The following is a 72,089-nucleotide window of genomic DNA, read 5'->3' on the forward strand; positions in this document are numbered from 1 at the left end:
CATTCCCATCATTAATTCTTTTTTTAGCACTACCATGCTGAGGTAGCAACTCTCAGAGGCTGTGCCTTTGCCGGCTCCATTTCAAGTTCTGTTGGAAAGCGACTAGAGCTATTAGTGAAACAGTGGGTTCCCAGGGACCCTGGCCATGTTCAATAGGGTATAGACTAGAATAGTGTCTCTTCAAGCAGCCAACACATTAACACTGGTGCCTCCCATAGTAAACTCCCAGGAGAAGTTACAAGGGGCAGGGACTCCACAACTTCTTGTTCCTCTCTCAGTTACCTGGGTTGCTCTGCACGCCCATCAGACATCAGTTCAGATGATCTTCTAGGCCAGCCTGAGTCTCTGTGGTGAAACTATCAGAGGTAGCTGAGTTAGTATCTTCAAAAACAAGCAGTCCTGTGGCACCTTATAGACTAACAGATACTTTGGAGCATAAGCTTTTGTGGGCAAAGACTCACTTCATCAGATGCATGAGTGGGAGCATTTCAGAGGATTTAAAGAGGGAGTCTCAGTCAAGGGGAGGGCCAGCTCTGACAAGGTCTATTCAGTCAGGGTGGATGTGGCCCATTATTGGCAGTTAATGTGGGGTTGTGAACATCAAGAGAGGAGAAATCAAGGGCACACCGGGGTCGGGATGACTTGGCCTATGGCCTTGTAGACCTCATCCCCACCGACTGAACCTACTTGATTTCTCCTCTCTTGATGTTCACAACTCCACATCAACTGCCGATGATGGGCCATATCCACCCTGACTGAACAGACCTTGTCAGCTCTGGCCCTCCCCTTGACTGAGGCTTCCTCTGTAAATCCTCCTCTGAACACCCCCCGCCCCACACTCATGCATCTGATGAAGAGGGTCTTTGCCCACAAAAGCTTATACTCCAAAGTATCTGTTCGTCTATGAGGTGCCACAGGACTTCTTGCTGTTTTTGTGGTGAAACCGGGATCGAATACAGGTGCCTCTGAACACGAGAGGGGAAACAAAGCGTTTCTTCAAAGAGGGAGGCCATGCTCTGTGGGGAGAGGGGCACAGGAAGTGTAGGTTGTACAAACTCCCAACCTGGCAGCTCCAGGAATGCCACAAAGGAAGGGAACTCCACATTGTTTTGCTGTAGGGTGGCCCTATTTCCCTGTGCTGAAGAGGGGACACCAGGTAAATTTACTCATATTCAGCGAGTTCAATGACAATCAGAGCTGTGCAGGACAAGCGTCCAAACGGACATTAAGTTGTCTTGACTGGCACCCGTTAAAAAGTAGTACGGTGTGGTTGGATTCTTTTCACATACCTTAACTTGAAGGCTTTAGGGTTCAAATGGCAAGAGCTGAAACACACATCCCAACACACCATTACCCCAGCTCAGATTAGAGAGGGAGATGAATGACCAACTGAGCACCCCTGCCCAGCTCTCTCCTCACTCCATACCTGGCTGGGCTCCCCAGGGTGGATCCACCTCACCTGGTACCTGGTGCTGCATCTTCCCAAGGCACTATATGGGGATGGGGTATGTCTGGTCACACGCTCCTCCAGGTCTCTGCCAGGGTACACACTATAATGTAGCCAGCAGCGGCTTTTCAGCATGGTGTGGGAGGGAAAGGACAGGAGCTGCTTGACTTGGCCTATGCCCTGGCAGAGCTCATCCCTTCCCTCCCAGCACATTGACAGGCAGCTAACACCTCCAGAATGCTGCTGGCCACTAAGAGAACCCAGTTTCCTCCTGTCCCCTGGGATGCATTATGCACCATGGCCCATGACACCCAACCGCAGGGGCTTCTACAGCCACAGAGCCTGACCCGAAAGGTGGCTCAGCCAGGCGAGCATAACTACGGGGCCGATCAGCTCCGCACCCCTGGGGGCAAAACCCAGGGCAAAGGGGGAGGGTGCGAGTGAAAAGGGTGCTAAGCCCTTTGCAGGTACAGAGTGGGAACAAGCTGGAAATTACTTTCCCTGTCCCCATGATCAGCGACTGAGCCCCACAACTCACCGCTGGTGGGTAAGGTGGCCGGCAAGCAGGGATCCAGCCAGCAGCAAGATCAGTCCATACTGGTGAGAGAAGAGAGAAAATGTGGGGCAATTTGCCCCTGTTCAAGAAAAAGCCAGGCCACCTTCAGGAGGCCTTAAATGTGGAAGTGTCCCTTTCGTGGGACATCTGGTCACCCTATTTCTCTGCCATCCCTGATCTGGCTGTAAAAGCTCATCCAGGGCTCCTCGGTCATTGGAAGGGGCCGCCTGCTCCACAGCCCATGAAGATCTGACTTGCAAGTCTCTGGGGGCTGGCTCAGCAGCAGTCTAGATCACATAGTTCTATGTATTCAGGCCTATCAAAATTGCTTATGAGATCCCCTTGATCTTTCCTTTTCTCTGCCTCTAGCTCTTACACCCTGGAAGACCACCGCCTACTGTACGCCATGGCAGAACTCGAGCAGTGGCGATGTGGAATTCTTCTCAGTGGTGGGAAAGCTCCAAAGAGCTGGTGCCAATACAGAGCCTGCAGAACTACTTTATACCTACGTAGGGAAGGAGATCTGCTTCCCTGGGACAGGAGGAGGCCATAGAGCAGCTCCTTGCCTCCTACTCCTGGCACCGCAGCTCCAGAATCACAAAGCACCAGCCAAAGGTCTTTCATGAGGTCTAGGGGGAAAGTAGAAGGGTGTGACATGGAGCAAGCTTCTCCAGTGGTCTGTCTACACAGCTGCTGTGCGGAAAGGATCCATGCCAACAAGTCCTGGGGAGGTCAGGGTACAGTAAAGACAGCTGGTTTTGGGACTGTTAGTGAGCATGCTCAGTCCATATGAGCACACTCAATGCAGGGCAAATGTGGGTGGGAGAAAAGGAGGGAGGGAGGCACATAACCTCTGCTACTGGGTAAGAGTCTCACAGCCTCTTTTGACAGACTTGCACTAGGGAACTCTGGCTTGAGCGCTAAAAATAGCTGTGTAGGCATGGCTTTGATCTTCAGCCTCAAGCTGGAGCCCAGGCTCTGAAGCCCACCTCGGTTTCCAAGCCCAAGCCGGAACATCCATGTTGCTATTTTTGGCACACTAGACGATCCCCCAAAACACAAATCTGGCAACTCAGGTTACAAGACTTGTTCCCAGCTGCTGTGCAGACATACCCCACCACACAGCTCCCTCTGAGCTCCACTGGCCTGGGCAGGACAAGAGATAGGTCAGAGAAAGTTGGTCACCTCTTTCAGGTTGCATTTAAAAAAATTCTTCACATCTTTCCATGATTACACCAAATCCAGTCTTTGTATAATCTAACACTATATTAAGACCAGTAAATAATGAAAATCAATACATGACCTACTGGAGTGAGAGATGCTACTTCGGTCAGGATCTAACCTAGGGAAGAAAGTCAACTTCAGATACTCACTTCTAGCTATGACATTAGCATGGCTAGACTCAATGTATCAAAATAGGCTTTCGTACCTAGGATAGTCCAGGGCTCAGAAATCTAGCGTCAAAGTCCCTTACTGCACACAATAGTGAGGAGCACAGGGGTCAACAGCTGAGCCCAGAGAGGTCAATTTTGCCACGTCTTAACAGAAATCGAACGCCAGAAGATCGATCTTCCTGTGGCCGATGTTTGCTTGAGTGTAGATTAGCCCTCCGGGGTGAAAAGGCATTTTGAAGAGTTAAAACGTGTATAAGACCCCAAGGAAATGTCAACAACATTCATTGCTTTGTTTGTCATGCTGCTGTTGCCATATTGGTCCCACAATATTAGCAACGCAAGGTACAACAGACGGTATTACTTCACCCACTTTGCCATTCCTTGCCTAAGAGATTTGTGGAGTTCTGGGGCAAGATTTGCAGAAGTGAGTTCCATAAGTCAGACTGCTAAATCCTAGTTTAAGTGCCTAAATAAATTACCTGATTTATAAATGTGTTAAGAACATAACCCAGGGGAGCTGGCAGGTGATCAGCTATTTTGAAAATCCATGTAGGTTCCAAAATGGATCCTTTGCAAAGTAACTCTATGCCCAATCTTTAGAATATGTTGGCCCTTACATGTTGCAATTTTTTTTTTATTCATTCTGTACCATTTTTCTCATCACTAGTGAAATTACAGTAGCACCCAGAGACCCAACACCAGAAATCTGAAATTATGTCAAAATGTCAGGTGATGAGCCACAGATCGGGGATTTAGCCAAAGCAAATTTTAAATTTGTTGTTAAGTATGTCCAAGCCCCCTACCTCCTCATTAAGAAATGTAACCAGAGCCAGAACTCCATGCACTAGGAAACCCCAGGATTGCAGATGGGGCCATAACTTCCCATAGACAGCACACATCAAATATCCTTGACAATCTACAGCATAGCCACTGAAGCAATTCTAGATTTTCTTGCATGGCCACAACCTCAAACTTACTTCACTTTAGAGTTTTGGCTGAGCAAACAATATAGGGCTGGACCCTAAATCATATTCTGTAACAATCTGATAAATTTCAATCCAGAATTCCTGAGGGGTGGGGTGGAGGAGGGGGGAATTTGTTATTGATGATACAAAATAGGGTGTCTTTCAAATAGCTGATGCTTTATAAGGCTTTGTCTGTTCTAGGTATTGAAATATTGCCCTTATGAGCCCTTAAGATTTTCTTGTTTGTTTGGATTTTAGCAGATAAAACATCAAGCTGGTATGTTAGAGTCACACAACAACCTGAAAACCGAGACAGCAGAAACTGTGCCAACGTCTGCCAGTTAGGAAGGTTGCGGCTTCTGTTACTTCAGATGAAAAAAAACCCCATTCTTAATCACTGCCAAGACATGGGATTTCACATTCTGTTCACATTAAAAACATCCACAGTAACAACCTATCCCAAAACCAGGAGCCCTGCCAGCCTATTTGAGGAATAATTCTTCCAGTAAAAGAGAAGCCACCAAAATAAATTAATATTTTAAAAAGAAGATCACCCATATCATTAATGAAAAACTGATACCTCCAGCTTATCCCGGAGGGACTTCACCAACCTAACATCCACTCAGCAATCTCAGCCAAACAGGGCTCAGATGGAATCAGCACAACTGAACAAGACAGAACTCTAAAGCTGGGAATCCTTGGTGTGCAGACCCAGGGACACCTCAACCTCTCGCAAGTGTTCAACCAGCATCATCTGTGTGCTATGTAGCGTTGACTGGACTGACCCCTGCAGCGCTCCATACGGGAGAGAGCTACAGAGCATTTACTCATTACCCAGACCTGAAAACAGAGCTATTCTAAATCACGCCAACCAGTCTACTTGGCTGAGTCAGCGCCACATCGTTCTCAACAGGATCTCAGATGCTACTTCACATACTAGGGCAGAGGGCAGCAAACTTTTTACATGGGGCCTCACTTTTCCTCCCTGCAATTTGCAGACCCCAACCCGTCTAATGGAATCCAAACTGAGGGAAATTTCGGTCATGTTCATATGGAAAAAAAACCCTTTCAGGATGTGCAAGAAAACAAGCCTGTAGCACGGAAAAATGTTATGAATCGGTGTATAGCTGTACACATACATCCATACAACCGTAACAGATTTCAGCACTTTTAACGAGCAGGATAAGCCTGAAACCCAGCAGTTGACCACACATCCCCAGGGGTCTGCTCCCCATTTTGCGCATGCCTGGTCTAGGGCACTGGGGCTATGTCCACACAGCAGCCCAATTTCAAAATAAGCCACTCCAATATAATGCGCCTGCTCTTCCGAATTCGTTTCAAAATAGCATGTGTGTAGCACAGATGACAGCGGCGTTATTTCAAAACAGCTGTTATCTCGAAATAACTTCCCAGTGTAGACTTAGCTCGATATAGCAGAGGTACAGGCTGCCCCTCCTAAGCCACTAACCATTTCTTAAAGCATCTAATGTTCTTCAGAGAAACCCATGCAATTGCTGGCCTTGTGTGACCCTGGTTAGCATTTGTAAAATATTTCATTTTTATATTTTAAAAGTTAATGAACAGAGAGTAGCCACAGACAGGAAACCAATAGAAGCAAGGTCTGACGTCCTGGTATTGCTGGTTAAAATTCAATTTCTAACCAAAAGCAGGGTAGGTAATTACAGCTATTGTAGGAAACAATTTGGAAGGCTTTGTCTGTGGAAAGATCCCTGTGTTGTTATTAAGTTATTGCGAAGTCATTTATCTGAAAAGGTGTAATTACTTGTGCTCAGGCTTGAGCTGCCAGTGGGGTTTCTGTTCACGTTTTTTTTTAAGGTACTTCAAATCCTCAAAAAACAAAAACAAAAAAAAAAGTGACAATGAATTTCCAACAGATTTTGTACACAATTGTCTATTCCATTTAGCTCTGTTCTCTTACAGCTACCATTATAAAGTAATACATGCTCCCTGATTAGGAACAAAACACCTGTCATTTTTGCCCTAAAAAGCAATTATATAAAGCCTCACCTTTGGTCTTGAACACTGACTGTGACCAGCAAGATGGGGAAGAACCAAATTAGAAGTGGAAAAGCTATATTAGGCAGCCACAGAACAGTGAAGGATAAAAGGTGTCACCAACTGATCTCAGCAGTCATATAGCCCTGGGGATGTAGCAATTGTCAGCCGCAGGAGGGCGAAGTGAGTGTAGCCAAATGAAAGGAGTTGATCAGAATTATTATAGGGGCTCTTTTGCATAATTGGCTTAATTTAATTCTTGACCCCGCACCGCTACTGTCTGATTTGCTCACCTGGGTAATTTTTTTTTTCTGATTTGTCAACCTTGATTACTATTTTTGATTCTCTGTGCCTTAAATATTGAGTCTGTTCTGGTCTGGCTATGGTCCGAAGAAGTGGGCCTGTCCCACGAAAGCTCATCACCTAATAAATTATTTTGTAAGTCTTTAAAGTGCTACTTTTGATAGCATATAGACTAGCACGACTTTCTCTCTGTTACTAATCTGCATAGGGATGGAGGGGTTGGGGGAAGAACAGCAGAACCAAATAAAGGATATATGGAAAATTCTAAGCATCCATACATTTTTCCACACTCCCTACTGTATCACAGAGGTAGTCGTGTTAGTCTTTAGCATCGAGAACAACAAGAAGTCCTGTGGCACCTTATAGACTAACAGATATTTTGAAGCATAAGCTTTCGTGGGCAAAGACCTGCTTCGTCAGATGCATGAGTGGAGCGGGGTGCTTCTGAGGAGTATTTAAAGAATGGGGTTCCAGTAAAAGGGAGGGCCAGAGCTCATCAGGTCTATTCAGTAATTGTCAGTATTTGTCAGCTCTGGCTTTCCCTTTTACTGGAACCCCATTCTTTAAATACCCCTCCGAAACCACCGTCCCCTCCCCACTCATGCATTTGATGAAGCGGGTCTTTGCACACGAAAGCTTATGCTCCAAAACATCTGTTAGTCTATAAGGTGCCACAAGACTTCTTGTTGCTACTCCCTACTGTGATGAGCATCAGCTAAGAGGGATTTTGTCTGAGGTTTCTAAGGATTGTGCCATCGAACACACACAAAGAGAACAATTCTCCACTGGCTCAGGGGGTAGCCATGTTAGTCTGTGGCATGACAAAAAACCCTGTCGCGCCTGAAAGACTAACAAATTTATTTATTAACTCTTCAGCTTTCGTCAATAAGACCCAAGTCTTCAGATTTGGAGCAGATCATCTCCGCTGTGTTACTCCAGCAGAAAACTGGAGTCACCCAATGGAGATTCAGGCCTTAAATCTTTAACTAAGCCATAAAGAGCCCTTTGCTAATCAGAGAACACTAAGCAACGATTTTGGGAGCAGGCTTTATTTTACCCATCTCATATGTTGCTTGGCCATTCATAAGTACCCCCACTCAGGAGCAATTTTGTGATTTAAAAGACTACTTACTTTCAAAGAGAGCTGGCATTGCCCCAGCAGTCAGGGAACATCCTGGCAACCATTCAGGAAGCAAGCACTGGCAAAACAGCCTTTATATGGAAATCAATCTGAATCGGGTGAATTTACAAGATGCAGCAAAGAAGCACATGTATCACAGGTGGTGAATTGTCAGAAACATTATTATAAAGCAGCTTTTCAACAGTACATAATTCATCACTGGGTGACAATATTCCAAATTTACAGTTCAAGGCTTTTCAGCTTCCGTAACTCACTGCCAAGTTTCTACTGGGCCTTAACCTTTCACCTTATTCACAAATTTTGTTTTAATTTTCATAACATTAATATCAAAGGGAAACCTGTATACATTTTTTCCCGTTGAGTGATTCTCTTTTCCAAGTATAGAGACCTGAAAGGTGTGTGTGGGGTGGGGTATATCTTAAAGGTTTCTTTAAGGCTTGGTTTTTACTTCAGAAATATTGGATAAAGCTTGGTCCTTTCTGCTCACAAAGGCTTCCTGTATTCAAAATAGGAATTAGTTTTTGAAGTTCAAACTAGTTTTACCCAAAGCAAAGTTTTAAACAGTCTGACTAAAAACCCATCCATCTTCCAGCTCAGACAGTACCTGAATTTTTAATTTAAAACACTTGCAGAATTTAAAAAAAAAAAAAACCCAAACTGGAAAAAATGTGTTCAACTGTTTCATGTCTTTATATAACAAAAACAGGCCAAAAAAGAGCATAACCCAATTTATTTATTTCCTTTAGAGCTCATCTTAAGAAAAATATTGGTAACCAAGAGTATTATCAACCTCAAATGCTCAAATATTCAAATATTATGAATCAATCATGATTTTAAAAATAAAACTTGGAGTTATTTCCCTGGTGTGTGTGCCATTAGGCTACATTTTCCAGCTTTTCCCTGGAAACTTTTTTTTTTTAAAATAAAAGCAAAGATTGTTAAGTAACATGACTCCTGGAGCTGCGGCTTTAAAAATACCAAACATGAGCATCCTCGTGAACGCATCAGAGTTGGCAGCATGGCGCTACACAGTGGGAAACCTGAAGATGATTAATTAGAGATCTTTCTGTGTATGCAGCTAGTTGCTAGTATGCTCCTTATGGTGGCATACAGAACTTAGGTTCTCCCTTTTTGGACTGAGCCTGCAATTCTTACTACATTTCAAAAGGGATCTGATAAAGATATGCCCCTTGTCTGCAAGTATTTTAACCCCACCATTCACATTGCAACTCAACCACTGCTACATCTAAGAGAAAGCTCATGGATCATAAGCAGAATGCAGAAAAATGCACCAAATAAACCTGGACAAAAGGCAGCGTATGATTAAGTCATGAAATTGTAATTAGAGGTACAAGAGCACCAAAATATCCCTTCTAATGTACATTTTTCTTGAGGCCTCCATTCTAGCAAAGTAATATGCTTTGTCACAGAGGCATGCAAGCTCTGGGTCAGGTGCTGTACGTTAAAATCACTGTTTACTCTCACTGTGCTTTTACCGAGAGGCAGAGTATTACAGAATACTGAAGGAAATCAACACCGTGTCAGGGTCAATAAAATCCTTACCACAGCTGCCCAACAATTACACCTGATTTTTTTCTTTTCTTAAACTGTATTTGGGAAACAATACCAGGAATTTTATTCAAACGGGTCAAGCAGCTCATCCTGACACATTCACATCTGCTAGGAAGCTTCCTTGGTAAGTCTTTTCAGGGAAGAATTTTTAAACCACTGCTGAATGGAATGTAAACTGTGAAGGTAAACAGCCTGCTCCAGAATTTGAGACAAGGTAGAAAATGGAGACATGCCGGAAGCCAAGGGAAGTTCCCTCTAAACAGAGGGACAGGAGTTATGGGAGAGAAGGTGCATTCAACATTAAGGGAGAGATGGGACTGGCCAAAGGAGCTGGGGAGAGGAGGCAGGAAGAAATGAGGTTTTTGGCAGATAGAAGGAGGGAGAAAGACATCAGTGGGACTTATAAACTGGAAATCGTGACAGTAAAGAATGTCAGGTTAATGAGGCAGGGAGCAAACAACGAGCTGTGCTGAAAGAGAAGTTGTAGTCACCCAGAGGGAATTCCAGGGTTATCTGATAGGACTTGGAGGAAAGTCGAAGGTATGTTCTGTGGTATGCAGCGGGGAGGGAAAGGTGGCATTCAGAGAAATGGTTTAATGCTAAAACTGGGTTCAAAACAGAACTAGACCGATTTGTGGAGGTTAGGTCCCTCCGAGGCTATTCGCCAGGGCGTGTAGGAATGGTGTCCCTGGCCTCCGTTGGAAACGGGTGTCAGGAGAGGGATCGCTTTGGTAATTACCTGTTCTGTTCACTCCCTCTGGAGCACCCGGCATTGGCCTCTGCCGGCAGACAGGATACTAGGCTAGATGGACCTTTGGCCATTCTTAATCAGAGCTGTCCCATCCACAGGCTGGCTCGGGGCAGCAGCCTCAAGCCCTCTGCTCGGGGAGAACCCCATGGTAGCTTCCTCAACCATCCTATGCACAGGGCTCATGGGGCCCAGGGAAGTCTGGGGGATTACCGGGGGCTTGGTGCAGGGTGGCACCAGGAGCTGGGGCCCTCTGCACTCACTGTGGTGGCAGGAGCCAGAATGCCCTGACGGGGTTGCTCACTGCTGCCACCCCCCAGCCCATGTGCTCTGCTTCACTGCGGCGGCTGAGTGTGCAGCGCCACCGCCCCACCCCCAGCGCACACCACGTCCGCTGCCACAGGGAAGCCGAGCGGCCGGCTGGGAGATGCGTGGTGGGGGCGGAGCAGGCTGCCCGGTGGCTCCAGCTCCCACTGCCATGGTGAGTGCCAGGGGGCTGAGCCCTATTGCCGCCTCATACCAGGCCCCCAGTAGTCCCCTGACCCGCATGACTCGGGGAGGGGACTTTGGGTGAGGGGTGCAATGGGGGCGGCGCCTTGGGCAAGCGGGTTGCCCGGGCCCCATAGGCATAGCTGGTGTAAGAGGACCATTGGGCATGGTGGGGGATTGGCTAGCTCCCAGTCAGGAGCAGCGAGTTCTATGGGCCCATGGTGCCCAGACAGCAGGAATATTACTACCCCAAAGGGGTATCAACAAAGTCTCCATTCCCTGCTGGGCTCCCTCCTGGGTGTCCGACTGCCAGCCTGTTACCCATGCTCCCCGGAGGCTGTTCACTTGTGCAGACGCTCTGGAGACAGTCAAGTGCTGCCCAGCAGAGCACCCACAGCTCAGTTTTCTGTTTCTCTTGATGGTGCACATTTGCACAGTCCTCAGTGTGCATGAAAACATTTTATTCCACACATGGATGGAAAAGATCAGCGGGAACATTGCCTGCCCCCCGGGGCTATTTGAAAGAGCCTGGGACCTCTGCCGCCGCCACCACCAGCACAGTGGGACTAGAGCAGCTTCCCACTTGCCCACCCGCCTACTCTGCACATGGCTGCTGACACATATGCTGCCCCCATCCCTGCAGCCAATGGAAAACTACAGAGGCAGTGCCTGCAGGCAGCAGCACATGGAGATGCAACCCCCTCACCTCAAAGCTGCTGCCAGAGGGGGTGCCCCAGATAAGCCCCCCCCCCAAGTCCCACATCCCTACGCTCTTCCAGAGTCTGCACCCCATACTCCCTCCTTCCACACACGCCTTTCTGCCCCCAAACTCCCACCCACAGCCTGCACCCTGGCTCCCCAATCCTCTGCCCTAGGCCAGAGCTTGCTGATTTGGTGGTAAAGACTCCTGAGCCTCCTACACACAATATTCTATACTCTTGCTACCTCCAGTGAAATTGCCCCCCGTCGTAGATCTCAAAACCCTAAGGCAGATGCCCCTTTTCACAGCTGTTTTTGGCATGAAAAGCCCCTCTAAGTTTCTATCTTCCACGTTCCTAAACGCCTTACTTAGCCTAAAGGAAGGGTGGACACAGATCGTTTTCTCTTAAAAATCAAGCAGACCAGTTTCCTTGACCTACGGCTAGATCATGCTTGTGAATTTGTTTCGAGGAGAAGATACCTAGACTGAATGTCACTAGGTACAATACCACGCCATCGCACTTTGACCACCGCAGATAAAGTAGCATGACAAAGTTCCTCCGGACGGGTTACATTTTCTAGAAGCCACCCTGACCCTCTGGGCAATAGCATATTATGCTGTTCTACATTTCCCCAACTTCACCAGCCATTACACATTAGCTCGGCAAGGCCTAACTTGCCACATGCTTAATTGGTACCAATCTTCATCCTTCCATCAGTCCTAGCTGCTTCCTCAGCCACAATGACAGTTCCAGATGTGTTGTCACTTCTAATCAATGTCATTAACATTTCCACTTTCTGTCATAATTAGTGGCCTGTTTTGTAGCTGGTTGATGCCTTGATACTATGTCGCCTAGGAGAATTAAGAATCAAATTGTTTTGTCCTTGTCGTCACAGCCCCGCTTCTCTGACAGGTCATTTCATGTTAGCATATCTAACCCTCTCTCACCTTCCATTACTCTGACACACCGGGAGAGTCAAGGGAAGGTGTCATATGTTAGCATGGGATTCTCACTTGACTGTCCACCACAGTATATATTTAATCCATGAGCCATTGTTCAGCACTCAGTCTTATTTTGTTGGCTTTTTCCATACGTTTATAGCTTTGTTCAATGTTACTGGTTTAAAGAGCTGCTCTAAATGCCATTCATGGAGTGTAACCGTCATGCTCTGCTCTTATGCAAGTGTCAGGCATAACTACATGCCACTAGTGTTTCTTGACATCATCCAGACTGTTGACAGCTATTGTGGTTATAATTCACCCCTTATTCTCAACAGGCAAAAACACTCTTCAAATACTCACTCTTTTTATGAAACTCAGTCAGCTTCGACTTGCCAAAATTCAAAATATTCTGAACTGTGAAGAAATACTCCAGGTAACCTCTGATTGCAGCAAAGTTTAACTGCCCTTCCGCGTTTCAGCGCATAACAGACACATTACTTTAGAGCTAGAGCATTAACTTGATTACTTAGGCCTGTTACTTGCTAAAGCAGATGAGCCTCCTTTTATCTATAAACGTTTAGGTTTGGTAAGATGGGTCAGATACTTGAGTGGCTTCAAGCAGACAGCTTACTCGTCCCATCTGGAATCATTCTGGACCGCCACTTAGTCTTCCTGCAACAGGGGTTACCAGAGACTCTGTTGGGTCCACCGCACTTAGTTTGGTGACCCAGAAGGGATTGTCCCAGTCACGTAGTGAGCCGAGCAGTGCTAGGCTAGTCTCCACTGCAAGTCATTCTTGGCACGCAATGCATTTAGTGAAAACCACTTAACCATTCCAATGCAGTACCTGCCTCCCTACTTCGTGTATAAAACGTCTTTGAGCATACAGAATCCAAAAAGCTAGTTACAGAACAGGGTCCCCTCCCACACACCACGCCGCTCACACGCCTCCCAAAGCCCTAGGCCTGGATGAACAGCTCTGTGCAGTGGCATTCTGAAGAAGTCTCCGTTGGGTGGTCATGGATGATTTTACTGATGAAGGCTCATGACTAACCTTGGTTCCTCTTTCAGCTCTTTCTCCTTTTTAAAAAATGCAAAGCAAATTCACCTCCAGTTTAATCTATTCACCCTGCCGAATACATTCTTACAACTTACCGCTGTAGCTCCACTGACTTTGCCATCAAAGGTCAAGTACTCAGTTACTTTGTACAGCTTTCAGACATTCTAGATGCCATCTGTTGTGGGACTGAATGTTAAGCAGCACTTTTCTCAGTCTCACATGGCCCATCACAAGACACACTGTCCCCTTATGTGTACTTCAGGTACCAGTCACTTGACTCTCAGCATTAGGATTTACCCATCACTGCTTTAGTAACAAGCAATACATTATATAAATCTTCTCTCCTGTCATCATCTGAATCTTGAATGAGGCAAATAATTAGCAGCCTCTTAGGAGACCCTCAGCTTTTGGCATCCATGATTAAATTGTTGAGTAACATCTAAATCTACAGGTACAAAAGAAAAATGCAGCCTTCAGATGATGTCATATGCCTTAAATATTGAGTCTGTTCTGGTATGGCTATGGTCTGAATAAGTGGGTCTGTCCCACAAAAGCTCATCACCTAATAAATTATTTTGTTAGTCTTTAAAGTGCTACTTGACTGCTTTTTTGTTTTGATAGTATATAGACTAGCAGGCTCCCTCTCTGTTACATTGCATAGAATCTGAACACATTACCACGTATTCACAAATGGCCTGCACCTTAAGAACAAAGCTCACTCTCCCCATACAAAGCACAAGTAATCAAACTTTGTGCAAGGAACTTCACAGGGCTATAGTAAACATGGAGGTACACTGCAGCCCATCTCCAGTCAGTATTTCAGAGCATGGGTTGAAGTGATCCATGCATCCATTCTTCACAATATTGGGCCATTGGATTTACAGTGACATGGGTCCTATCTTCTGTGGCACGTAAAGTACAGCCCCATACCCCATCTTCTGTGGCAGCCACTCTACTATTCCTCCCTCTTCCCCACCCATTAGGGAGCAGCAGTGCAAACTATAAGTGGGCCACTTCACAGCTTGCTTGGACCAGAGAGAATTTCACTCGTTATACATAGGCGCAATGCACTGTGACAGTGGTGGACAGATAGTGTTTCTCCTTATGACAAGACATAACCCATTCTTCCAATCACCGTTCCTCAGCTCAAGATACTTTCTATGCTATATTGATTCTTTTAATAAATTGTCTGATGAGCAGCAGTCTACCAAAGTATACGGGTGATACCTTCCAGCCTCTTGCAATGAATCCATTTTCTGCAAAGACACACAACTGAGCCACAGGTTTTGCTGGCATCTGTTGCCAGAGTTCCATTTAAGTCAATGGAGTTATGCCAATTTACACAAGCCCAGTTACCATATAATTGAGACACTGTAGAGAAAGGATTGCAACTTTTCAGCTCCAAAGACATAATCCTCAGCTTCTGGAGTCGAGGGAGAACTCCCTTAGGCTGCATCTATGCTACGAGCCAAATTCAAATTCATTAATATTGATTTGTAACTCTTGAATTTATAAATTCGATTTTGACTATCTTCATCTCCCCATGTGTTCCTCACAAAGTCGACTTACTGCTGTCACACTCAACTGGCAAACAGCGACTGTTGCAGTAGTACATTGTGTGAACCTGTCCCACAGTTCCCTCATCCCCATAGCATTCTGGGTATGCTCACTGGTCTTTGAGATCATCCTCCCACTTTGCATTTTCCTCATCCCCCTCCCATGCTAAGCCAATGTCCATTTTTCCTGTTGGAAGGAAGGAAAAGTAGGGCATCCCCAGAGATGGCCAAAAAAGCTTACATAAATGTCTTTCTTCTGTAGCTGAATTCTCAGCTGGCCATCCACTGAGTGTCCCCCCTCCCGTGATTGCATCCGATCCCTGAATATAATACAGGGACCCTGAAAAGCTTGAAGAAAGAGAAGATAGGCAAGTTTTTCAAAAAGGAGAGTCACTGAGGGGAGATTCTTTGGTTTTCTGGTGCACTATAAGGCTGTGTTCTCAACTGGCCATCCACTGATTGTCCCCCCACCCATGATTGCATCCAATCCCTTAATATAATACGGGGACCTGGACTGTGTTCTCAACGTTAGAAGAAAGAGGATAGAAAAGTCGAGGAAAAAAAGATTGACTTTTCTTTTCACTACACAGGCATTGTGAATAAGGGTGTTGGCAGTGAAATATCATACATTGAATTTATAATGGAAACAGGAATCTCAGCTAGCCCTCCTCCTTGTGTTTCTCAGGAGGTCAAAGCACGGGTTACATACAGGACACCTCTGGAGGCTAATACATTTGATTTTAAGACATGATGCTTCCACACTGACCTTCAATTGAACTTTTGAATTCGAGGTTGATGCTACACCCAGCAGGTACTGCCGATTTTGTAATCTCGATATTAGTGCTCCCTAAACTGAGATAACCGTGTTTAAAGTGAAGACAGTCACATAGTAATATGGAGGTAACTGCCTTAAATTCAAATGTATCTCGTAGTGTAGATACTGTGACTAAAAGCTAAGGCTGAGAGTCTCTCACCCTTTCTATGGATCATCTTCTCAGAGGACAGCAAAACTTACATGTCACTCATATCACTGCCCCAGAAAGCTAAGCAAATTCTCAAATGAGAAGCTTCATTGTTCCGAGTTCTTTATCATTGTTGGTTGGTTGGGGGTTTAGTTGTTGCTGAGCAGGGGCAAGTAAATCTGCTCCTACTAGAGATGTAAGGGAACCCGAGGAGAGCACGTGAGCCATTAATGCTCAACAGCAACAATTCCATAGAAAGAAAGGACTCTTGTGTCGTGATTTCCTTAAAACACCAACCATGGCCTCCAATGTACAATTTATCATGAGACGATACAGGTTGATGCAATGCACACAGCTGCATTTGTGACAGCAACTATTGTACAGTAAACTCATTCACATCCAGCATTCTATCATCCAGAACTCTCAAATAACCGTCATTTTAACCCTGTACAAATTTTAGTTTTGTTTGCCATAAGTACAGTATAAATTTACAGTGCACAATACTACTCTTGTTGATAAAGTCCTCTGCATACATTTTTGTTTCTTAATACCTAACTGTGCTTTTCTTTAGTGTTATGCATTGCTAGGTATCCTTCTCTATTATCCAGAATCTTTGAATATCCAGCAATCACCCAGTCCCACCAGATATGAAAGAATTTACTGCATAACTAACACACCTGGGATTAAACCAAGGACCTATACAACTCAAAACATTAGGTAATACAGCTTGAGCTACAGAGACAGGCTACCTAACAGACCTTTCACAAAGTCATATCTTCTGTCAATTTGTGATAGTGGTGGAGGACCTAGACAGCAGTAGCAAAGTTCTCCAGATTCGACATACATATTTAAACCTAAACCCACTAAAATTCAAAGTCATCAACTGGCATAAATGGCACAGAGAACTCCATGGACATCACTGGAGCTACATCAGTTTATGGCAGGTGAGGATCTGGATATGCATTTTTAACAAAGTGATAACTATTCCCCTGCAATTACTTAGCACAGTTCTGCCCATAGTGGAATCCTCCAAGCCAAGCACCCATGGAATTGCTTTCCCTTTGCCATCTAGAACATGCCAAGATTTTACCCCTTCCTCCCGCATTCACTTATTTTCCTGGTATTGCCCCTCCCTGCTACTGCCAACTGCATCTGCTTCAGTCTTCTGGCTTGTGACTCTTCCCACCATCCCAGCTACCATCTTTTCTAACCTCCTTAACCCAATCGCCTGAAACATGCTCAACTGTCTGGGGCCAAAAAAGGACCAATATGCCATTTACATCAGCACTTTTATCATTGCAGCAATTGGAACAAAACTCAACACCTTTGGCTCCAAAGAGAAATGTTTGGGGGGGCTCTGTCACCATGGTGATGGAGATATGTAAAAGAGAACAGAGAGTACCATCTTAGCCAGTAGAAGGAATCAAATGTGGTGAGATGCCTGAGTAATTTAGATGCACATCTCACCTCTCAGCATAACACTGACCAGCAGAGTGCCCTGGCGCACACACCCTTGAAAGCAGCATCCAGGGCCATATAGGCTTTTCCCAAAAAACCTCACAGGAGCAACTGACATGACCAGCGTCAAGTTCTTTCCAGCAGCAAGGCACACACTCTCAAACCAGCCTCAGTGGACAATTCAACACAGCACAGTTCACCAATCACAAGGATCCCCAAGTGCTAATGAGTATCTTTTTCCAATACAGCATAATACCAGCAAGGGTAAAGAAGGGTAAAGTTGCAGAATCAGTTAAGCTTCTAAGGTCAGAAAGGACCACTATGATCATCTAATCCAACCTGTCTACCAGAGGCAGATCTTCCTGCAAATAATTCCTACAGTAAGACTTCCACAACATCATCCAATTTTGATTTAAAAATGGCCAGTGATAGAGAATTCACTGCAACCCTTGGCAAATCATTCCAACAGTTAACCCTCTTGCCATTAAATAAGTGCACCTTGTTTCAGGTCTGAATTGTTCAACTTCCAGACACTGGAATGGGTTATGCCTTTTGCTGATCATTGAAGAGCCCATATTAAGTGTTTGTTCTCCACACAGGTGCACACAGGCTGTAATGAAATTATCCCTCACACTTCTTTGTCAAGCACAATATGACTTATGAGTTCATTAAACATGAGTATTTACTTCATCCCCATTCATTCCACTTTTCTGAAACTTTCTGTATTTTTTCTCTACAATTTTAAAAGTGGGGGGGCGGAAATGTGCCAGCAGGAAGTATTTTCAGGCATTTCCCTCCATTTTTCTTTTTGATACCCAAAGAAATGGCTGCCACCCCACAGAATCCCAGGGCATATCTGTTCCCAACACCGCTACAGGTTCAAACTCCCTTGTCCAGCAACACCCTCATCCAGCAGGACAATGGACATTGCTAGACCAGAGAGCAGCCAGGCTGGCAGCCACACACTGAGGAATGGCTGAGACACAGAGTCCCACTAGCAGGGGGCCTGGGGAACCATGGCGGCCCTGTGGCTGGGAGCCCGGGAGGGGCAGAGGAGGAGCCCTGCAGGAGTGAGCCTCCCCACCCCACCTCCAGGCAGCCACCTGACCTCCCCTTATCCAACAAACCCCCTCTTCCAGGACCACTCAGGTCCTGAGGGTGCTGGACGAGAGAGGCACAATGCATAGTGTGTTTCTGACTGACATACTAGATGTCCAGCAAGACTGGAAAATAACATCATTATTCAAGACTGTTTCCTGCACTGACCCCTTTCATCCCAGGATAATGGATGCATGCTAAGAAAATGAACTGTATAGAAAACGTCTACTGACTCATGTGATAACAGCCAGGTGCTCACCTTGTTGTAGTTACTGGCTTAAAAAATATTTATCAAACAACCACATTGATATATAATGTCCTTTTTCAGAGAAACTATGCTATAGAAAACATCAAATGAGGTGACAGCAAATTGAATTTAAAATAAACAGAATTTAAAAGCCTCATGAAAATCACAGCTTTAAAAATAAATTAACAGAGTCAGAGAACATGAGTATATTTCATTACCTGACTACAGCTAATCTAAAAGCAGTTTCACCATGGATTGTACAAGAAAGGTAGGGAATCCTTAGACCTGGAGAAAATACCCTAAGAAACTTTGGCTGCACTGGGCCACACATTTCTTGGTCATATCAGAAAATACATGGAACAGGGCAAATTTATGAGTGTGCTGAGTTACAGTATCCTCAGAAATCACTCGCTAAACAAGTTAGACAAGTTCAGCAGTGATATGATAAGACCCTGAAATATCACAAAAAGCATCTCAGGTAGTAGGCATTACTTTGCCTTCTAAGCCTAAGCCCCATTATGAGGCTGTCAACACTGCTCTGCTTGTGGTCCATGCCTACAGATAAGACATACAAATTTGGTCCTAATTTCTTGTGATCATTAAAGAACCCATACTAATGTTTTTCCTCTAGATTAAAATCCTGCCTAGCATCTTGGCCAATTTTCAACTCTGGTAATTGCATTCTTCTTACATAAAGCTGCAATAGGGATTTAAACAAGACAAAACTCTTCATTTCCTGTCCATAAATGAGAAATGCTGTTAAAGATTGATTGCCTTCTACTCCACAGGGGCTGCAGTGATCCAGGCATACTATTTATAAAGCTCTATATATCTTAGTACTATGGAATTGGAAATTATTATTAAATTGATACAAATAAATTATACTTATTAGAGAATTCATGCTACAGGTTGAACCTCTCTAAACCAGCACACTCTAGTCTGGCAACATCTGTAATCTGGCATGAGTTCAGTTGGCCAGATGACCACTTATGGGTGTGGCCAAGTTTCCCGTGGTCCCATAAGGTTTGTTTACAGACACCAGTCCTGGTTGTTGGTGTTCTGCGCTGTTATTTAGCTGTAATTTACCCCAAATGTCTTTTAAGTGCCTGGTAAGCCATGGAGGTGTTGGTAATGCTGCTAGACAATATTGACTTCCAGCAAATTCTCTCATTCAGCACTGCTCAGGTCCCAAGGGTGCCAGACTAGAGAGGTTCAACCTGTAAATATAGGTACATGAATTATTATACTGCAAAAGATTAACAAGATTGGATAAAATTAGAGCCAGATGGTTACTTAAAATTTGACCAGAATCTTTGAGTCTCAATAGAGTTTGAATAAATGCCTTTGTTCCTCAACAATTTTTCCACATGCCCATGATGCTTCCTGACACTCGGCAAGTAGAAGCGCAGAAAACCACAAGAGAGGGAGCTCTAAAGATAGCTGAAGCTGGACCAGAAGAAAACAGCAGAAACCACAAATGTAAAACGTGGCCGATTCCATCGTTTACTAATACAGTACTCTAACCAGCCAAACTTTGGGGTAGGAACATCGAACATGGTCTGAACCAGTGTTTCTTAAACATTTTGAGACCATGGAACACTAAACAATGCTATTTTTATGCAGGACACTTATGAAAATTTTCTTCAAAAATTGTCGTCAGACCAAAAGACAAAATGAAGCAGCAATATATACAGCAAAACTAAAACGAAGTACGTTAATCAGATGTCATAGCAATGAAAACATAACATTGTATCTGGTTTTAACAATAGAAAATATACACCATCAGTGTGTGATATTAAAAAAGCATCAGATGCCCATGGCAGACCTGCGAGTTGTTCCTGGAACACCAGTGTTCCATGGAACATACTTAAAGAACGTAGTTTAAGTCTGGAAGGTCTGAAGGTCACCCGCTGCTCAACATCAGACCACATAGACCAGAAGGAGCTCTACCGCCTTTCAAGGTAATCAGAAAGCATTTACAGATGCAGTGTAACAAATATGATGAGGAAGGCTTACATGGGGAGAAAAGGAATACATTAAAATCAATGCATAAAGCAAGCCTGGGATATTTTTCCACTTTCTGTACAACATGCCAGACTTGTTAAAGAGAAGCGCTGTCTAAAATATGAGTTACTGTAATTCTCCAAAGACAATTCATGGTTATTAGCAGTACTGAGATAAAAGGAACACCCTGTTCCAGTTCCTTTAACTAAATTCTCTCATCCAAAGAGCATCAAGTGACTCAGGGCAATGCCATAACAAACAACACTTCTGTTACAGAGGCACACTTGGCCAATAGCTACTCTTGCAAATAAATCAGCTCTGTTTCATTGTAGCCGCTAGTCCACAAGCTTCTTTTTTTAATACTAGCGGAAGGAACGAAATATATAGCGTACAATAAGCAGATGGAAAGCACACAATGTTATTTCCTTTCACATATGGGGAAAATACAACTTGGTTTCTACAAACCTGCAGACAGAAAAATAATTTCAGAATAAGACATCTTTGGCTTCAAATTTGTAACAAAGTGAGGCCATTATAGGCCATCCTAGCAAAAGGAATGATGTCCCAATGCAAGGTCGCGACAAAACTTTCCCTTTCCCACACTGGCTTGATTAATCAAAATAGGGTCCTTATTGCACATGGGAAAAGACACTGATCGTTTGTGACATAGTGTCACTTACTTGTTCTAGTTCAGCATCAAGCACAGCGAACTGCTGAGAGCCTTTAGGACTCCGTGATGGTGCAGAACCCATCTCTTGCCAGAGCCTCCCATTTAAACGGATGCAGTCTCCGCTTGCATGCAGTGACCCCATCAGGGATTTCTCGGGAACTCAGGCTCCATGCTAAGTCTCACGCACGGCTCATATGCGAAACAAATCCCTTCCAGGGCATACAGTCTTTAACTTATCTCAGCCCTGGTAAGGGCCCATCCATACCCACAGGGCTTCCTTCCTGAGAATGCTGTCTTCTTGCAGCTCTCCCTAAGCCAGGGGTCTGCAACCTACAGCTCCAGAGTGTCTGGTGGTTCTTTAAGGACTTTTTTTGTGTCTCCCAGTGCTATAACCACAAAGTTAAAAAAAAATCCTAACTACTTTCGATAAACAGTGAACATCTACAAGCCCAACAATGAAAAAATCAAAACTAAATAACAAAGGATAGGTGATCTCAAAACACCAGATAACTCCCCCTTTCATATGTGCAGTGTATTGCGGGGTATGATACTGTGTCTGTGCTTTGATTGTGTTGCTAATAAAGTCTTGATTTTGAAAAGGAAAAGGAAGCTTGTGGAATTCCTGTTGTGAAGGGCAACATGCATTTTAAAAAAGAAAACTGAAATTAAACGTGAGGTAGAATTGGCATAATTACAGTGGGTTTGGGAGTGAAAGTCAGGAAGACGGTGGTACAAAAACACACATGTAAAATGTGAAGAAATAGAATATGTAAAAAGTTTGTGACCATCCTGCATTACCACATTACAAAACATTGTGTGCGCATTGTTCTTAAAATAGGGGTTATAAAAAGTATGGTTTGATGTTATCTATTAAGGACTGTCTTGTATTCACATGCACAGTGGCTCTTGAATTATTGAGTTTCTACCAAATTTGGAAAAAAATGGCACTTCTTGTTGCAGTAAACTACTGCAATGCATGACTTTGAGTTGCGCTTAATTCACGTTAACTTGAGTTAAGCAAAACTCAAAGCTGCTCTGTGGCTTTCTACCCACCAGGCTGCCCCAGATGGGGGAAACCAGGTGAGCAGACAGCCGGCGCCACTGGGGGAAGCCAGGGAGAAGTGGCGCCTGGCTCCCAGGATGGCAGGGAGAAGGGAACCAGGTTGTTGCTTGGTTCCCAACTCCCGCCCCACAAGCTTGCAGGACCCAGTAAACTCACCAGCACATGGCCGGTACTGGTCAGTTTCCTGGGTCCCCCTACTGGCGGGGAGATGGGAAGCAAGTGGCAGCCTGGTTCCCGGTTCCCTGCACTTGGTGGGACCTGGGAAACTGACCATCCATGTGCTGGTCAGTTTCCCAGGTCCCACAAGTGGCAGGGAGATGGGAACCAGGCTGCCAGCTGGTTCCTACCCACCACCACTTTGAGAGCCAGGAACTGGGCTGCTGCCTAGTTCCTGTCTCCCCCGACTTGCACAATATTGGACTTACACATGGGTTGCAAGGAACACAAACTCCCACATAACTCGAGGGTCTACTGGGTTTTGGTTGCTGGCCCCTACCCTAGGTTCAGTCCTTACTCAGTCCCAGCTAGAAGCTCTGTCTTGCTCACCCCACATCCCTGAGCTGTCCATGATCCTGCTGCTTCCTCAGTCAACTAGGAACACAGTCCTCCCTCCCCCAGCTTCAGGCAGCAACTGTCTGATTCTAGCCCTGCAGCTCCTTTTGTGTGTGCCTGCTAGGCCATGAGTGGCTGCTTCCTTGCAGCTTCGGTCATTGGCAGCTTCCCTGCAATGGCTCTAAGCTGCTTGGAGGACTTCTCTTTGGGATGGGGTATGATAGGACCCTGAAGCCTCTGGCAGGGGGCTCATAAGCTCAAATTATAAGCAACCATTTGTGTAATATTTCTTCAATTACATTTACAGAAGATAGAGAGCAGCTCTTTTGTTGACTAAATTCATTAGAGATTTTGAATCAGCAATTCTATTGTGTACCACCAACCCTTTTTGAATCATGCTACCACCACCAGTCTCTCTCCAACACCTTTGCATTATTAGCCATGCTGAAAGTTTCAAAAATATGGGAATCCTACTTAAATGGAAATTGCTCCTTTCAGTCCCACCTTGAATGCAACTCCTAACTGTAATAAATTCAATCTGCCAAAAGAACAAATATGCCCTGTTCCAAATAGATACCTATAATAGTTTCCAAAATGTGTACCTTCAGCAGTTTGCATGGTCGCCCAGAGCAACATATGAAAGCCACTTTGATTTATAGGTTTAAAGATACAGTGTCTGTCTCTCAGCCATGATGCATACTCAGTATTGCTACCATTAACATATATTTCTATATCACAAAGTGACATCTGTTCATCAAGATCAGAATGCATCATACTGCATGCATTATCCTTTATTTAGTGCGTCTGTAAAAGAACAATATGCGGCCCAAGGAAACTGACTAGCACAAAAAAATCTGGATTGCAGGACATACATCTTGAGAAGTACATTCATTTCCATCACCCTAAAATCCTCATTAAAATAAACCCAGGCCTCCCTGTAGTTACATTAATAAACTCTAATCCAATGATTACCTATAGTCACACTAATTAGTAACAATCCAGCTGTTACCTGAAGTGGCATTGATGCATTTAATAAGGGAATATTATATTTGGCTTCTCAACTTGCAATTTGAGTGGTGGTTTCCTTCCTGAGGTAAAGTTTTTAAGGCAACTACAGATTCGTGCAAAATAGTTATTTTAACGTGCTGCACCAAGAAATGAATTTAAACAATTCACGTCACTAAGTGCAAGGTCTGGACATTGTTGCTTCCTCAGTCACTTGTCCCTAACCGCAAAGGAAGTTTTAAAAGATCAGCTTTTTCTGGATATATATTTTAATAGCGGTCAGCATTTTTTTCCACTATTATTCCTTTCAACCTAGATAACTTTTTCCCCTTCAGCTACAACATAGACCACAAGGCAAGAGGCACAGAGCTAAGACTTTTTAAAAGGGCATTTAAGGTTAAAACACAGCTGTACATGGAAATCCTGCCACACTTTCTATATCCTTCTCTTTCACCTTTCTTGTCAACTTGACTGATGCCCCCTGTTACTCCATCTAACCCAATGGGAGTGCACAGAAGTGATTTAATATTCAGAGAAAATAACGAGCTTGTTTGAGGTTGGCAGCTGATCCCGAAATAGAGTTAAGAAGCAGACCACTGGCAAACTAGAGCAGTAAAACCGCAGTTGCTTCAACAGTGATACACACGCTGGCAACAAAAAGGAGGCTGACACCAGACTGCATCAGAAATAAAATATTGTGCACCAGAGCAAATAAGGCACTTGAAGCTCTGAGTGTGCTGATTAGCTGGGAAGGGTGAGGAAACAAGGAGAAAACAGAGATGCCAACAAGTTCAAGAAAAAACTAGAGGGGAGTGTCACCTAGACTGCATCTACACTACGCAGTAAAATTGACTATTAAAATCAATTTTTTAACGCTGGGTTTTATAAATTCAATTTTGAGCATCCTCACATTCCCACAGGCTCCCCACCAAATCCACTTATCGCTGCAACACAAAGTCACCAAAATTGGCTGTTGCAGCAGTGTGTTGTGGAAACCTATCCCGCAGTTCCCTGAGCCCTGGAGCATTCTTGGTATTTTCACTGGTACAGCATGGGGAAAAAAAATGCCCTGCAAGTGGCTGTGGGTATCTGATGAGGTCTTCCTACATTTCATTTCCCTCATTCCCCTGCTGTGTTAACCAAATGTCCCTTTTTCCAGGTGGAATCTGGCTCGTCTGTATAAGAGAGGTGTATTTTTTAGAAGAGTGGGGAGAGGAGGGGTAGTAAAGCAGTTAGTGAAAGTCAGAAAAAAGATTTTGGGCTTCCCAACCAACAGGTTTTCAAAACAGGATGCAAAAGTGCTGGAGCACATGCTTGATGTTAAGTGGGGAAGAAGGGTCACAAAACCTAAGGGGACTCCTAACATCAGTAGTGCCAAAAGCCACCACAGCCCCAGGGGAAAGGTTTGGATCTGGATTGAAGCCTCCTGACAAAGAAGATCCTCAGATCCAGAATTTTGTCTCAAAGGCCAGTCACTCAAGTGACAAATTTCTGAGTGTGCATGAACAGCAGAGCTACAAGCAGCTGTGCAAATACCCTTGCACCCACTCCTTTCCAGCCAGCGTTCTGCATGGCATGCCAGGAGGGAGCCTGAGACTCCCCAGACCCTCAAGGAATCAACCAGAGGGGTCCCAGAAGCCAGCTTGGGTCACCAAGAAGCAGGTCTCTCCTGGACTGGGCCCAAGGTGCCGACCCTCCTGGACCTGTGGGACGAGAAGAAGCTATTCCAAGACCACGAGGTAAAGCACTTTAAGGAGACCACCAACCACCTACTGCAGCATGGAGGAAGTCCAGGTGAAGGAGCTCCAAAAGGGCTTACATCCAGGTCCGGGATGCCGGACCAAACTCTGGGGCACTATCCACCACCTGGACCTGGATTTAAACCTCCTGGCAAAGATGATCCTCTGAACAAGAATTTTCACCTGAAATGGGTAAGTAGACACAGGCAAAACATTGAAAATGCTATCGGTTATCAAATCAGTTAGGGCTCCTTACTTGGAGAACTTTAGTAATTGTAGAGCTACTGCATTGTCTTCAGTAGCCTTTGGATCAAGCCCGTACAAAAATTTGGTCACTCTAGCGCCAACATTTTTTCTTATGATGACTGAACAGGCCTCTGGGTGCCCCAGGAGACACCCTGTCCCCAGCAATCAATGGTCTACGGTGCCTGCCTCTGGCCCTTCTTAAAGCCACTGTGAGCCCAGGAAATCCTGTGGCAAGACCCACCACCTGCCCCTGTGCCCAGCAGGCCCAGAGGAAAGTCTTGTCTCTGTATTTAGACCTCTTGGAACAGAAAATCCTCAGCGCAATCATTTGAACCCTGGCACCTAATCCATAATCTTGAAATGTACATCTAAGTACACACGGGCGTTACACCCAATGTCTGCCTGATCAGCGTTTGATGGCACTTCCTGTGCCTAACGGTAAGGGGGACTAGGGAGTAATTATGGAGAGGGAGCCTGAGAAACGGTTCCCACATTGGACTGAGTGCCCTTTAAAGAGGATCCACTGGAGGGCAAGTCTGCTCCCAGCCCCTGCCTCTGGGCACTTGATGCTCTTAAGCCAGCCCCCAAATATGAGCCGCTGAGGGAGAATTCACCCTAACAGCTGCCACTGCCTGAATATCTCAGCCGCTGGAGACTTTCCCCCGGCAGCTGCCAGCCCCTGAAAATCTTAGCCACCAAGGGAGGCTTCCCTTGGGCAGCTCCAGGACCCTCCCTACGCGCAAGCTGCACGGCAGCATGTTCAGCATGTCCTTTTACTGGTTCAGGATCAAGCCACCTGATGTGGACAAGGGAAAGTTCCAGACTGCGTAGCACCTCTCGGGGAGGAAAGAGAGGGGATGGGGGCGGGGCAGGACAAAACGTAAGTGGCTGAAAAGAAGTTTCTCACCCTATCAGACAAGCACAATCCCCACCCACAGCCTAGCTGCCACGTGGTGCAGGGCAGCAACTGACACCAGGCAGTGCAGAAAAAAGACAGCTAGTAGAGGTCGACACAGAACCACAGACCCCACAGCCGTGCTAATAGCAAAGAAAGAAAGAAAAGATTTTTCAGCCTCTCATACAAGACATGACCATGGGCTTTCAGACTCCAAACTGAAACGGTCTTCCTGTTGCCTAATTCCTGCGCACCTGAGAGCAGCGGAAATGGAAGAGGCCAGAGCAGAGGCCAGTGGGGTATTGTGGCGCACATACGAGACATCTGTGGCAGCTAATGAATCCATTTTAAAGACATGGCACTTCCTCGCTACGCTTCACTCGGAATTTTAGATTCGACCTGAATGCTACACCCACCAGGTTACAACGATATTATACTGGTATTATATCGATTCTTGTACTCCACAAAAGGAACTAAGAGAATTTACAGTGAAATCAGGCTGTTGGTAAAATTGGGTTAAATGCCTTAAAATCAATATTATCTCACAGTGTAGACACAGGCCCAGGGAGAAGAATGGGACATTAGCTGGGACACAATTTTCAAACCATACTTTTTGGGCTAAGTCCAGGTCTCTAGAATGTCAGCTGCAAAACTTCTCCTGATGACTATTTTTAACATATGCATCAGCTAAAAAAAAAACTCCTCCTGGCCAGAAGTTAATGCCCCAACCTTACCCAGTGGGACACAGCTCTGGGGAAGTTTCACAGAAGTAACCATGTTAATCTGTATCTTCGAGAACAAGAAGTCATCCTGTGGCACCTTATAGACTAACAGGTGCCACAGGACTTCTTGTTCTGTTAGCTCTTGGGAAGAGCCACAAAAGGAACCATTTGCAGCTCCACAAGCGTCCTCACAGCCCCTTTTGACTACGGCAGCATGTAATGGCCTCTCAAGAGGCTGTGACAAATCTGGGACTCACTAGGTCGGGGGGAGCCAAATGGGGAGGGCAGGGCCTGAAATTTCCTAAAGGGGGCACAGCATGATCAGCTGGTGGGTCTCAGGATCCTCTGTTTCATTAAAGATGTTGAAATACGTTACCGTTGTATGGATGTGTATTCACATTCACACACCGATACTTAACGTTTTTACATTCTACAGACTTGTTTTCTTACTCCTGCCAAACGGGTTTTATTTCATATGAACATAACCGACATTTCCCTCTGTTTGGAGCCCATTAGACAGGTTGCGGGGGAAGGTGCTAATTGCAGGGATGAAAAGTGGGACCTGACCTAACATGTTTGCTTACCCCTGCACTAAAGCGTACCGTAAGCAAGCCATGGCCCGAGGCTGGTACTAGCTATGAGGGTAGCATAGATCAACCTATGCCAGCTGCAGATTCCTCAGTTGTAGTGAAATCCCCAATTGCTCTCTTAGGGCAAACTTTATGGGCCTCTCGAGCCAGGCCGCCTCCTCATTTTATTGCTTGCATTATTTCCTATATATTATGCTACGTTACAATTGTGGATTTACCATATCAGAACAGGAAATACTACATGTAACAAGAAAAAGCCAGACTGCACTTTTTAAAAAGCAGTCATCATGTGTATCATTTGAAAGGTGGTATTTTCCACCTTACTGGTTTTGAGGACACATATTACACCCAATATCTTCATGTGGCGATACGCTGGGCATTCTGGACATATGACTATTTGGCCTCGAACGCTCCTTCAGCTTCAGAACTGAAAGGGGGGGGTCACGCGTCATTTCAAAAAGTCAACTCTCTAAAAGTCATGCCCCAAAGTCATGAAAGTTTTGACTTCTTTCCTATACTCCTCTCTCACACTGGCACCTCCACTTGTAACAGCTCTACTACCAATAGTAGACTATGCAGAGAGGAACTTCAGTGGGCTTCTAGATGGGCATAAAGATCTGTGTCAGAATACGCCAATGAAGAATCTGAGTCTATATTTGTAAGAAACGTGCTCAGAAAGGAAGACAAGCTTAGTCGTTTGCAGAATATCTTCCTATGATTGCAGGTGTGTTTGGATAATTGAATCGCCATAGAATAGAACAGAATAGAATAATTTACAGAAGTACATAACCTGGCTGCATTGACCGTCCAGTAAGAGTTGATCATTAAATCAAAGGTTTGTTAATATTTATGAAGGTGTTTTATCCTTACTATGTAAAAATCCAATGAGGCGTTGTCATAGATGGGTCACTTGATTACCTGTTTTGGTCGCTCCCTCTGAAGCACTTGACATTGTCCCCTGTTGGGAGACAGAATATTGAGCTGGACGAACATTTGGTCTGACCCAGTCTGGCTGTTCTTATGTTGTCACATTCTCTTAAGGGGGGGCGTGTATTTAAAATAACGTGATGAAGCTCCTAATTTCACACAGTGGGTCCTGTGCTTCTGGGCAGCAGGTTGAGTATTCCCCCCCTGCATCTGGGGAACACAGCAACTGCTGGTCTGATTTCTTCAGTTGTTAGTCTAGCTCTTTTACTTCAGGAGCATGCTGTAGTTTGGTTTAGACATCCTCACACTTAGCACAGCAGGGAGGAAAGGGAACGGCCAATGTCTTAGTATCTTGTGGGCTCTTCAGATGTGAAGGCAACAGGTTAAATTTCTTCTCTCTCTTCCTCTAGGAGTTTACCTCCCTCAGCTTCCTAGAGCCTGAAGGGGCTGTTCCCTGGGCAGGGCTGTCCCTGCCCTTCACCTTCTGACCTCCTGGCACCTGACAGCATCTCCACAGTTCCTCCTCCTCCAACCACTCCTGGTGTGACACTAAAGATACACCCATCTCAGACAGCTGGGAAGGACCTTGGGAGGTCATTGAGTCTAGCCACTGTCCTCTTGGCAGGACCAATCACCACCACTCCCTTTTCTGCCAGATCCCTAACTGGCCCCCTCAGGGATTGGACTCACAGCCCAGGGTTAAGTAGGCCAGTGCTGACCAATCACTTCCAGCCAGCTGTCCCAATCAAACCTAGCTCAACTGGCTCTAGCAGTTACCTCAAGGTCTCTTACTTAACCTAACTCCCTTTGCCTGTGCAGTGTTCACCAGCACTCCTTCTGGCAGCACTAACAGGAAGGAAAACAGTCAGTGCCCACTTCAGTATTTTCACAATTTTATCTGAATCATTTCAAGTGGGGATTCGTCATTTGTTTTTTCACTTCTGGGCATGGAAGTGAACCATTTGAACTGCCCTTAGCCAGCTACGTAAAATAAAAGTTTAGTTATTAAACTGGTTTCTGTAAACACATCGATTGTTATTCTTACACAACAGACTAGAGACAGACTCTGCAGTCCCCCTGTGGATAAGTACCCCACTGGTGTCTGCAAGTCAGGTCCTTTTTAGTCATGTAGCACTCCATCAACTAGACTCCTAGATACAGTAAACCCTCAAAATGTGCGAGTTGGAGTTGCGCTTAATTCGCATTAACACGAGTGTGGAAGGTGAGTGCCACAGCCCTGGTTCAACCCCCCACCACTAGCCCTGCTCACCAACCCCACACGTGGCTCTAGCTCAATCCCCCCAGTCCCGGCTCAACCTTGCAGCTCTGGTTCAACCCAGCCCCCCAGCCCTGCTCACCACCTGCACACGGCTCTGGCTCAGCACCCATCACTTGTGGCTCCAGCTCAACCCCCCAGCTGCGTGTGGCCCACTCACTACCCACACACAGCTCTGGCTCACCACTACCACATGCAGCTCCAGTTCAAACCCCACCCCCCACATGCTGGCTCAAATCCCCCATGCACAGCCCCAGTTCAACCCCTGCCCCCACACCCTGGCTCACCACCCCCACACATGGCTCCAACTCAATCCCCCCTGCTGCAGTTCAACACCCTGCCACTCACATAGCCCTGGCTCACCACCCTCCCATCCCCCCTGCAGCCCTAACCAAGCCCAGACTTAACTCCCCTGCCCTCCTCCCATGGCCCCAAACCACCGCCTGATTTAACCCTCCCCAACTGCCGCCCCCACAACCCCAGGGCTTTATTTTCAAAAGAAGCTCCAGGTGCTCCTGCTGCTTCCCCAGGGACAGAACGTGTGTTCTGTCGGGGGGAAAAAAGCCCCTCCCACACACACCTTACGCAAAATTCCAGTTATGTGAGGGTGTATGGGAAGGGAACCCCTGTGTAAATTGAGGTTCTACTGTACAGGTTCACAGTAACTAACAACAGATCCTTTCCATACCTTCCACGTGGCTTAAGGAAACATTCTTTGATGCTCATTATTTCTTTTACTTTGTAGCTACAGCTATTGAAGACCTTCATATGAAAGCAGGGTTCCCCGGAGTGTGTCCTTTCTTCAACAGATACTGCCTGGTTACCTAGCTCAAGGTAACATGAGACTGCCTCAATCAGTTACTCAACTATTAAGGTGCAGAAAGCAGAACAACTGATGTATAGTAATGGAGCACAATAATGAAGTAGTCATAGTGATGGAAATGTCAGTCATTTGCTGGAACACTGTGCTTCATTTAGAGCTTAATTCTGCTATTCAGCCAATTGAGTGTGGCTAGTTGGCTTGAACCATAAATGTATTTTCAGAATAATGCAGCTAGGTCACTATAGCAGTTGCCGACTGCTTCAGAACCGGTTGAACATCACAGGTAGAGATGTTTGAGAAGAGAGATCAAGAGTTCAGTTTTGGCTATGCAAATCAATACTAAGATACCCAGGGAAATTTGTCAGACCAGCACAAGGACTAGAGTGACAGAAGCAAGTTGGAAGCAAACGCCAGTGGTGCTGGAACAATTTGTATAGTGTGGTTGCTGAGAGCTAACCTGTAAACTCTCTGTATGATGGAAATCACTTCAAGCCAGGGTGTGCTGCCATGTCCCAGGACATACGGCTCCAGCATCCATGGGCAAATCTACAAGTCTGCATCAGCAGGAAAGGAGCTGAGAACAGACTGCTCTCTTTCTAGATGATCTGAAGGGAGAAGAGGACATTAACCAAGAACACTCCACTGCCAAGTAGATCAGACCAAGCACAAGAGTATTTCAGTTACTTTCTTTCACAGAAGAATCCTTCCAAGGTCACAGTTGGGACATTCTGAACGCTGCATCCTAGCAAGGCCGTGAAACCATTTCAACCTTTATATCACCACAACTAGTTAGATGTCTGTATGATGGGAAGCAAACATATGTTAGCTGTTTGGCATGGGCAACCATTACTAGGAATAGGCACCTTGCCTTGCAATGGAGGATGCCTGCATTACACTGAAATGCAAAACAAACTCAGTTCTCCACAGATGCCACAGGACCCTTAGTTGCTGTTTCAGTTCTCCGTGTGGCTGACCTGCCTGAAGTCAGAAAGAAACAAATGGAACACAACACATCTGCTGAATATTTACAAAGCAACAGGTTAAATTACACAAAGGGAATCATTTACACCCCATAATGGTGTGTTTGCATGCAGAATATTTGATTTCCTGTTCAGCAAGCTAATTTAAACATTCCTAACCAAATGAAATGTAGACAAAGCTTAAAACGGTTGAAGAAAGAACTCACCCAGAAAATTAGGGTCAACACAGAACAGATGGCACCTCGAAAAATGTGTTTTCAACATTTATCTTTCCATAATATAAAAAGTAAACCAAGCTCAGGCTGCTTTTGACATTCCCTCTTGAAATATTAAATCTTGTGCTCCCCAATTAATAAAGCAGCACTAAAAACTTTACCCAACCCCTCAAAATACTAAAGCTAAACAAAGCTCTTTCAAATACTGAGTGGTAAGACTTTTTTTTGTGTGGACTTGTAAATACATGTCACTTTTATACTATAACCACTATAAATACTTCAGATTCTCTCTGCATTTCCAGAAATATGAGCACTTACTCCCAAGTGAAAAGCTTTTTCATTTTGCAACAGGTAAAAAAAAATGTATTTTTTCCTCTCTTTATCAAAGCCTTTTGAAACGCTGGATTTAGACCCCTCCCCACCTCAGTGGCAGTTGTGAACAACTTCTTGTTACTACAAGGCATGAAATTTAGTCTTGAGTCAGAGGATTCAATCAATGAGACTGAAGGAGGATCAGCTTATTAGATGAACAACAGGGAATGACATACCTGTAGAAAAAAAAAAATGGCAGAGATGGGTGGATATGTGTTGGAATGATCAGCAAAAGAACTGTCAAACACAAATGATAACTCATAGGGTAGGAACAAAGCATTGTGTTAAAGAAAATGTGTGTTCGTATAGCAAAGAGCATAAGTAACTCAATGTACAGGAAGTCAAGAGGACTAAAAATCTAATACAAGTCAGGGTTTGAGACACACTAATTGCTCCCTTCAGCACCCTCTAGTCGCCAAAGTTGGGAGGAGTTGAGTGGGAAGAGCAGCTCTACTCAGGCTCAAGTCCACAGAAGATAAGAAACTGTAGTGTGTGTACAGTAAAAGATAAGGAAAGCATAGGATAATAAAATTGCACCCACCCCTAAGTCCCATCGACTTTGCTCTGTCCCCAGAAGGTACCATAGCTATGGACAACAATTCGCTCTTCTAGAAAACGTCATTATTGGCTGCAATGAGACTCAGCAAAGCCTTCTGGTGTATCTCAGCAAACTGGGAATTTCTTGGGGGGCTAACCATTAAGGCTATGTCTACACTACAGCAATCTGTCGCCAGATATTGCTGTCAGAAGAGATCTTAAGGCAAAACTTCTGTCAACAGATCACGTCCACGCACTAAAGCGGATCAAAAGAACAAGCTGCTGTCTTGACAGTGTGGCCCAACTATCCAGCCACTCTCTCAACAGAACGGCCAACCAGAAGCTCAGCAAACAGGGCTGCCCCATGAACCATAAACCCTGTCTGTTGATAGAGGAGCCCCCTCCAGAGCATCTACACGGCTTTTCCATTGACAGAAGCTATTGACAAAGGCATTCTTCCTCACCGTGGAGAGGCAGGACGCTGTTGGCAGACGTGCCGAGTTTTGCTCACATACGGTTGACGAATCACATTTTGGGCATAGACGCGTCGCGAGTTTTGTCGACAAAACTCTCCAGGGTAGATGTCGCCTAACATAGGTATGTTTATTGCCTATGTATGTGCTGAACGCTCCCTAACCTGTGAGGAAGCACAGTATTTATTTAAGCTTTGCAATTCTAATTTTAAGTTTTCCCCAGGAGGGCAAAAGCTTTTTTTTTCCCCCCTACAGGTCTACAAGACAAGCTCACTAATGCTGACAATTCTATTCAGCACAGTACTAGGAAGCAAGTAGCAGAGCTGTGAGAAAGTACACGTGCACCATACCAATAAACTCTGGACCGGAGAACAATATGTTCCTGGGGAAACAGGAAAGCTGTCCCAGCGTGCCAGAAAATATAGTCTGAGCAATTCCTCCCACACAATGCTAAGGAAGTGCACTGACTAAAGCAAGAAATCTTTACCAAGTCTGATGCTTCTGATGATGCATTGTAATTTAATAACCTAATCATCTGCAGTACATGTACTGAAAAGGCAGATTATGGTGAGGAAAGTTATTTACTACCCCACTGTAATGGGACCCGTTCAGAGTTAGCATCAGAATCTAACCTCACACACTAAAACCAAAGCAACAGTAATCTGCAGAAAAATTACCATAGAAATATCAATAACTCCTCCCCATCCCCACCCCAAACCATGACAGGTCAAGTACGAATCTACCTCTGGTTCTTAAATGCTCTTGATGCTCGTTATACAGCCAACAAATTAACAAGTATTAATGTGAGTTAATTTGCATTTACTCAGATTGAATCATCTCTGACCAAGACAGAAATGGCTCAGGTAAAGCTATCAGGCCTGAGTTAAGAGATGGATTTTCATTATTTCCTTGTAGGCCCTTAAAGAGTTTGCCGACAAGTAACTCAAAGTTTAACTGATTTAATTGTTAATAGGAGTATTTATTTGGTGAGTTGCATCTTATTTGGTGAGTTGCAACTAAAGAGACAGGTTGAGAGCCAGCAATTCTTTTCTGTAGTTGCTCATAACATTCCAAAACAGATCACCTTTCTCTAGACCAAGTGTTTGTTTACCCGAAGTTAACAGCCACATTTTCAAAATCATTCAGAAGACCTTAGCCCGTTGAATATGCACTTGATGCAGGATGCTCTTGAAAGATCTTGCTCGAGTCACAGTAGGTGCGTCTACACTTGCATTCCTCTTCTGAAAGAGGTATAAATTTGCATATTTGGCACCTCGTTTGCATATTCTAATTTTGAAAGAGCTTCTTTCGAAAGAAGAAAGCCAGTGTAGATGCTGCTCTTTCGAAAGTAAACCCCATCTTCGAAAAAATCCTTCTTCCCATTAAATAAAGGGTTTACTTTCGAAAGAGCAGCATCTACGCTGGCTTTCTTTTGAAAGAAGCTCTTTTTGAAATTAGAATATGCAAATGAGGTGCCAAATATGCAACTTAATACCTCATTTGCATGCCTTTTTCGAAAGAGGAATGCAAGTGTAGAAACACCCAGTGGGAGAGGCTAAGCTCCCAGCTCTTTAAAAGAAATCTATAGTCATATGCTTAGCCCAACCAGTTCTCTCCAGCTACCAGGTTTGGTGACAAGCACCAGAAAGTCTGGCCCTTCTAGGGTAGAGCAGGATGGGTCACTGAGGAGCATCGGAAATCTCAAGGCTTTTTCGTTTGCACTTGTAAGGCAATTGCAAAGCTTTTTGGATGAGAGTTTTGCAACAGTCACCAATGCCTTGTAACCTACAGATTGAGATACAGTGTAAATGATCTGGAAGATGTAACTCATGCAAAATGCTTTTGCAAATTTATTTGCCTCAATAGGTTCAGTGAGTGTATTACACCAAAAGCTTCCCGGCCTCCCTACTGGCTTTAAGGTATTGAGTGTGTGCTGTAGCAGTCTGTGTCTGATCTGGGACCTGGCTGCCTGAGGAGCTCTCTTCCCTGCTGCGGCCATTGACACCACTACAGAGCACTAACTGTAGAACATCTGAGGTCTGTGGTAGACAAGAGTGAGCCCAAATTTACAGTGCGTGAGACCAGCGATCCCCGGTAGCCTTTTCACACATAAGACACTTACTTCATAAAACCTCCTTTATACACTGTATGCTTTCTGGCTCATTCTGCAGAACCACTCACAATGATCACAGCAAATCAAGTTGTTTGTTTGTTTTAAATCAACCAACCCAGGAAGAGGGAAATAAAAGAAATTAACCTAATGCCTAAATGTCTCTTTTGCTAATAACAAAAAATAGATTGCTCATACCTCCCAATTCTGCAAGCTGTTCTCCTTGGGACTCCAGTATCAAATGCACAGCCCCAAAGAAATCAGTTGGGCTCAATATGGGACAGGGATTCAGCCCTCCACTCGAAAAAACAGGCAGGATCAGAGCCTTATTGGTATGCAGTCGAACCCTATGATGAAGGTGGGCAGCGGCAACTACGATTTTGGTCAAGCATCCAATGATCGCCACAGGCAGAGACATCGTAGATAGCCACTGACAAAGCACTCACAAAAGAACAATTCTACTATACACAAAGCAGCTGGGAGTTTTCAGTTATATCTATCAAAGAGACAGCCTGAGAGCGAGAAAGAAAATTGTGTTGCATACAGTACATTTTGCATGTACACACAATTCATAAACCCATACAGAATGACTTGAGTGCTGAGGTTTACTTCATTGCAAAATCCACGTATAGTTTTGCCTCTGGTGTGCAGTCAAGTCCTAGTATTTTACTCAACTCCGAATCTTCTTCACTATAAAGTGGACAACAGGGACAAATGTTTTTAAGCCTTTTCTCAAAAAAAAATTAAGACTATTTAAATACAGGCTGTTGAAAAGCATCTGCTTATTTTAAAGTTGAATTAAGTCCTTGAATATTCCTCCAGGCCTCTTTCAACTTTAGTTTCCGGACCCTTTAAATAGACCATTGTTCGTTCAGTAAACATCTTATTTGGGATTAAAATTAATTTGCTATGAGACAATGTGTGCGCATATACATATTATATATATGAGATTCAAATGCATAATCCCCACAGAGAACCATAACCACTGCAAATACTCTAGAATGGAGAAGGGATAAGTAACAAGATTATGTATCAGAGAGGTAGCCATGTTAGTCTGTATCTTCAAAAACAATCACAAGTCCTGTGGCACCTCATAGACAGATATTTTGAAGCATAAGCTTTTGTGGACAAAGACCCGCTTTATCAGACAAAAAGCCTACATCCAAAATATCCGTTAGTCTGTAAGATGCCACAGGACTTCTTGTTGTTTTTAACAAGACAACTCAGGACACGCATCTTTCAAAATGAGTTTTAAGGGCAGTGATAAATTGACATTTAACTTAGGGATCACAGTTTTCGAACAACTGTCCCAGGCCTGTTTTAAGAGATAGTGGCGCCAAACTTTTTCATACCACCCAGCCCCATGATGGGGAAAAAGATAACTAAGGTGAGGAATATGCAAGAGGTCTATAAAATCATGACTGGTTTGGAGAAAGTGAATAAAGAGGCATTCATACCTTCCCATAATACAAGAACCAGAGGTCACCAAATGAATTTAATAGGTTGCAGATTTAAAACAAATACCGTCAACCTGTGGAACTTCTTGCCAGAGGATATCACGGAAGTTCAAAAAGAACTAGCTAAATTCCTGGTAGGTCTGTCAATGGCTATTACCCAGGATGGGCAGGGATAGTGTTCTTAGCCAGTGTGTCAGAGTTGGTACTGGACAATAGAGGATGTATCATTTACTGACTGTTCTCTTCATTCCCTCTACGACACCTGGATTTCCCTACTGTCAGAAGACACAATACTTGGCTAGATGGACTTTTGTTCTGACCCAACATGGCAGGTGTTATATCCCTACTGAATTCAATAGGTGTTTCCCCATATAAAAGGTGAATTATCTAGTTCATTGTTCTTTTCTACCTTTTCCCACTCCTTAAATCCCTTCTCCTATGTTTCTGACCAGGCTCATATTAACAAGCTCCTCCCAGTTTGGTATCATTAGCAAGTATTAAGCAGCTGACAAGGGATTTACTCCTACCTGCAGGTTTACCCCATTAGGGGGAGCACAAGGATCAGGGAACTCTACCTCAGTATAGTCTATGGCTGCATCTACGCTATGAGATAAAATTGAGTTTGTTTATATCGATTTTCTAATACTGGAATTTATAAATTCCATTTTGACCATCCTCACTTCCACTGAGCTCTCCACAAAGTCGAGGCGTAGCTGCCACATGCAAATTGGCTAACATCAACTCTTGCAGTAGTGCATTGTGGGAGGTTATCCCAGTTCCCTCATCCCCCGAGCATTCTGGGTATACTCACTGGCCTCAACGTCATCTTCCCCCACTGCATTTTCATCATTCTCCTCCCAATCCCTGAAAATATGTCAATCCCTGGAAATAATGCAGAGACCCTCAAAATTGGAAGAATTTTTGTTTTCCCCACACATTACATTGCCAACACAGGTGTGACAGTATTTTCAACTGGCCATCCACTGATGATTGCATGCGCATGATCAGTAAAAATGATGTAGGAACCCAGAATGTTTCTTAAATTGAGATGAATGTAGGAAGAATGAATTTTTGGTTTCCCTGTTCATTATGTTGTCAATGAAAAGGGTATTTAAGCTTTCCAGTGTACTATGAGGTTTCCATGCAACACCTGTGTTCCCACCTGGCCATCCACTGAGTATCCCACCCGCCATCATTGCATAAATGTGATCCCTGAAAATGATGCAGGGGCTCAGAATGTTTCTTAAATTGAGAAGATTCTAGGAAGAAAGAATTTTTGGTTTCCCCCTATATTACGCTGGTGTTGGGGGGAGTCTTAATGTGGGGTCCTGGGCTGTTTTTTAAAGTTAGAAGAAAGGGGATAGAAAAGTGCAGGAAAAAAAGAATTTTTGGTCCATCCCTCCCCCCACCTCAGCAAGCCCTGATATGGGTGGAGGGTTGCAATAGGGGGCCAGTTGAAGTCCTCCTTCCCTGATGGCAGCAAGCCCCTTAACCAACGGGGGAGACCTTTCCCTGAAGGCAGCAAGGCCTGGTATGGGCAAAGGGGAGGGGTCAGTGGTTGGGGGCCAATTAAGGTGGTTCTTCCCCCTGGCAGCAGCAAAGCCCCCAATATCTTAACCACCGTGGAGACTTCCCCACGGTATTAAAACCCAGAATATCTTTCCCATCCTTGGAGCCCTACACACCTGACTGGCAGCATGGTCAGCACCGAACACCAGACACCTCCTTTTACTGGGTGGGGGCTACCATTTGATGTGGCTGATTGTGGGAAAGACCCAGACTGGTTGACACCTGTGGGGGAGGGAAGGAAGTTCACACACAAATGAAAACTGCTGAGAAGCTTCTTGGGGAGTTATGCAAGCACAACCCCTAGCACAGCCTTGCTGACACGTGGTACAGCGGATCTGGGGCTGGTGCCAGGCAGCACAGAAAAAAATATCAAACGTACAGAGCTGCAAACTCCCTACGGGGGTTATTTGAATGGATAGATGCACGCACACCACTAACAGCACAGAAAGAAGCTATTTCTCAGGCTGTTATGCCAACACGAGCCCACAGCTAAAGGCTCACTGCCCCCCCCCCCCCCACTTGGAAATTCACACACTCCGGGTTACCGGAGAGCAGTGCCCAGAGTCGAGCACTGAGAGCGGCATTATGGGTTACATGTGGGACACCTCTGGAGACTAAAACTCACTTTTAAGATGCAACACTTCCGCACTTACCTTTAATCAAACTTCTGAATTCAAGCTTGACGCTACACCTGCCAGATAACTGCAATTTTACAATCTTGAGATTACTGCACCCGAAATCAAGCTAATGATATGTAGTGAAGACAGTCACGTGGTAAAACTGAGCTAACTGATTTAAATTCGATTTTATCTCGTAGTGTAGACACAGCCAAAGTCAAAGTAATGCAAGCCATGAATGTAAATGCTGCACCAGTGCAAAACACGGTTTGTGCCTAAGCAACTTACCTGGTTCTTATGGCATGGCTCCCACCACTGCAAAAAGGAAACCCATGCAGACAGGGCCTATGAAAAATACCTATATAAGAAAGAGTCAGGACAACTACTTGCCAGATAAGGTCATGCAGGAGAAAAGGACTAAAAAAATCATCCTTCAGTCCAACACTTTCCCATCTCCCTCTGGGAGGTGAATTCCTAGTAATCAGCATATGAGACTCACCTGGTGGGCTCACCCTGCCTCCTTATGCAATAGCACAGGATGTAAGGTGGAAAATCCCATTCCAGGAACCATAGAAACTCAAAAGCTTCTCACTAGTTGAGATTACAACTAACTTCCTTCATACAGTTTAATTTTACCACTCCTCCGACTTTAATATGGAAAATTAAGTTTAGCCTGAAGATTAACTCTGAAGGTTAAAAATTTCAGAAAGCTTTACACAAAAATCAAAACTATGAGTTGCGGGTTGAGTGTTACCTGAATTTGAAATGGACTTCTACCCAAGTCTTATCCCCCACTAACCCAAAATAGCTTGTGAAAGCCTCTTTAATCCTTCCATGTAGCAGTAGCTCACTGAAAACTTGCGTGTTACTTATATTAAAGAGGGATAGTTGTGTAAAATTACTGATTTTTTTCGTGCAAATACATTTGGGCTCATTCCAGCTCACACTAACTTCAACAGGAGCACATCCAGGAACTGTCTGGGCACGAGGCATGGTTCCCACTTTTGGCAGATTAGTTGCAAGTCTTAAAGAAGTCCTAACAAGTGACAGCAGATCTTTAGTTCAAGTGGTAGATGTCTGTCTCGATTATTATGGAAATGTGTAAGCCTTCTCATAGGTTACAACAGCCCCATTTTATGGCCATTTATACACCCTTAGAATTCCGCTAATGAACCATGTTTTCTATGCCAGGTTAAGTCCCATTGTCAATTAGATTTCAAATGAGTAAGCAATCTGAGATTAACATTAAATGGCTCTTTCTGAAATGTCGAAAATGAAATTTACTGTATAACGTTTGAAATATCAGTGGATTTTAACACATCTCTTGAATGAGCCCACATTCAAGCTGAGAATAAAAGACTGTCATGAAATTGCCACAATTTGAAATCAGATAGCGAAACCAGTGGAAGAAAAACACACTGAGAATATTTTTCAACAGCCTCCAAACTGGACGGGTTACTTTCGGACATCAAAAGCAGACTAATTTTCTTAGCAATGACCTGAAATTCCGCAGAAAACAGACTTTGGGTTGGGAGAAGCCTGCAAGATCTTTACTCAAACTGGACAATGGAACAGAGCTTAAAGCTGAGTGTGAAATGTGTATCAGAACCTGGAACAGACTAAATTCTGAGGTGGTAAATCCATATGGTACACACACTAAAGCAGAGTGCCTGAGGCAAAATGCTTCACATCACAGTAATCTATCCATCTTTATGATCAGGCTAATACTTCTGCCCCACTTTTGAGAACTAACACAGTAAAATATGAGGGCAAAACTATTAGTAACCTCATTTTTCATATAAAACAAACTGAAGGTAATTAACTGGTTAGCTGTGGAAATCAAAATTGTGTACTCCAGTCCTAATGCAACTTAGGCCTGAGGGATATTGTCACAGATGCACCATTCCAATCAACAGAACACATAGAACCTAAAAATTTAAAAGCTAACAAACCACAAACACCTAATCCTCAGCTGATTTTAGAATATCCAGACAAATGGGGTTCAATTGTACACAACATACACTCTCCGCAGCAAGTGACTGAGCCTCCTCACTAGAATATAGCAAATGCATGGATTCCTTCACAAGGTCAGAGCCTTCTATAATGGAGGTGAACTTTGGGCAAAAAACAAAAAAACAAACTCTTCCTTTGACTTCTTTTGCCAAACTCAGGGGTTTGAGTTGCCTATAGCTAAACAGATCAAAGTTCACCTGGCTTCATTCTGCAGAGATTCCCCCTAAAGAGAAGTAAAACTAAATTAATAAAACGACACAACTTAAGGTTAAAACAAATCATTAAATACTGAAGACAAGAATGTTACCAACCTGGAAAAAAGCGAAGACCCATCTTCATGCTTCATTTCTTTCAATCGTGTCATTTGCTTCCAAGAAGTCTTGAAAGCATTTATCCACTTCCTGTGTTAAATTTACTAGCCATCTCTATTTTAACAGTCTGGTTAACATACGCGTGATTGTTACTGTGTCTGTTTAAAAGTGCAATGAACTAAAATACATGCCCTACCAGCTCAGCTTTGTTCCTTAAAGAAATTATTTGACTAAAGCAAACAATAGGCACTTGTAAAGTTGTGCTCACATTTTCTGAATTTCCCAGTCCAGGAAACAAAGGTTTGCCAGTATACCCTTGTAATATTGTGAATATTAACATAACAAACAAAGGCCTGTACCGTGGAACCTTGAATAATATTGTGTTCTCTACCTTGAGTACCACAAGCACAGTGCTTTTTAATAACTTCTGAGTTGAAAACGTGGGCAGTCACTTAGAATATTTATAACCCTGTAGTAAGGGGCACATAATACCTTGCTAATAAAGGAGAGCCACACAAACCTTTAAAGTGCATCTGAAATTCTACTTTCAGTATTTTTTAAAGGAAATAGAATGGAGAGTGTTTGTAGGTGACATATCACCTCCACTCCCAACTTACAACACTCCTCAAAATTCACTTGGAATTTTCTAGTTTCACAAGGTTTCTACAGTCTGGACAACAGTATCACTGATCACTATAGTGGGAGTTACATGATTAGATTTTATTTAACATCTCAGATTCATTGATTTTAATCAGAAGGTAAAAGGAGCAATGTCTGTTTTACCAATGCAAACATCATGTGAAGCTCTTTGCTGTATCCGAGGTAAATAGCTTTTGGATCTTTGGGCACAAAAATCTTCCAAGTGACTTTCATGAAGTTTTTTAAAAACTCGTGTTTCTAAGCAAGCAGTGAACCTTTACACACAAGGATTGTTTTTGACAAAGGTGAAGACCACTTCTCTTGACTTTGACAAGCACTGAAACTGTGGTTTCAGAACACCAAAATTCAAATGTGATAAAACAAAAACAGCAGGTAAAATGCCTCAAACACCAAGAAGAGTTGAAAGCAGACTCAATAACTCAATGAATTGGAATCACTTCAGTGACAACTCCCACTTCGAAACTCAGGAAATCTCCAAGGCTTGACCAAAAGAAATATATGTCTGGCAAATAGTTAGTGCAACTTTTATTTATGAAATCAGCTTCAAGAATAGAATCTAACAAATAAAGCGGGAATCCAGTAAGTCATCTGACAGCTTCTGAATTGTTTCCAAATCTGCTCGGAAGTACAGAAATGGAATCAGTTTACACATAAATACTTTGCTCCTATATGCTCTAGTACCAAGAGTTTTCATCCTAGGTGGGATGAGAACTGCACCCGTTTTGTTTAGACGTGGTGGTGGTCATCATGGCATAAGCTCATAAAATGAATTGTCTCTGCATATAAAAGGGAAGAAAAATACTTGTTTTGGAATATAAAATGACACTTTATGGCACTGGAAGTGCTGCTGTATGGCAGGCCGGTACCTCTGTTCACTAGTAGGAATATTATTGAATCTAGTATTTTGTTTGAGCATAAGCAAGTGTTAAAAATAGGTAACCAGAAGTCCAGGTGGTGGCCATCTTGCTGAAAAGTTAGATGTGCGGCCTTAAATCTGTAAGCAGCAGGATCCTTGGCACCTCATTCCCTACTTGTGACTTTGGAGTTCTCACAGTTTATAAACAGCACAAAGATACTTTCGTCGACTGAAGCCACACAAGGACACTAAGAAACACCCTTTTTAATTTAGAAGTTTCCCTCCTACTCTTTACGTTGTGTGCCAGTTGGATGCAGCTTTCCTCAAGGACCACTTGGCATTTTCTGGATGACGTAACAAGAAATAATTTACATTCTTGGCAACAAAAGCTAAGCTATTATTGGTCAGTCACTCAACATCTCTTTACTGTAGCCAATTGAAATCTCCTGGAGTTACCCATCCTTTGATTTGAGCAGCACAGCCAGCTGCTGACAGTGACCAACTCTGATGCACTTATTGCTTTCGCGGGTAATGGCAATTTTAAACAAGAAACCCTGACCGTTCAGGTCTCTCAATAAAGCCACACTATTCCCATTAGCCCTCACAGAAGTCACGTACATGGACTATGGGACATTACAGACTGCTTGAGGCTATATGACTGACCAGAAGCAACAGAACCACCCATAAAAAAAAAATTAATATATAACTGAAATTGGCTTCCATTGGTTTAAAAATTCATCCTAATTTAGCTCAAACTTTTACTCATGTTTTCCCACTCGAACCCCCACTAATGCTGGAGATAAGAAGATTTACTGCGCTTTAAGAAAAATCGCTTCATAGACAAGAAAGAAAAAAAGACACCAATAAAGGACAAACTTTTTCACAGTTAATCATAAATAAAAGTGCATTCAGTGTTCAAGTAGGGTGTATAGTTTAAGCAAGCTGTACAACCACATTTGGCACAGTCATCTTTTAAAGGGTCTGCGCGGGTCCCTCCCATTTACTGTGGTTAGAAAGGGCTGAACATTGTTAAATGCTGGAATCGGTGGATTTATGGGTCCGCGTCCATTGGCCCTTCCAGGACCTGAATAGGAGTGGGCATGACTGTATGCCAACGGGAATCCACTGGCTTCGGGTCCTGTTTGCAAACCATTTCCTAAAAAGACAGTAAAATGTTATCACAAATTCCATACTTCGTAATCACTGGTCCTCTATGTAAACACCCTTCGATGCCAATATGACAATACTTCCACTCATATGCACTCGCCGTTTACTGACACATCCCAGAGGCTCCACAGCAGTAATGACCAGGAGATACAGTTTGTAATGAACAGGACAGATAAGCTAGAGAGGAAGGAGTAGAAGGAAAGCAGCTAGTACAGGAGCTATCTCACCTCCCCCCACCACACACACAGTCACAGAGAGAAAGAAAAGGTTTCTGCGAATCCACTGTAGGCAGTGACAGCTGGTCCCATGCTGTTGGGACAGAATGCACGAAGGCTGAGATGGCAAAAGCAGTAGGAGGGGATGGGGCAAAATTAAAGATTGCACAGAAGCAGGACGAAGGATAATGAGACAAAGAAGCAGGCATTAAAATGCAGGTGTGAATGCAATGGAAACAGGACAGTCCACTGTGCAAAATGACTGGGTCACAAATGACTAGCCAGTAATTAGGCTGACAGAGGACTTGCCCCACCCTAGCATTAAGGCAAGAAAAAATTGACTGCAGAATACCACCCTTATTTGCTCAGCAGAAGTTTTTATACTTGAAGGAACAAAAAGGACTCAAAGGAGTGAAATAGAAGAAGTGAAGATCTGTTCCCCAAGAGGAAACAGTCACAAACATCACATATCTGTTCAACTGCATCCATTGGAGCTCAGGCAACGGCCAGCAGCACCTCTTGGATGACCAAGCACTAGGTATGGATTATCCTATGCATGCATTTAATTATGCAACCCCAGAGAAAAGGTGTAAATGAGCTCTACACCCATTCCAAGGCCTCTGATGCATTTTTTTAATTGAAATATAATTGTTTTCGGTACCATGCTGCCACAAAACTATACTTACACTCTACTCTTCCTATTGCGTAAGAGTTCGGGTTTCTGCCGTCCTTCCTTTAGGACATAACCTATGTTCCCTCTAATTATTTCCCATCTATGGGCAGCACACATTTTGCTATGTGCACCGACAATAGGAACATATGCTGTCCACTGTGGGTGTTCTGCTTATCAGCTGGGCGGCACCTGAATCTCTCCTGGATGGCCGCCCGAGCGGCCAGGCTACAAAGAACACTGTAAATAACTTATCAGGAAATGTGACACTGGCATAGGCGGCCAGAAGGGACCACCAAATTATCTAGTCTGACCCTTGCATATCGCACACCACCAACCCCCCTCCAACACCTGCACACTAAACCCAACTAAATGTTCGCTGTTGAGCGGCACAAGAACAGGACTAAATCTTAACATTGGTTAAGTAATTAAGTGCACCATTAAAATCCCGTCTGGCTTAGGTCTGCCCTTTCCGGTCAATATGCGACAGTGAGTTCAAAGCCCAGAGTGGAATTTTCAGAAGTAGCTAAGTGATTTAGGAGCATGAGTTGCATTAAAATCAGCATGGAATGTCATCTTACATGGCACAGGCATTTTTTAAAAGTCCTGCTTGAAGAATTCCTAGGAGACCAATTCTCAACACTTTATAATGGAAATATTTTTTTGAGGAAAGTCACTTATGTGCAAAAATGCTTGCAGGGTTTGACCCTTGCTTGACACCAGAGCTCCACATTTTGCTCCTAAAAGGTAAAAACCCTGCATCTCTCATTGCTGAAAAAACAAGAACCAATCAAAGAATTAAAGTGTTTCCCATCCTTTCACGTCCATAAAATAAAACAAAACTTACCCATTGGCCCGAAAGCATAAGTACCAAAATTACTCGATGGAGAACTATTACTCTGTTCACCCTGTGCCTTCAGAGAAATGCAGAGAAAAAAAGGGTCAGGTATAGAAACTTGTTTTACAGGGAGGGATGGAATTTGCTTCAGTTTTGTGCTGGCTGCACACAAGATCCCCCCTCGCTGCTCCCCTACAGTTATTTAGCACATCATTACCATGCCCCTCTGTGCCTTTTGTATGCTTACTTGAAAAGCACTTTAAAAGAAAGAAATCTTACCACCGCCTACCCTCTAGCAATCAGATCAAAGAATATTTAAGGCAAGACGACCCCAGGAAGTTTAACATACCAGCTTGTTGTGCTGCACATGGTGGTCAGAGTTGGGCTCGCTGAAGTTTGGCTCTTCTGAATATAACATGCAAAACCTGAAAAGTAAAACAGGATCAGGACGACAGCAACAGAACAGATTTTTTTTCTAAGGAGTTAGGAGAGAGTTCTTCATTATTTCCAAAGGGAGTGGACAGACACTTCGTACATTCATGCTACTAATATGTAAGTAAACCAGGCTCCAGTCCTACAAAGGGAGCCCCTCCATACCACAAGAGACCAAACTACTACCACACCACATGATACATGCGAATTTCAGGCCGTTAGCTCGATATTTACCATGTAACTGTCTTCACTGTAAATGCATTAGCTTGGTTTAGGGAGCACTAATAACACTATCATATCACCGTCGGTACCTTCTGGGTGTAGCGTCAAGTTCGAATTTAAAATTCAAATAAAGGCCAGTGTCTTAAAATTTAATTTATTAGCCTCCAAGGGTGTCCCATACATAACCCCCAATGCCCCACAGTGCTTTGTTCTGGCTACTTCCATCTCCGCTGCTCTCCCAGTGCGCAGAAATTAGATAACAGGAAGATCACGAATTTCAAGTTGGGACCAGGAAGCCTGTGGGCTCACGTTTATACGAGAGCCTGAGAAATGCATTTTCTTCTTTGCTATCAGCACCGAGAGTGCATCTACCCATCACAAATAGCCCCAGCACGGAGTCTGTACACCTGTCTCTACACTTGGCGGTTTTTTCCCACCCTGCCTGGCACCAGCCGCTGCCTGGCTGCATCACATGGCAGCAAGGCCATTGTGTGGGTCATGTTTGTATAAGAGGCCGAGAAACTTCTCAGCAGTTTACATTTGTGTGCACACCACCCTCCCTCCCCCACAGGCGCTACGCAGTCGGGGTCTTTCCTGTGCTCAGCCACACCACATCCCCTGACCCAGTAAAAGGACGTCCCTGCCGTTTGGTGCTGACCATGCTGCGAGGCGTCACCATGTCCTGGCTTGCAAGAGGTTAGGGCTTCAAGGGTAGGAAAGATTTTTGGGAGCTTGCAGCCATCTGAGGGGGAGACTGCTGCTTCAACTGGCCCCCCCACCAAAAATATTTTTCGGGCCTTTGCCACCGGGGAGAAGTCACCCCCAATGGCTATGAATTGCAGGGACTTGCAGCCTCTTTCTTCTAACTTTGGACCCCTTCACGCAGGGAAGAGTGGGTGGATGGCCAGTTGAGAACACAGACTGTGCACAGAAGCTGTATAGTGGACCGGGAACCCACAAATCCTTTCCCCAGCAACTCTTTTTTTCAAATCTTTTATCTTTCTTCATGCTATTCATTGTCCCTGTATTATTTTCAGGGTCAGATGCAACCAAAGAAGGGGAACAGTCAGGGGATGCCCAGTTGAGAAGACACACACCTGCTGATTTCTACAAAATCCTTGATAACTGAGTTATAGCTACTGTTTTAAAAAGCAATTCAGTTATGGAAGAAAGAGGTTCCTGTTAATATGGCAATCTTTGTTGATGCCCTTCTTTTCCTTCCTTCTTTCCGTCCTCCTGGAAAAACGGATGTTTGCTTAACACGGGAGGGGAATGAAAGCAATGCAATGTGGGAAGATGATGCCAAACAACAGCAAAAATGCCCAGAATGCTACAGGGAAGACAGCACTGGGGATTAGGTTCCCAGAATGCACTGCTGCAACAGCTGATGTTTGCCGATTGAGCATGGCAGCAATAAGTCAACTTTGTGAGGAGCACATGGGGAGGTGAAGATAGATTCAAATCAATAAAATCCAACATTACAAAACCGATATTAAGAAATTTGAATTTATCTCATAGCATAGACAGAGCCCAAGAAGGGCTCTTCCTTTGAAGGCTTGGGGCCCAAGGTGTCAAGTTTTCTGGCTCAGGCTATTTCAGTCAAGCTCAACAAGACTGGAACACGTGATGTGCCTGTGTGACACCTGTTAATATCAAAGCCAAGTTGATGAACCTTAGGGGGACACTGAAATTCACATAATTCTTTTCCAGTTAGTGGTGCTGAGTAAGGGAAATATCCTACAGACCATTGCATGGATTATTGAGGGAAGAGAAGAGACTGGGATCACAGAACTTTTACTGTAAAGTAAAATTACTGTCACAAGCCACTTAAACTGGCAGCTGGTCCAGACCTAAAAAAAGTTCAGGTAAGGATTTCACCTTAATCCACTCCTGTTACAGCGCAACACCCATTCGAAAGTTCTACATTTGGCCTGAAATGCAAACTCCAGTGTATTCCTTCATGTCACACCCAGTGGGGTTCTGTTATTCTTGAGCCACCCAGTAGGTGGGACATCAAGTTCTCAAGGTTTTTCGGGCTGGAAATGTCTATTTTGTGTTCGTGCAGCACCTAGCGTAATGGGATCCTGGAGAATCCCTGTGGCACTCAGACGTTTTCAACAATACAAGTATTCCCTCTGCAGTGTAGACATTTCAGAATTATTTATTTCATTAGAAATAAAGAAATAGGTACTTCATTGAGTATTTGGCTGCACGGGCCTTGTCACAGGCATTTGCTCTTATTGAATAAGGAACACCTGATTGCTTGCTTCTCCACAGCATCCTCTAACAGTCTAGAAGAGTGATGGATGCTCCTACCGCAAACTCTCTTAACCTTTGCTCATCATGGTCCCCTCCGAGCTCTCTCCAATTTGACACAGGATTTAAAATAAGGCTGCAACATAATCAGATTATTCAAACTGCGGCCTAAGCAAGCAGAGCGGAATAATTGCTGAGCTCATTTTACATACTACCCTCCTACGAGCACGACCCACAGGACAGCTAGGAGGGAGGCTGAATTACCTCTCCTCTCCTCGAGATGGATGAGCCCCTTAAGCACACCAGGCTGGAACTCATTATCACCGCAGTGTGCGTAAGCTCACTTTGCAGCTGCTGTTCTGCCCTAGCCTCTGGATGAATAGAGGAGCCCAAGTTTCTATGCGGCATGGCTGTGAGCATGAGCATATGCTAACCCAAGAAGAAAGGTTTTGCAGCAGGAGCTTGCCTGTTCCGAAAGAGGGTAGTCAGAGAATCCCTAAGCAGAAGGGAAAGAGACGGAGTGGCTGGCCCCTTACAAAAGGAGCTTCTCTGCCCTAGCTCCACATTAGACTGACAATGGGCCATATCCTCCCGTCTTATCTGACCTGCTTTTTCCTCTCTTCATACATACTACTTATATGGGCCTTTTCCACCCTGACTGAACAGACCCTTGTCAGCTCTGGCTCTCCCTATAACTGGGACCCAACTCTTTAAATACTCCTCTGAAACCATCCCCCCGCCCTCCACTCATGCACCTGACGAAGCGGCTCTTTACCCAGGAAAGCTTATGCTCCAAAATATCTGTTAGTCTATAAGGTGCCACAGGACTTCTTGTTGTTCTCAAAGCCCAGCAGATACCCTCCCTTAGGAGCACACTGCGCTGAAATGAGCCCAAGGCCTACTGCTCTTCGCCACAGCCAACCACAGACAGGAAGAGCAACACCCTGGCCTCTCTTGCCGTTAAGGCTGCAAATAGGAACAGCACTAAATCCTCACATTGCTTCTTTTCTCCCATTGTATCCAACCGATAAGACCCCTGCTAGTTTATACTTCCCATAACCAGGGCCATCCTTTGGCATACACAGAGCACTCAGCTGTGTAGGGCACCCAAAAATATGGGGCAACACGTGTTTGGGTGGCCCGACTGCAGCCACGTGTACTGCTGTCCTGGCTGCCCCTCCCCCCAGCTGTGCTCTCAGCCACGGGCAGCCGGGCTGCCTTCTCTCTTCCCCTTCCCCTAGGCTCCTACTGGCCAGATGGATGAACATGGGGGGAGCTGGGACTCACTAGGGAAGCAGCAGGGGAGGGGCGGCCGTGAAAAGCTCTGAGCCCCCGTAAAAGCTGCTGGGAGTGCAGGGGAGGGTTCACTGGAGCAGCCTTAGGTATCTCACATAGGGTCTCAGGGTTAGTAAGGATGACCACCCCCGTGGCCTCCTGCCAAGGGCAACACGTGAACAAGTACAACAGACACAGAACGTGATACTCACTCCCCAATTTTCTGTAGCTCACCACCTCTTCCTGTGTAAAGCGTCAGGCATCCTTTCCACAGAGACGCGTACCTAGGCAAAAGAGTGCCAATAACGTCACGTGCTAGAAAAGTATAAGCAAAAGGTTCTCTTTTACTCACCAGGGAACAGTAACACTAAAACAGATGTTTGTTTGTTTGTTTGTTTTTTAACACCAGGAGAAGTAAAAAAACAAATCGACAGGGCCAGACGCATACCCAGAGACCAGCTACTCCAAGATCGGCCCAGAAAAAGCCAAGAACAGAACACCACTGGTCATCACCTACAGCCCCCAACCACTGCAATGAATTATTAAAGACCTACAACCCATCCTTAATCAGGATGCCACACTCCAGAAGGCCCTAGGTGACATGCCTGTTCTCTCCTACAGACAACCTCCCAACCTCATGAGGATCCTCACTAACAGCCACAGTCTATACCGCAGGAATACCAGTCCTGGAACCTTCCCTTGCAACAAAGCCCGCTGCCAGCTTTGTCCACATATCTTCTCTGGAAACACCATCACTGGACCTAACCAGGTTACTCACAGAATCACGGGCACTTTCTCAGGCTCCTCTACTAACATCATATATGCCATCATGTGCCAACAATGCCCAGATGCTTTGTATATTGGACAGACTTCTAACTCCCTTAGACAGAGGGTCAATGGGCACAAAACAGACATCAAAACACTCCACATTCACAAACCAGTTAGTCAACATTTTAATGGAATGGGGCATTCTGTCAATGACCTAAAGGCATGCGTGTTACTGAAAAAGAATTATCGCACTGTTCTGGAAAGGGAAACAGCCGAGCTGGCTTTTATATTCAAATTCGGCACAAACGCATGGTTTAAATCGTGATGGGAACTTTGAGTCACTATAGGGGCTCGTCTGCATAATTGGCTCAATCTAATTCTTGACCTTCCCCCCCCACACCCCTGCACGCTCTCATTTGCTCACCTTGATTATCTTTTTCTGACTTGTCCTCCTTGCTTACCATTTTTGGTTCTCTGTGCCTTAAATATTGAGTCTGTTCTGGTCTGGCTATGGTCTGAAGAAGTGGGTCTGTCTCACGAAAGGCCACCTAATAAACTATTTTGCTAGTCTTTAAAGTGCTACTTGACTGCTCTTTGTTTTGACAGTGTATAGACTAGCACGGCTTCCTCTCTGTTACTATTCAACACGGGATAATGTTTGTTAATGCAGTGGAATCCCTCTAGGCTTGGAATTCAGCACAGAAATAAATGGAAGTTTTTGTGTACACTGGATACGGAAGGATAACTTTTTTAAATGACTGAACTGAAAAACAAGATTACGTTATATGCAAAATTTACCTACATTGCAGCAGCAATGTCATTCGATAAATCCTGAATTCAATACAAAAGTGTACTCTGGGACAGAGTAGACTGTTTTTAGTGCAACTTGTGCACCAGTATAAGTGGAAAGAAAATACGTTGTAAAGTAAGGTCTGAAGTAAAATCTTCTTTGCATTTGCCATTTATATCTGTTGCCTTCCATGAAGTATGCATTGGTGCAGAAAGAAGACATAATTTGGCCCTAAATAAGTAACACTCAGGCTTTTTTGTTGCTTTATGTCTCGCAGGAGGTTCTTGTTTTTCTATTGTGTGGACCACATTAATACAGATTATCTTGCGAGCCATCTGTCTTCCCATTCACTGACCCAGACAACACTGTAAATAAATTATTTACAAAGAAATGTGATATTAACAGTTGCAATCAATCCTAGTAATTTTGTTATTATACAGTATAGTCAGGAGACTTTGGAAAGGGCTACCTACAGTTTACCAAAGACAGCTGTAATCTTTAAGGATTCTGAAAACACACCAACGTCAACCCTCAGAATTTTAAACAAATGTAATTTGAGTTAAAAACTAATAATAAAGAATTACTTCTGACTTTTCCATAAAATAAATCTGCACAAGAATAACTTCAAAAACGTGGGTGGGGATAGTCATTTGTTTTCATCCCCAAAACAAGAATTAAGTGAAAAACTCAACCACTATGCCACTAGAAACATTCTCAATTTTTATAATTACTGAGTAGAGGAGTTTGTTTGTATTCACACAATCCCTGAACATAACAAACCAAAATACTTTTCTGGGTTGGAGGGCTGAATAAGAAAGTGAAATTGACTTAAAAAAGAAGAGATGAAAGTGACTAGTCTCTTGAGATTGGATACAAAATGTAGTGGACAGTAAGAAATTAAAAGTAGTTTCAGATAGTTTCAATTTTATAATTTAGCATCAGTCAGGGCATATTGTAAAACTTAAAAACATATAATCTGCCAGTGGCCCATTATACTGTATCCATTACACATGAACAAAATACCATATTTTACAAACACTTTTTTTTAAACACACTAACTTCTACCTGCAGATTTCCTGTCATTTTCATTAAATCCCTCGTTATCGCCTCCATTCTCTGCAAGCACAGGGCCACAGGAAAAAAAAGTGTAAAAAAAAAACATGGTTTTGATTTCACTCTCTGCATTCCCACCTTGAATGTACAGATCAATATAACTTTGCCATCCCTCCCAGAACAGAATGTGAAACTTAAGAAAACCACTGCAAAGCTCCTAAATAGCAAAATCTCCTCTGAACAGAAACTAGTGAAATATAGACCCGTTACTGAGAGGCAGACAGCTCCATAAATTCCATCAATTTGTGTTAGGTTTGAGGGTTGGGGGAAGGGAGGCAAGCAGAGCCCCTGAGGTTTTAATTTAATGATAGATCACAGGCTGCTGCCAGCGTGACAAGGAAGAAGCCCAGAAAAGGCAGGCTGTGTCATGTTGCTTCTTTCATTGGAGGAAGCCAAAGTCTGTTTAGAATTCAACCACACGCTTTCATTACAGGGAATTTTTCCACATTCATCACCTTTCCAAAATAAAGACACCGATCCTCCAGAGCTTAGCCACCCCACCGCACAGCACAGAAATGGTTAACAAGACGATTGAGCAACAAGTTATTTGAACAGCCAGCAATGAGGCTGAGCTAAGCCTTATCCTGTCCCCACCCCATACATACCCTTTGGTCAATCGAATAATATCCCCTGGCTGTATGAGACTTCCGATTTCATCCCACACTGAAATTGTGATGCTGCCAGTTTTGTCTGCTACTTTGCACGATCTCACCTCATGTCCATCTTTGGTTTTGGTAACTCGTCCTGTATGGGGAATTTAAAATAATGTTTTTAACATAAAACTCACAAACTGGGAGAATTCGTATTGTCTGAAAACAAAAACAAGTAAGTTTAGCTGGTTTAGAGAGTTACTTTGCCCAAGTGTAATGGACCCTTTATACTCCTAAGATCAAGAAGCAAAAGCCATAAAATAAACAGACAAGAACGTCCAGAGCAATGCACTTCAAGAGGGGAACTGCTCCCTTGCCTGAGCGAAAGCTCTTCCTTTACAACAGAGAAGGAACGCGGGATCAAAGGAGGCTCCCGCTCCCCCGGGAAGTGTGAGCACGTGTCGGGAGCCCAGCAGACCTGGACTCTCTCCTACCCTGCGAAGGGGAGGGAGAGGAAGAGGGAATAGGGGGGAGAGAGGAGGAGGAAAGGACGAGACATGGCTCAGAGGGACCCACTTACCGATTTCCAGCACAATAAAGACGACATTTAAGTTTTTCAGTCCGGGTGTTATGTCTTTTATAACGTGGTACATGTCGTTTGCCATGCTCATGCTGCTGCTCAAATGGACACAGGTGCTGCTGAGGCAGATTGAGCAGGACAAAGCATCCCTCAGGAGAGAAGGGGCGTCAGGGAGCCCAGCCCGGGTTTGGGGGATGTGTACACTTTGGGGGGTCCCCTCGCAAGCCAAATTAACAGGCAGCAGGAACACTCGGAGCCTTTTACAGCTGGAAGATGGAGGCGAAGGGACGAGGCTGGGCACTGTGATTTTCAGGCACTGAGACTCCTCAGCTGCAGCCGCTGCCCCCACTGGTGAAAGCCTGTGGCGACCCTGGCTTCCCAGCCGCCTTCTCACTGCACCGAGCCCCGGGACGGCCCCCGGCCTCGCCTGCTATTATGTTACAAAAGCTCGGCAAGTGCTCCCCAGCCCCTGCTTGTCCCAGCTCAGTGGGATCAACCACCCCAGCCTCCGCCTCCAGCCTACACGCCGGCTTTCACTGCAATGCAAATGAAGCATGTGCTCCTGCGCCTGCCCTTTTATAGCCAGGGGGGCGAGCCCATCTCCCTCATCCCGCGGGGGTCAAGGGAAGAAAAACGGGGACGGGGAGGACAGGAGGGAGCCAATCACGTGGTGCCTTAGCCTGTTTCGAACCACTTGCTTGGGCCTATTGGAGTGGTGGCTCCCCCCGACCCTATCGCCGAGTCAATCCCTGCAGAAGCTGGGGAGGCGCGTGGAATGGAAGCGGCCGTGGAACGCGAAGCCGTCAGAATGGAACTCGCTGTCAGCGAGTGCTCCGTGCGAGTTGCTCATTGGCTGGGTTGGGTTCTTTTGTCCTCTGACCTGGAACGCTCCCTCGGCCCTTTGGCGAGCGGTCAGAAAGCTCCATTCGCTCAGACGCCGGCGATGCGGAGCATCGCTCGCTCGCTCTCCGCGCGGGGTGGGGAATCGCAGGCCGGCGGTCGATCAGCCACCACCCTTTTCCAGACGCGTGCGCCGGCCTGCGCTGGCTGAGCCGCGCGGGGGGAGCGAGGAAGCGATCCATTTGTTTCCCTCTGAAATAAAATGCTGTCTCATAACCACAGTCAGAGTTGGAGGCAGCCGCATGCGGCCGCGTGACCCGTTCCCTTTCATTCCAGACACGGATCGGAGAGGAAGCCGAGTTAGTCTGTATCCGCAGATACAAGAAGTCTTGTGGCACCTTATAGACTTAATATATTTTGGAGCATAAGCTTTCGTGGGCAAAGACCCAGATGACGAAGCGGGTCTTTGCCCACGAAAGCTTATGCTCCAAAATATATTAAGTCTATAAGGTGCCACAAGACTTCTTGGTATTTCTAAACAAAAAAATCCATAGTGAGTAAGCAGAAAGTATCACACAAGATTGTGTTATTCCCAGGGAGGAGGAAGGAGTGTAAACCTGTAAGGGGTTCTTATTTTAGTAGGAGATTTGGCAGCATCTTCTTAATTGCAAGGTAGGTGTTTATTCATCATATTTCAATGAGCTTCCCATGTAAATTGTCTATGCTGAAGACAATCCAAAGAGGAGAGGTAACCTTGTTATTCTGTATCTTTGAATTCAAGTATCAGAGATGCAGCGGAGTTAGTCTGTCTTCAAAAACAACAAGAAGTCCTGTGGCACCTTACAGACTAACATATTTTGGAGCATAAGCTTTCGTGGGCAAAGACCCGCTTCGTCACAACCGCGTCTGATGAAGCGGGTCTTTGCCCACCAAAGCTTGTGCTCCAAAATATCTGTTAGCCTATAAGGTGCCACAGGACGTCTTGTTGTTTTTGAAGATACAGACTAACTTGGCTGCATCTCTGATACTTGAATCCAAAGAGGGTATACACACTACTGGAAACAGGAAAATCACTAACATTGTTTACACAAGACTCCTCTATTCTGTGGCAATCTGGACCTTCGTCCAATCGCTAAGGATGAGATTCTGTAGCAAACTGCAGCTGTGACTGTGCAATAAACAGGGCCCTGATCAGCATGCTGTTTCTCTTCCCTCCGTTCTCCTGGGATTGGACTCTGTGTTTCTCCCTGGTGTGAGCTTTTAAAGTAATTTGTTGCTGTAAGTTACAAACTTTTTGGCCCTAGAATTTCCAAAACATATATTTTAAAAGCCAGTGACAATGCCCTTGTTGTGTGCATGCACTAAGAAGTCTAGTTTTATTTTTCTGGGAATATGAAGTCAGATCTTAAATCTCTCTAAGCTCTGTGGTACTCCTAGGTTTCCAAAGGGGAGCATGGGAGACCCATGGGGTTATATGACACGCATAGTTACGATGGCATATGATGCTCCTGGCACTTCACAATAGCCAAGTGTGCAGTGATGCATCTGGGGCCAGGCACGCAGGGGGCATATGGGAATGAAGGTGTACATGTGCCAGGTAAAATGGGTTGAAGCCATCAGCCCCCAAAACGATAAACCTAGTCCGGTTCAGCCCTGAAAGGACCCTACACCATGTCGGAGGGCTCCCAAGGGGACAAGCTCCTGAGTAATCTGGGCTACAAGCTGGGCCAGACCCTGGGTGAGGGCAGCTACTCCAAGGTGAGGGTGGCCACCTCAGCCAAGTACAAGGGCCCACTGGCTATCAAGGTGGTGGATCGGCACCGCGCACCACCCGACTTTGTACACAAGTTTCTGCCTCGGGAGCTCTCCATCCTGCGGGTGATCCGGCACCCTCACATTGTGCGGATCTTTGAGTTCATCGAGGTCTGCAATGGGAAACTCTACATCGTGATGGAAGCAGCGTCCACGGATCTGCTCCAGCTGGTGCAGCGGCTGGGGAAACTACCTTGTGTCCCCGAGGCCCGGGACATCTTTAGGCAGATCGTGGGCGCCGTGCGCTACCTTCATGACCAAAACCTGGTGCACCGAGACCTCAAGTGTGAGAACGTATTGCTCACTTCTGATGGCCGCCGAGCAAAGCTCACGGATTTTGGCTTTAGCAAGGAGGCACGTGGCTACCCTGACCTGAGCACAACCTACTGTGGGTCAGCTGCCTACGCCTCCCCCGAGGTGCTGCTGGGTATCCCTTACGATGCCAAGAAGTACGACATATGGAGCTTGGGCGTGGTGCTCTACGTGATGGTGACTGGCTGCATGCCCTTCGACGACACCCACATCCACAGCATGCCCCGCCGCCAGAAGAAGGGAGTTCTGTACCCTGAGGGCATGTCCCCTCTGCCTGAGCCCTGCAAAGCCCTCATTGCACAGCTGCTCCAATTCAGCCCAGCCTCCCGGCCTGGGGTGGGACAAGTAGCCAAGAACTGCTGGTTGAAAGGGGAAGTTTAAAAGGAAGCAGCTTTTCCCATCTAGTACCACATGGGCTGGCTGGAGGGACACTGAGTGTGCAGAGCTCTTGCAAGAACAATATTGATCATGTGGGACTGTTCGCAGGAGGTTTACAAAAAAACTGACCCCGTGAAGTTGATGGGGGTAGTTAATGGAGCAGCAACCGTGTGCTGTAGCTGACGGGGGAGGGGGAGGAGGTGAAGTGAATGGATCGCAATCACACAGAGCTGTCAGCAGTGGGTAGACTCTGAGCACATGGAGCTTTGCAGTGCTGCCTGCTAACAACCATGAATCGGTAGGACAGCCCCTGGACAGTGTGTAGGAAACTGCGCTCTGCCAGCCTGCCATCTCGGACATTTCACCGGAGTCCACTGTGCTCAGAGAATAGCTAAAAAGGGACACTATTTGCCTGCAACCTCCATGACTGTGCAATAAACTATCTGACCTTTGCTGATGCATCACAGTGCTGCGGCATCCTACTTTGTGCTCAGTCGTGCCCGATTTCTAAATTCTGGTATGAGTCATATTAGCATTTAGGGAGGGACCAGTGCAGGAAATGTGTGAGCTCACCTTAGCATTAGTTCTTTTAACCCTTCTCCCTTCTGGCGAAGATCTTCTTATCGATAAACTAGGCAAACACAGCTTAGATGGGGCTACTATAAGGTGGGCGCATAACTGGCTGGATAACCATTCTCAGAGAGCAGTTATTAATAGTTCACAGTCATGCTCGAAGGGCATAACAAGTGGGGTATCAGAGAGGTATGTTTTGGGACTGGTTCTATTCAATATCTTCATCAACGATTTAGATATTGGCATAGAGGTATGCTTATTAAGTTTGCAGATGACACCAAGCTGGGAGGGGTTGCAACTACTTTGGAGGCTAGGGTCAAAATTCAAAATGATCTGGACAAACGGGAGAAATGGTCTGAGGTAAACAGGATGAAGTTTAATAAAGACAAATGCAAAGTGCTCCACTTGGGAAGGAACTTTATACCTACATTCCACTTGGGAATCAGCTTTATACCTACAAAATGGGAGGCAACTGTCTAGGAAGGAGTACCGTGGAAAGGGATTGAGGGGTCATAGTGGACCACAAGCTAAACAGGAGTCAACAGCGTGATGCTGTTGCAAAAAAAGCAAACAACATTCTGTGATGCGTTAACAGGAGTGTTGAGAGCAAGAACCAGGAAGTCATTCTTCCGCTCTACTCAGTGCTCATTACACCTCAGTTGGAGTTGCATGTTCAGCTCTGATCAGCACGTTTCAAGGAAGATATGGAGAAATTAGAGAAGGTCCAGAGAAGAGCAACAAGAGTGATTAAAGGTCTAGTGAACATAAGTTATGAAGCAAGACTGAAAGAACTGGGCTTGTTTAGTTTAGAAGAAAGAAGACTTAGAAGGGACATATTAGAGGTTTTCAAGTACCTAAAAGAGGGTTATAAGGAGGAGGGAGAAAATTGTTCTTCTTGGCCTCTGAGCATAGGACAAGGAACAATGGGCTTAAACTGCAGCAAGGGAGGTTTAGATTGGACATTAGGGAAAACTTTTAACTGTCAGGGTGGTTAAACACTGGAATAAATTACCTAGGGAGGTTGTGGAATCTCTGTCATTGGAGATATTTAAGAGCAGGTTAGACAGACATCTACTGGGGATAGCCTAGATGGAGCTTGGTACTGCTGTGAGGGCAGGGGACTGGACTCGATGACCTCTCAAGGTCCCTTCCAGCCTAGTGTTCTATGATTCTATTATTCTAGTTCTTGTCATACTTATGCTCTAACTTCCTTTCTTTTGGAGCTAAACTGGGTCCAAATAACCTTCTGCTTTGGAGAGGTTCAGAACCAAACCTGGATTCCAAGTCAGATCTGGAGCATCAGAAGTTTGGGTGTTTCTGAAATCCAGATTTCACAGTGTGTTTGCTATTGCCATTTTGGATGGATGGGTTACAAGCTTTGGCCTAGTCTTTTAATATCCATATTAATAAATATTTAGATGACCACATGTAAGCGGTTCCCCCTGCTGGCAGGGTACCTAGTGGCTAGGCCCCTTGCAGAGCCTTGAGGCCCAGGGTGTAGGTCTGCAGCCCACCCCTAAGGGCCATGGTCTTAGTTTGGGGCATGGCCTGAAAGTCTAGCTTCCCCTCTTCAGGGGGTTGGTTCTCTGGGGTTCCTCCCCCTCTCTGCCTGGGGTTCAGAGGCTGCTTCTCCAGGCAGCTGACCTGGTGACAGCTCTGCCTCCAGCCCTGCATGCGCCAGAGCCAGTTCCTACCTCCTGGTTCGTCAGCCCTGAACTGGGCTGGCTTCTCCTCTTTTATACTGCCTCCAAGCCTGACACTGGCTGCAGATGAACTGGGGATTGGGCAAACAGACCCTGTTTAACCCTTCTTGCCCAGCCTTCCTCCGACTCCCTTACACCACACTTATGAAACATCCCCACCTATGTTCTGAAGCATTCTCGCCATGCTTGAATCCCCATCCTATTCATGCACATGTTTTGCTTAACTCCAGGAAGTAGTCCCTTTGAACTCAACTCCCATTGCTTAAGTGAAGTATGAAGTAAGTGTTTCCTGAATCAGAGTTTCAACTGAGATGGCAAAAGGAGACGTGTGTTTGGGAGGCAGAGGGTTTTTTTTTCCCTCTGCCTACACCTCAGATTACCTGAGTCCAGCCCTGTTTTTCAATCATGGGTGATGCAGAAGGATCAAGGACACACCTCAGTCCCTTCCAGCTATAGATTGGCTGTTAGTGCCAAAGCCTTTTACTCCATCCTTTCATCTAACTAATCTTCTACACGACAAACTCAAACCAAACATACTGTGGTACTACCATGGCATTTGCCACTGCCTTGTTCATCCTGCATCTGCATGGGGCTATGTCTGCCTGGGAAAAAAAACTATCTTGAGGTGCAACTTTACCCTGATGTAGCTATACCTTTCCCACAAAGCCACTCTGATTCCAGTAGGAGAGGCCATTTTTACTTGACCTGCTGTACCACGGGAAGAGGCTTAAGCTAAACTGAAAAAAAAAAAAGTTTCTCTGACAGTACGAGGGTTGTGCTAGTACAGCTTTATCAGTATAATAGGTAAAACTTTCCCATAAGGCCTTATATCGGTTCCTTGACCTTTTGCCCATCTTGCCTATTTAGATTACAGACTCTTATTTTGTTTGTATAGTGCGTAGCACAATGAGACACCATTCTGAGTGGACTTGTGGGCACAACCACGATAAACACTTATATTAATAAATCATTATAAAATCTAGGCTGGGAAAACCCATAAACCTGCCCCATCTCTCTCTAACTGGGAGAGGACTATGGAAGGCTCAGTCACAGAGCTGTTGTGAGCCTCCAACACTGAGTTATAGCATGGATGGGAGAAAATTGGAGCAGTATGTCAAAGTCCATCCCGAAGCTCCCTCCTCTGCAAGCCGACACCCTCAGTTTTGGTATGACAAACTTGTTGTAAGTGCTTGTATTAAAGAAAGTCACAAGTGAAGAAGGAGAAGAACACAGATGAAGAGTTACAAAGATATGACGACTGAATGTAAGTGAGATTGCTTGTCTAAGAGATTCCTCTTTCCTGTTTAGTCAATTCCTTGCTCACTGAAGCTTAGTCAAAATAAGGCACTCAGCCAAAAAGCAGGATGTCTGAACACGGGGCTTGCACTGATTTAACTAAATCCATTTCTAAACCCATTCAGTTAAATTGGTATATTTTTCCTGTATGGACACGAGTGAAGTGCTTGTGGGATTAGGCCTTAAGAGAGTTTCAGTCCCAAGCAGGAGCCTGAGTTAAATAGTTGTTCAAAGATTTACAAGCAGCCCAAGTGGAATCCTGACCCCTGTGAAGTCAATGGAAGGACTCACTGATTTGATCCTAATTCCAAGGCACCTTCCTGCCAATGCTTCTATTTTGCTCAGACTTGAGTTTTCCTGGAGGATGGGCATCCTGGACTGGTGGTTTGAAGACTCTTGAAAACATCAATCTAGGATGATACAATGACTTTGGCTCATCAGGAGTCCACTAACTGCAGGCACCTGGGCCAGGGAATTGCAGTTGTGGAAGCCGCAGAGGGTAAGAACAGCCTCAGGCCTAAGATCTGTCAAAGGACTGTATGTCTGAGGCAGCTCTGGCCCTCCTCTAGCTGTGGGTGTTGGGGGAGGTGGACTGGCAATACATTTATTCCCCTCTGTGTCTCAGTATTAGCCAGACAGGAAGACTACTCTTCTCTCATTCCAAGGCAGTGAGACATCAGCGGGCTGGTGCTAGAATGCAATCTGTACTAGGAAGCGGGAGACTCTGCCCTGCAGTTTGCTATGAAAACAGACACTCAGACTGAAAAATAAAAAAAGGGTTTGAAATCAAAATTCCCTGAGGTTTCTGGGGTGCTCTTAGAAGCAGAAGCATGGAAAGTACGAGTTTGGAACTGACACCGAAAAACAAAGTTTAGTAAAAAAGGCGAGTGCCTGAAATGTTTTGAACATTCCGTGCATTTTTATCGTAATTTACAATTTTTATATCTCCTGTCCTGAGCACACGTCGAGGTGCTTTATAGTAAACTCTCTCATATCTGGCATCCTCTCTTCTGGAACTCTCGGATAACTGGCATTTTAACCCTAAAGTACCTATAATTACATTTTCAATAAGTACAATATAGTGAAATACAAATAAATACAGCAAATACGGTGTAACTTTGGTGTGCATAATACTCCTGTTGTTGGTAAATAAAATACTCTGCATGTATTTTTTGTTTTTCTTAATATCTAACCTTGTTTTTCTTTAGGGTTACACATTGCTAGGTATACCTCTCTATTATCCAGAATATTTAAATAGCTGGCAACCTCCCAGTCCCAGGGCTGCCGGAGATGGAATTGTTTACTGTATGTTGCTCATGTAAGCAGTCCAACTTAAACAGATCACCTACTCATTCTTAACCCTAAACCCTCACCTATGGTATTTCTGCTGTAACACTGGCAGGGGGCTGTTTTTGATTCCTGGTTATTAATCAGGAATTGAACGAGAGGATTTCAGTTAACGTTTGCCTTACGCAAAGGGCCCACAGAAGATTCTATGCTGCACTTAAGCCTTTTAACATGAGCCTTCAGTTAACTCTAATCCAACTCAGAGATTTCAGTGGAACTAATCACATACCTAAAATTAAACATGTGCAAAGTGTTTTGATCAATCAAGGACTGACAAAACTCACAGTCCCCTTTTTCAGGCCTCCTAACAAGTCTTCCATGGGAAACCGCCTTTGAACTCTTTGATATTTCTAAAGCGTTATCTGCACTTAAAAAGTTTTACTAGCACAACTGTGTCAGAGGTCTGATCTTTCTTGACCATTGTTATTCTGTCAGTAGAAACTGTGATGTAGTATTAAGAGCATAAATGTGCCCTATGTTTGTGTAGTTTTCTCTCTTTCTGTACAGGAAAGAGCTATACTAATAGAAGGATCTCCACACACAAGCCCTGTGTACCTGCATACATAGTATGGGGTTGTACTGGTGTAAATTAGTGCAATTTGTGCATATATACAGCCTAACATACCAGAGACACACACAAAAAATCCTGAAAAATTAGCAGAAGCAATATCCATGGACCAAAGGAATTGCATATATTCTCTGTAGATCCCCTTGGAAACTGCACCAACCCTTTGTTTCCAGATGTATGCCTTATTAAACCAGTCCAGCACAGTGTGGTGGAATTCGTTTACAGTGACTTGGAAAACATTTTGAAGCTCAGGGAGACAATCCCTTTTTTCTCTCAAAGTTTCCAAAGGCTTCTCAGATATTTTCCTCCTTCGCAGGTGTGGTTTGCACAGTTGGCAGCGCCTGCAGGCTTCCTCTCTTTATCCCACGACAGCCTCACAACAGCAGCACACAGCCTTGTGACCACAAGGCTCAATTATCATCATTCCTTCTTTGCAGTCTTTCTCGGGCACTAGCAACATTTTTTTCCCCAGAAAGCAGCAGGCCTGTATGCCGGCCTGAGGGTAGGAGTAGACGTTCTGTCCACCCAGCATTCCACAGAGAGGCTGATTGGAACTTTCCAGTGTTGGCTTTTAAGAAAGCATGATAGGTTTGTCTCTTTTCTTCCCCTCTTTTGTTCCTCTATGAGAGGTAAGGAAAACACATTAGGTTTGTCTTTCTTTCTCCCCCTGCCCCACCCAACTTCACTTTTCTGCCGTGGAGGAGTCCTGAAAAAGCGTATGGTTTGGTTTTCAACAGGTGGTGGCTTGTTTTAGCTCAGAAACATCTGATGTTTCATGGAAGACTTCTTGGAGGGCTCAGAAATGCAGACGGCAAGCTACCTCATGCCTTAATGTAAGGGGTCAGGAAGGGTCAACCATTCAAAGACTCTTTTTCTCCCTTCCACTCCTGAGTTATTTAAGTGATTACATGTTAACAAAGATTTCTAGACTATCAGCACAAATCATTTCATCCCAAAGGGCTTGACTGGCATGAACCAAGTGCACTGAGAGGTCAGTAGCCACTCTTAAGCTTTGTGTACAGCACAGAATTTTTTCTCTCTCTTCTTCTACCAGGCACAGGCTTTAGTGTACAAGAAAGCCCCCAGAGACAGCCAATAAGAAGAGGAGTGGCCTGTGCCGTCATAAAAGGAAGGGAGGTGTCCACAAGCCAAACTCTGTTAAAATGTGACTCACACCAAAAAGAAACCCTGACACAAGATACGTTCTGTTAAAGGCCTGAGAATCTCTGTCCTGCATCACAGAGAATGTAACAACAGATTAGAGCGTGAGGTTTCTGAGTTAGAGTACATATTCAAATTCAACATGCTAACACATGGCAGGAAAACAAAAAAGTAGTCCAGGAGCACTTTAAAGACTAACAAAATAATTTATTAGGTGATGAGCTTTGATGGGACAGACCCACTTCTTCAGACCATAGTAATACCAGAACAGACTCAATATTTAAGGCACAGAGAGCCACAAATAGTTATCAAGGTTGACAAATCAGAAGAATTGTAATCAAGGTGGGCAAATCAGAAGAGAAGATGGGAGGTAGGAGTGGGGGAAGTCAAGAGTCAGATAAAACAATTTTCACAACACTCTTGAAAGAGAGGCTGCTGAACTCTCTTTTATATTCAAATTCGACATATTAACACATGGTTTGAACTGGGATAGGAATTTTCTGGGTCATTATAGGGGCTCGTTTGCATACTTGGTTTAATCTAATTCTTGACCTTCCCCCCCACCTTCTGCCCCTCTAGTCTCTGATTTGCTCACCATGATAATTTTTTTTTCTGATTTGTCAACCTTGATTACTATTTTTGGTTCTTTGTGCCTTAAATATTGAGTCTGTTCTGGTCTGGCTATGGTCTCAAGAAGCGGGTCTGTCCCATTAAAGCTCAACTAATAAATTATTTTGTTAGTCTTTAAAGTGCTACTGGAGTGCTTTTTTGTTTAGATAAAACAAAGTATATAAGAGTCCTGACATGGCATGAACAGAGACATTAACTACCTCGCGCATTACAAAAATTACTTCCCTTCCTTTGATGCTCATAATTATCTCAGACAGGACAATTAACATTCCTCCCACCTCTCACTCCCTCCCTTCTATCCTATTTGATTTGACAGTTTTTGTTGCAATTTTTTTCTTTTTGGTCCTCTGTACTTATATAAGCCAGTCTGTATTGGAAATGAAATTGATCTGAAGAAGTGGGTCTGTCCCATGAAAGCTCATCACCGAATAAATCATTTTGTTGGTCTTTAAAGGGCTACATTTCTGCTGCTTTGTTTTGTTGGAGTGCAGACTAACACAGCTACCTCTCTGTTACTGTGATACAAGTTAGAGTGCAGCTTGGCTTTGAGGCCTCACCACAAAACCACGACATCTTACTTTTACATTTGTATCTAGTGCTATAGGTGGTGCCCAGTAAGACAAGCCATTCTGTCCCCAGGAGGAGTTAAAAATCACATAGCAATGTAGAGCCCTGTTCTGTGGCCCTTTCTTCCTGGTGGCTAGTCCTGACACAAGGTGGCCTCCTGACGTCAGTACGACCAGTTTGGAGAGCTGCTGGAATGGATCATTAGAATTGAAAACATGGGTTGGTGACCCCCTATATTCTCACGCACACGGCTCGGTTTTTGGTACCTTGAATGCCTAGCGGCTGTCATAAGCACCAACGTTTTACAGTGCTCTGCCCCCAGGCTCCACCCCTTCTGCCAAGGCTTCAAGTTCACTCCACCTCTTCCTGCCCACACTCCAGCCTGTCCCTGAGGTCCCTGCCCACCCACTGGTCACTGCTTTCCATCCTCCCCCAAACACTCCCCAAGCTGCCTATCCATCAGCTATTCAGTGGCACTCCCCATCTGTCAGCTGTTTAGCAGCAGCTAACTAACCAGGGCGCCACTAAATGACTGCATTACTGACCAGCTACGGCTTGTGGGTGGAGAGAGCTTTTTCATGGGTGGTCCAGCCACAGAGCACCCACAGAGCTGACACCTTTCCTGACAGTTGTATTGTCCCCACGCACAGCAGCAGCAGCATTTACTGTTTGCCTTCGACGTGGTCCAGAAAGGGGCTGGCTCTAGCTAAGGCCCCGGCTCTAGGTAAGGCCCCAAACTCGCTGCTAAAACACAGTAATTCCAGCAATTGCTTCTCTGTCATATTGTTCCCGGATGCGTAGATAGTCCTGTCAGGCCAGCTGGCGGGGCGCGGGTGGCAAATGCAGGCAGTAGCAGCAGCAGTGGCCGGAGCTCCAGGCCCCATTGAAACGTTGCGGATAGCGGTGCGTTCACACTGGCAGCTCTGAGGTCGCGTGAGGGGGGACCCAGAGCTGACTTCCCTAAGCCCCATCCCTTCCCACCTTGCCTGTGGTGACTGTCTTCTCTGATGAGTACCATAGAGAGTGACAGAATTAATTCATGCTACTGAGAGTCTTTTGGGTAATGTTCTTCTGTAATTTGGCCCTGGGACAGCTGAGGTCTGAGAAGAGGTGGCGTAAGGGGGCACATGGCTCCCCAAACACTGTGGGTGGTAGGAGTAAAGGACCAGACAGCAGCCAGGAGGGCCAGAAGCCCTGAGTGTCCAGAGAACCAAGTGAGGGGCCCTGACACCCGCTGCAGGAGTCCACCAGCCCCCTCCCTGAGCTCCCTGGCAGCAGCAGGAGGAATAAAGTAATGAGGCCCCAGATTCCATTTGAGGCTCTGAATATATGCAAATATGGATAATAATTTAACCTCCTAACACACCTGTGAGGCAGGGAGGCATTATCCCTGTTTAAAAGATGAGGGGGAAAAATGAGATAACAAGGAGGTTAAGTAATTTGCTAAAGGGTCATATATGAAACTGGTGGCAGAGTTTGGAATAAACTATAGCTCTGCTAACTCTCCTGTGCCTTAACCACAAAACCAACCCCTCCCTTTAACACCAGATGCTGTGCAGCTGAGGGGATAGCTTACAATTGATTTGAGCAGGATTATCTGAAGACCTCCAAGAATTTTATAAACTCTCATTAAGTAAGCTCACAAACATGGAAAGGCACGGAAGGCATCCACTAGCACAGAGTCATGGGTAAGGGAGGTCTTCCATTTTTTCAGTTTTGTTTTGCAGCATCATTAGGAGACATTATGAGCATCTCATTAGCTTCACACACTGCTCGTCATCAGTCTTGATGTGACTGAGCTTGGGCCACTAACTATGGAATTAAAGGAGGGTAGGAATGTAACAGCAAGGGCAATCCACACCCCCATTACCAAGTCAGGAAGAATTCACAAGCAGTCAGATACAAAGCTAAATGGTGCTTTCAGTCTGAGTTTGAACCTGGCCTGTGATTTCACAGGTGCAACTTTGCACCCGCAAATTAAGTAATTAGACATGTGAATCAGAGCTGGAATAAGGCCTTTGTCCATATCTGGCCTCTTAAGACTGTTACACAAGGCTTCCTTGTCCCAGGTTTCCAGCACTGTGTGGGGGTTCTGAATGTGAGCCCCTAAGATCTCTGGCCACCACCACATGCACACTGCTAGTGATTGGAGAATTGGAAGCTCTAAGATGACCCCAAATTTGGGCTCAGCCCTGCTCCCAGCTTTTTCCCTCAGCCGCCTCTGGTTCCAACTATCTCAGCTGCAGGAATCCTAGCCTAGGGCTGGATTCCCAGGCAGCACAGACCCTTGGTTCTAACTCCCACTCCATCTCTGACTCCGGCTCTCACCCGTTGTTTTACTCTGGCTCTGTTCCTCAGCTGGCTTGGCTCTCGACTCCTGCTCTGACCTATAACCTTGACTTCTGCACCGACCACAAGTTCAGTTCACACACTGCTCCCACCATTTTGATATCAGGCCAGGTAGTCACGGTGGGCAGAGGCACTAGGGCGGATGAAGCTCCATGTCATTGGCATTTTAAGGAGAGAAGTTAAGGACATTTTATTTTTTAACCAAAAATGCAGTTGCTAAAAGATCTCAAAATTTGACAATTTTGCTAAAATTTAGGGGAAAATTAAAACAAAATATTGCATTGCGGGTCAGTTGGTCTTAACTCAAAACATTTTGGTTTGTTGAACCTCATCCAATTTCTTTTCAACTCAGTTTGACTTTAATCAGCATCTGTGTGAGCTGCTGCACTGCCTGAGAGGAGCTGTAGTTTAGGAACCTCATTTCCTCACTCTCCCAGCTTGTGCGTGTTCACTAGCTTATCCCATGATGCACTGCGCTCTCTTTGCAGCTCAAAGTTCTGCAGTGCATCATGGGAATAACATGACCACAATGCACATGGGAGATGTAGGCTGGCTGCAGAACCGGGGCATTAGGTATTGAATTACAGCTCCCATGACGCAGCTCAGCCAGATGCAGTGCAATATCAAACTGAGCGGTTTCAACATCTCTAAATCAACACTTCTCAGAACTTTCCAATGGTGGGATGAGGGGAAGAGGGGAAATCAACATTTTGCCTCAATTCCAGATGAAAAGAAATTCAGAAATACTGGCATTTCCACCGTGCTCTGCCTTTAATCCCTTTGCATTTCACCCTGAGCAGGGCAACGTGGCATGACCATTAAAACATAAAGTGTCTGCCCCACCCAAGGCCTTGTCTATACCCTTATTACCTGGATGGATTTGAAGCAGTGATAGTAATGGCTGGACATCTTGGCTAAAAAAGCCAACCATAGAGAAGGCCTTTGACATAATTATTCCAGAGAATGCTCTCCCAGGACCATAAAAGCAAAGGACTAGATTGTCGATTTAGCCTTCACGCCCCTCCCTTGTGCACGCAGGGATACAATCCCTCCCATGGGGAGGTGGGTGTTCCTTCCTACCTCCAGCTATGCAGAACGGTGGCTCCATGGCTCCATCTAGCTTTGTCAATTAAGCACAATTGCACCTAAAAAGTGGCATTCAAAAGGTTAATTCCACCCACAGAAGTATCACTCATTTAAAGAGACAATTTCTAAACATCATTAGAGTTTCCAGGACTGATCATTAAACCAATTCTAACAAGCAAAGGCTGATTCCCTTGCTAAAGTGCAGGAGACCAGCACCGCCTGGAGTGACTTCACAGGCTTCTCCTTGTGTACGCTAAACAGCAGTTGCCATAGCAGCGAGCGCTCTCAGAGGATGTGCACCTAAGTGCTTATTAGGCTCCAAGAACTATTTCCCAGATGAATCAAACCTCAATTACAGGAAAAGAGTTGCTAAGCCATCACCGTAGGAAAATTAGCAGTGGACACAATTGCAAAGAGGGACATGATGAGCTGAATTAACACTTCTGAGTCTGGTGTGAGCCCAGCTTTTTCCCATTTAAAACATTATCTCACAACTTCAAAAAAAAAAAAAAAGTCTGGCAAGCAGTGTCTGGTATGAGATGTTATCAGATAAGCCAGACATCATTTAACAACTCATTTGACAAAAGAGTTTTCCTCCCTTTTCATTCCAGTTCCAGTAATTCCTTTCCTATTTCTCCAGGTGCGCAGTGTTTATTCGGCAGTCAGAAAGGCAAATTAACCTGCCAGATCTAGTTTCCCGATACCCTTAAATCACCTCACTGCCTGGCTGCTGAGGTCTATAAAGCCCCTGGCCCTGCATCATGGTCTACTCGCCAGCTTTTGAAACTGCAAATATCAAGACTTGCATTAAAAACACACAGTTTAAACAGCCACCTTCAACGCTTCCATGTAAGTAGATCCGCAGAACTATGTGCAGAAGATGGGATTACTTACAGCAGCAAGAACGACGTGTGAATACAGATTGAAGGATAAGGCTACCAATTTGTAGCCCTTTTCCTTGGGAAGATGAGCCTTGAAAATACAAACAAATCACTGGAGCTGAATGTTCAACATACTGATTATGCCTCAAATTGTTCACAGTCCTGCCTAATAGTGTCCAAGGCTGGCAGTGAGGCCTTTGAAATGTACAGCCCCCACTCTAGTCCTGTTTTGAAAAAAATGCAGATTCATTAAAGCAGCATGAGGGATTCTTCCAGTAGCACAAAAGCTATTGAAAATATCCTCCAAGCTGCGTCAGTTTCTCTGTGCTGAAGCTGTTGTCGTCTCTGGCTTTAAATAGGGTCAGTTCTACAAGAAGGAAGGCCATGAGGTTCGCGGACATGACAGTCCTGCATTCTGATTCTGACGTTGACTTTGTCTACTCTACCCTCCACTGTCAATGTGCTTCAGCTATGCAAATAGCGTCTTGCATGTGGAAAGGCTGGCATGGGCTGATGTCGATGCTGGCTACTTTTCTTGCCTTGGTGGAGTACAAGCATTAGTGGGAGAGTGCTCGGTGATCAGTTTATCACAGGCACAGCGAGGTTGCAAGCACTTTGGAGGGCAGGCTTAGAATTCAAAACACCCTCGACAAATTGAGAGGTGGGCTGAGATCAATAAGATGAAATTCAAGAGACAAGTGACTTAGGCAGTAGATACCTACAAAATGGGGACTATTTGGTCAGGTGGTAGTAGTAGCAGTGAAGAGGATCTGGGAGTCAGTGTGGATTACAAATTGAAAACAAGCCAACACTGTGTTGCAATCGCGAAAAAGACCTCTATAACTCTGGGGTGTATTAAAAGGAATGTCACGTGGAAAGTAACTGGCTCATTCTACTCAGCACTTATGAGTCTTCACTTGGAGCACCATGTCACTGGGTGCCACGCCATAGGAAAGATGGAGACAAATGGCAGAAGGTCTTGAGGAGAGCAACAAAAGGTTTAGAAAAGCTAACGTTCGAGGGAAAGCTAAAAAAAAGGGAGGGGGGCATATTTGCCAAACATCAGTATATTCATGGACAGCTTGTATAAAAAAAAAAAAGAGCTGAAATTGGACCAGTCCATGAAATCCTTAAAAACATTCTGCTCTGAGGAAAAACAAACAAAAAAACCAAAATCCCAGCATGCTTTGCAGTGGAGCGGAGGAGCTCCTTCCTCTTGACCCACTTCTTCAGACCAGAAACAGACCAGAACAGACTCAATATTTAAGGCACAGAGAACCACAAATAGTTATCAAGGTTGACAAATCAGAAAAATTGTAATCAAGGTGCGCAAATCAGAAGGGGGCTGGGTAGGAGCAGGGGAAGTCAAGAGTCAGATAAAAGAATTTTCACAACCCTCTTGAAAGACAGGCTGCTGAACTCTCTTTCATATTCAAATTTGACACATTAACACATGGTTTGAACTGGGATGGGAATTTTCTGGGTCATTATAGGGGCTTGTTTGCCTGCTTGGTTTAATCTAATTCTTGACTTACCCCCCCCCCACCCCCTGCATTCTGCCCCTCTACTCTCTGATTTGCTCACCTTAATAATTTTTTTTCTGATTTGTCAACTTTGATAACTATTTTTGGTTCTCTGTGCCTTAAATATTGAGTCTGTTCTGGTCTGGCTATGGTCCGAAGAAGTGGGTCTGTCCCATGAAAGCTCATCACCTAATAAATTATTTTGTTAGTCTTTGAAGTGCTCCTGGACTGCTTTTTTGTTTAGATATAACAAAGTATGTAAAAGAGTCTTGATGTGGCATGAACAGAGACATCAGCTACCTCACGCATTGCAAAGACTGCTTCCCTTCCTTTGATGCTCGTAATTATCTCAGACAGGACTCCAGGGAGTCTACAATTGCCAGGCTAAGGGTGGAGAGTGGAATTCTCCTGCCAGGGGGCTCCCTGTGACCTGCTGTGGGCTGGCAGGGACTGTTCTTCTCAGCCACTGTCTTCGAACTCTTATGCTGCATCACTAGTATTGGTACAGCACTAACTGCCGGCTTCCCGCTGTCTGGTACATGGTACTGCAGTCTGGGCATAGCAGCCTTCCAAAGGCTCCCTGCCAGCAAATCATACTGGGGTCATTAGTAGGGGTCCCCTTGCCCCAGCTGGGTGAGTGGTTTCTGGTCAAGTGCAGGATGGGTAGGAAGAGCCCCAGGGGAGGATGGTTTGCAGGGAGAGGGGCTGTAATAGGAACAGGATTGGAACTGCCTGTGTTGTGGGCTCCTCCCTTCTCCCAGTCGCCTGCCTGCTGGCTGGCTCCGGTGGCCAGCTGAGGTTGGGTTACACA

At 44.8% G+C, this 72,089-nt stretch overlaps 2 protein-coding genes across 2 annotated transcripts; one reads left to right on the forward strand and one right to left on the reverse strand.

Annotated features, from left to right (window-relative positions):
- Positions 1-42,988: 42,988 nt before the first annotated feature.
- Positions 42,989-54,756, reverse strand: NABP1 (nucleic acid binding protein 1). The gene is made up of 6 exons (XM_075001293.1): positions 54,253-54,756; positions 53,688-53,826; positions 50,624-50,695; positions 46,576-46,651; positions 46,236-46,302; positions 42,989-44,492 (listed from the first exon to the last, which is right to left on the reverse strand). The coding sequence occupies exons 1-6, from the start codon at positions 54,341-54,343 to the stop codon at positions 44,302-44,304; spliced, it is 636 nt and encodes a 211-aa protein (XP_074857394.1). The 5' UTR covers positions 54,344-54,756; the 3' UTR covers positions 42,989-44,301.
- A 2,007-nt stretch (positions 54,757-56,763) lies between these two features.
- LOC142016977 (testis-specific serine/threonine-protein kinase 6-like) lies at positions 56,764-57,597 on the forward strand. The gene has a single exon (XM_075001528.1). It carries the CDS (start codon positions 56,764-56,766, stop codon positions 57,595-57,597), a length of 834 nt encoding a protein of 277 aa, XP_074857629.1.
- Positions 57,598-72,089: the final 14,492 nt, after the last annotated feature.

Source organism: Carettochelys insculpta, chromosome 8 (assembly GCF_033958435.1).
Source record: "Carettochelys insculpta isolate YL-2023 chromosome 8, ASM3395843v1, whole genome shotgun sequence".
NCBI classification, from domain to species: domain Eukaryota; kingdom Metazoa; phylum Chordata; order Testudines; family Carettochelyidae; genus Carettochelys; species Carettochelys insculpta.

Bases quoted from the DNA above. Each gene is read 5' to 3' on its own strand.
- NABP1 (XM_075001293.1), bottom strand. From the start codon at position 54,343: ATGAGCATGGCAAACGACATGTACCACGTTATAAAAGACATAACACCC. The intron at 53,827-54,252 runs GTAAGTGGGTCC...TTCCCCATACAG, and splicing joins CTTTATTGTGCTGGAAATCG to GACGAGTTACCAAAACCAAA. The intron at 46,652-50,623 runs GTGAGTATCACG...TTTACTTTTCAG, and splicing joins GAGCTACAGAAAATTGGGGA to GTTTTGCATGTTATATTCAG.
- LOC142016977 (XM_075001528.1), top strand. From the start codon at position 56,764: ATGTCGGAGGGCTCCCAAGGGGACAAGCTCCTGAGTAATCTGGGCTAC.